We start from the raw sequence: 72,089 nt of genomic DNA, 5'->3' as shown, positions 1-72,089 counted from the left end.
CTCAGGCTGAGGCTATTCACTCAAATGGTTCCCTGTGTAAATATTAAATTACAATATACTGTAATGGAACTAACAGTGCTTACCCCAAGTCAGGTACAATGAATGAGCTCAGGTTCACTACCTATAGTTCCACACATGCATCACCCTTTGGTTTCAAAGGGACATGGATTATCTTAGGTATTTAGACCAAGTTCTCTGTAATTCAACATCCTTGGGACACTGTTGTTTTCTTTTGCTCTAGTCTAGCTCTTACTCTGCAGGTAAAATTTCTCCCAACTTGTAATTACTCACCTCCACCTCTGATATGGAGACATGAGGCAAATAACCTACGCTAAGACCACTTGCAGAAGTGTGTTTGTTACTGCTACAATGACTGGTCCTTTTGAGCTTAAAACCAGAGCTGCTCTCAACGGTCCTTGTTTCACTTTGGAAGATTGTTACCCGAACATGTGGTTGCATTTTGTGGTTTTGGACTCTAGGAGGAGGGAAAGGTGAGACAAATTGTTTAGTATGTGAGGCACCTTACAAAGCTTTGTTTCACATGGGTCAGTCATTTCTGTGGATCGTCTCTGGACATAACATGCAGAACTTCTGTGCCATCACTTAATCAACACTAATGAAGAAAATCTTTGTGTTTTCCCTATTACTTACCCATATTCCTGAGGAGAAAAGAGCTGTGATATTTTCCCCACCTTCCTCAGTATGTATAAAATGATACTTTAACCTGGCCAAAACATACAGGGTATTATAACTTAAATCATAGCCTTTTCTGAATTTTCTACTAAAATATCAAAGAATTTTGTAAAATAATTAACCAACCAGCACAGGAACTGTTTTTCCACTTGAAATAGCCTGATTAAATTATTTTTTAAAGTGTACACAGAGGCACTAGACTTTTGTGTCTAAAAGTCTTCCAAACTTTCATTGTGGAAAGAAATATTTTTTCACATTGTAAATATGTAAAACAAGCTTCTGAAACTTCTTTCTGTCTAATTCATCTAATTTGATGTTGCCCTCTAGTAAGTACAATCATTATATTCCCTGCACTCTCTGGTTCAGTCATCATTCATCAAATTTCAGACTAAAAGGAGTTTTTACAGCTGGGTCATAAACCAAATCATTGGAAATGTTGATGCAACATTAACTATATCAATCCTAACAGGTGTCTCTAAAATAACCCTTGTAAAAGAAACACCTCTATGCAGCTCACCAGCCAGTTCCAATAAGTGTGATAAAGTAGGGAGCAGGGAATAATGAGTAATTAGGGTTTTCACTAACCAGAAAGATAGGCTCTTTCAATTTCTGTACTTTAAAAGTCACACATGTAAGCATTATGGTAATATAGATCTCAGCTGCACACTTCCAGTAAACTCAGGATGACATATTAAAAACCAGCCCAAGTGAGGAATTCCTGATCTTCCAATTACCTTACTCATTATAGGCAACCCCAAGAGGTCTGCCACATAGCCACATGCAGGTGACCATGTAAGGTATTTCTAGCAAGGAAAATAGTGTCCATTGGAGTGATCAGTAAGAAAAATATGACATATTTATTGTCTAAATAACATTTTAGCAAACATCTTGCATTTTGTTTAGAAGCTAAAGCTGCAAGTTCACTGGAGAGCTGTCCAAGACAGTATCACCAGGACCCTGGAGGTGTCTCAGGACAACAGAGAGCTGTCTGTCAACAGGAGATCTTTTGGGACACACTACTAAACACAGAGGCAGATTGTTCTACAAAATCGGTATTCTGATGCTAGTTGCTTTCAAACTATTTCACTTTGGTGCTTTTTTGCCAGTTAAGGCCTCTCTTTGATCAGCCCTGTGCAGTGCAACTCAGTCTGTGCCACATAACAGACTCCTTGCCACTTCTCTCCTTGTTATTGAATTTCCCTGCATCCTTCTAGAACAGCAGCATCCTCCATATAGAATCATAGAATCATTTAGGCTGGAAAAGACCTTTAAGATCATTCAGTCCAACCATTAACCTAGCATTACCATATCAACTGCTAAACCATGTCCCTAGCACCACATCTATCTATCTTTTAAATGATTCAGCCACTTCCCCAGGCAGTCTGTTCCAGAGCGTGACTCTTCCAATGAACAAAGTTTTTGTAATGTCCAAACTAAACCTATTCTGGTACAACTTGAGGCCTGTCACTAGTTACTTACAAGAGACCAACCCCCACCTCTGTACAACCTCCTTTTATGTAACTGTAGAGAGAGGTAAGATCTTCCCTCAGACTCCATTTCTCCAGACTAAACAAACCCAGTTCACTTGGCTGCTCCTCACAGGACTTGTTCTCTAGACCCTTCACCCTTCATTGCCCTTTTCTGGATGTTCTCAATGCCTTTCTTGCAGTCAGGAACCCAAACCTCAACACAGTACTCAAGGTGTGCCCTCACTGGTGTTGAGTAGAGGGGAGAAGTCTCCTCTCTAGTCCTGCTGGTCACACTTTTGCTGATATAAGCAAGGATGCTGTTGATTTTCTTGGTCACCTGAGCACACTGCTGGCTCATGTTCAGATGGCTGTCAAACAACACCCCCACGTCCTTTCCACCAGGCAGCTTTTCAGTCACTCTGCCCCAAGCTTGTAGTGTTGCACAGGGTTGGTGTGACCCAAGTGCAGGACCTGGCACTTGACCTTGTTCAGCCTCATACAATTGGCCTTGGACCTTGGATCTAGCATGTCCAGGTCCCTCTGCAGAGTCTTTCTACCCTTGAGCAGATCAACACTCCTACCCGATTTAGTGTAATCTGCAAACTTACTGAGGGTGCACTTGTCCGTATCATTGGGGAACATCACTATTAACCAGCTGACAACTGGGTTTAACTCCACTCACCACCTCTCTTTGGGCCCAGCCATCTACACAGTTTTTAAGCCAGCAGAGTGTCATCCAAGCCATAAACAAACAGTTTTACCAGGAGGATGCTGTGGGACACAGTGTCAAAAGCTTTACTAAAGTCTGGGTATATGGTATCTGCAGCCTCCTCCTCATTCATTAAATGTGTCACCTTGGCATAGAAGGAGCTCAGGTTAGTCAATCAGGACCTGCCTGTCATGAAACTGTGACGACTGATCCTGAATGCCTGGTTGTCCTGCGTGTGCTGCATAATAGCACTCAAGATAATCTGTTCCATAGCTTTCCCTGGCACTGAGGTCAGATTGACAGATCTGTACTTCCCTGGATCCTGTTTCTGGTTCTTCTTGTAGAAGGGCATCATGTCTGCTAACATTTCTTACACTTTCTGTCTAGCACATGACATAACATTTATCTGAGTCTTCAGAAAGTAGTTTTACCTGTAAAATGTTACACAAATTATTTGTGAGACACAGGAAACATGAATGGACTGTCAGGTGGGCAGTGTTTTAAAGGAGGTTGCATGTCAACAACCACTTAACAATATTGGGATGGGGCACAATGGCCCTTCCCCAAGGACCACACACCAAGCACCTCCCAAAGCTTCTGAACAGACAAAAGCATTTTCCCCTGTTGCATTCTCATCTGTTCTTCTCAATGGTGATGTCTAACCCATATCAGTGGGACTCAGAAGCAACACCATACTTGTTTACTTATACAGAATCTTCATTCATCGTGGGGTGAAAAGAGTGATAAGGAAGTAAATGCCTACAAAAGGCCACATATGATAACAGTTTTTCTCTCCCACATTTCACTCCTTTGTAAGGAACAGTCAATATTTGCCTCTTGTTTGGAAACATTTACAGTTCTAATGCCATTAAAGATATTGTCCCAAGTTCTGTAATGTCTCTGAAGACCATCATGCAGAAGTGGTTCTGTATAGATTAATATGGTTTTGCACATCGTGTTTAGGAACTGAACTCATGCAAACGTTTTAAGCAAAACGAATCAAGTTTCTCCATCAGAGACTCCAGAAGAGCTGGAATCTTTGCTGATGGGGTGCCTAGGGTTTGCCTGAGAGGAAAAGAAGAATGAAGGAGGAGACAAGAAGCACGGCTCAATAGGTTGCTGGTGAGTCTGTTGGGAGTTATTAAACTAGGATGAAAACATGATTTCCAGAGGGGCAGAAAGCAATACAACTCCTCTTCCATAAAAAAAATCAACCAACCAACCAACCAAAAAAATGCACCAGAGAAAGAGCTGCCTTATCTTACTTTGGGCAAACTCCAAGTTTCCCTCTGGCCTCATTAACACAGCTAGAGCTCCCCCTTCTGATTCACTCACTTCTCCTCCTTGGAATGTGGACTTTAATATTCACATGGGCAATGGCAGGACACATGCTGTCCAGCACCCAGCTGGGATCTCCACTACTGTGCTGGTATGTTCCATATCCTGTCTGTCAGCATCAAACTGTGATTTACAGGGATATAAAATCAAGGGGTGCAAAACTTGGATCTGTATATAGGCAGTTCAGTTCAATGGGTTCCTTTAGACAAGCTTCATATATTTATACAACAGGCTAGAACCAAAAGCAGAAATACCACCTCCAGAAGAAACCTACCATTTGCAGTCTGTCACTTGCTGAGGCTGCCTCTGGGCAACAAGTATTTGCCAGGTGACTCTTTTCTAACACCCATGCAATTTGGTGGTTTTTTGTGGACCTCCTGTATTAAAGAGATACAAAGAAATGTGTTTGAAGTTTTTCATTTTTTTTTTCCTATAATAGTAGCAAGATTCTACACAAATTCCAGACCAGAGTAAGCTGGCAGCCTCTCACAAGTAAAACCTGTTGTTTCTTTTCTTACACCAAAAAACCCCATAAAGTACCACTTGACGTTCATATTTTTTATCATCTTGACATTATAAAACCCAAAGGAAAGGCAAGCAATTCCCTTTTTGTGCTGCCAGCATTCATCTGCCTTTGATTTCTACTTTGCAAGTGCTCTACAGAAAGGCCAGACAAAATGATGTGGAGTGTGCAGAGTCTGTTCTTCACCGTTTCTTTGGAGGGTAACATCAAAATGGGGAGTCTGACACTTCCTAATGAGACACTCTATTTTCAGGACCTGTTCATGTAGAATTAGCTCCAGCTCTTTAAAATGAAAAAAAAACAGTGCTAAGGGGGAAACATTCTCCACCATTTAATCCTCTCTAAGACAGCATCTGAAATCTAGCCAAGTGTTACATGTGTACAGTGCTCAGAAAATACAGAATGTGTATGAAGTCAGCAAAACACATAGTTGCAGGATTTCTCTTGCAAAAAAAAAAAAAAAAAAAAAAAGGCAGGCCTGACCTTTTGACAGAGTAAATACCATTTTCTCACCCTGATACATCAAACTGGCTTAGTATTTCATTATGAGTTTTGCTTGCCTTTTTCTTTTGTTAATCACTGTTTGTAAGCTTTTCCTGATCATCTAAAACCTGAGGGAATAACCCTAATGATCATAATCCTTCCCCTGCAACCCTCCTCCTGCTCCTTCCCTTTCTTTTTTTAGTGTGTTGGCAGCCCTGATCAATGTTGATTCATTGAAGGGAACAGAATCTGCAAACCCTTCGGTAACACTAGACAAGCTGCTACTACAAGCAGCTGCAGTTGCAGTTTGCATCTCACTGGGGTTTTTTCAGAAAACCCACCCACAACACACAAGGGGAATTCTCCCGGACAAGCTGCAGGTGCTATGGATATTTTCATTTAATATTCATTCTTGCAATTCAGCACATTTGTAATCCATGTGGTAAATTGTTACTTACATTTCTCCCAATGGACCACAACCAGATGTTGAAAATAAGAAGTCCGGTGGAGCTATCCCTTCTTCTCTTCTTCGTTGTGCATTTCAATGGTCTTAAAACAAATCTACTTTCTCAGGACAAAAAAAAAAAAAAAAAGTGCTTTTATATTTAAAGACACATCTGTTGACATTAAGGAATAATAAAGATATCTAGAAATTGCAGGCTCCACATAGATTATGAAATGTTTTAATTGGATGAATATTCTTTGCTATATTAGAGAAAATGTACTCTTTTTACTTGGTGTCACTGTCATATTGTTAACTAAAAGGCTAAAAAGGGTTCACTGTGGAATAGTACATGAATTAACAGACTATCTTCTGTATATGTCACAAGGTTTTCCCAGAAGGCTTGATTTTGCCAGTGTCAGGAGGTGTGAATTCTGGTACCTGTCTAATTTGTTTGTTTGTTTTTTGTTGTGGAGGATTTTTGTTGGTTTTTTTTTGTTGTTGTTGTTGTTTTTTGGGGGGTTTGTTTGTTTGGTGGTGGTTATCTGCAAGAATTGCTGTTACACTCTTAACCATTAATGCTTGTGTATTCTGAAAGCGTGTCAGAGTTAGCAATATTCTTTATACTGAAAGGAACTAACACTAGAACTTTCTGCAGAACTGCACTTAAATATACACCAGAGGTTTTTTTGTTTGTTTTAAAAGGACAGAATAAAAATACAGCATTTTTATCTCATGCAGTTTTACAAACAATCCTACTGCCTGTGCATCAATGACAGTAAATTATCTCCTGTTCTCTTTGTTTTCCTACACTCTGCCCGTTCACATCTTTAGGTACATTCCAGAAGTACTTGAAATAACATCAAAGCTTTCATTAATAACTCCTCCACAACTCAAATAGAGCAGGAGAAAGATCATCTAACGCTCCAGATACAGAACTGTTTCCATATTTATAAATTCTTAGGTTAAAGATGTTATTCTGCAAATGAATGTCCACACCATCCTGGTTTACGTAAGTCTCTCCAAACTCATAAAGAGTGACAGGGAACATAACATCAAATGCAGGAAAGAAAAAGAGCTAATTCTTTCCTTGAATGTCTTTAAATTATGAACAGATTTTGATATTTTTCTCAGTGTTGAACCAACTCTTGTTTTTCATGCTGAATATTTTCCTGTCCCTATCCTAGAAGAAAGTAGAGTTTCACATGGCTAAAGGATATATAATTGTTGAAGGAGATAACCTAAAAATACTTTCATTTTTAACAAAGTCATACTCTTTACTTGGCAGTTTTGTGTAAGAAAGAGACCAACATCATGATTAAATCTTCCTGAGAAGATAGTTGGAATTAATATAAAAATCTGGTGAATGAGAACACCACTGTGATGTATTTCTTTGGTTTATTAGGGCTCCCAAAGCTGGTTACTTTTGCATCTGTCTCTCCAAAGACAGGAATTCCAGCATAAGCTTAGGTCATGATTAGATTAGTGACCTCATCCCAGTCTCATATTGCAGACATTGGCCATGACCTCCAGTTTCAGGGCACATGGGGTGAAATCCTAGCTATTCTGAAACCAGAGCAGCCCAGACTAGCTTTTTCTTCACATTCTTAAGTCCTTCATGCTTTGCACCTGTGCTACAAAAGGTGACATGGCTGAAGTTTCTAGAGTTGACTGTCCTTTCCACAAAGTAAAAATGTTCATGCAGAAAGGGTTAACTTCTTTTTATTAGGGGGAAAAGGGAAGGAAAAAAAAAAGGCACTTCTAAAAGATTGCCTAAAAAATGTTTGGAAGAAAATGATGCATGCCTCAGAGAAGACAGTATGTAAGAAGAATCACCCTGCTATGTAGGGTTCCAAGGACAATCAAGCAGCTACCAAAGATACATAAGTAGTAACACAAATAGGCATGCACTATACATTTGAAATCGTATCTTGCCAGAACTATTGCAGCTTCATGAGAATTACATTGATTCACATGCTGAGGTGGGAGAAAGATGAAAAAGCTCAAGGGCCTAAAGCATTGCTTTTTCCAAGTGCATTGCCATTACTGAAACACCTGAGCTAAAAAGCCTACGTTAAGCCGCTGTAAAAAAGAAAAAAATCAATAGCTCTCATTACAGCCCAGAATTTCTCATTTCCTTCTTGTGGTGAGATGCTGGTTGCACCCTGGGTTGCTGTCTGGAGCATGTAATGACAGTGGTTCGAGGCCCATTAAAGATAGTCTCTTTTCACAATGCCAACAAGGTAGTGGCAGTAAAATGAGTGGTGGTGGTGGTGGTGGGGGGGGAGGAATCAAATGTGTAACAATACTGGTGAATGAGAAGCACATGTGCTGACAGAGGAATGTGTTCTGCAGGGAGCTGCAGAGAGTTAGCTAAATCCGGATGCTCTATGGGGTTCAGAAATATGACAAGGAATAAGGAAGGCAAGTGGGACGGTGACAGGAAACATTAGCACAAAACATGAATCTGTTTGCATGTGGCTGTTGCAGCAAGGACATTTTAACAGTCTTTTCAAGAGAATAAAATTGTGAAAAGGCAGTGGTAAAATGGTTTCTGGACTCTGGAGTCCATGGATCTATGAAAAGGGATAAGCAGTCAAAAGTGCTAATTTACATTCTATTTTCAAAAGTTATGCGCAACAGTTGATATGTTATCTATTACTCTGTTTCATGTTCTCAAAATAGAAATTCAATGTCAGATCATTTAAATTGTTTGAACTTTTTACTCTTTGCCCTTAATTGAACCAAGCTCATGACTCCACTAATCACGTGAATACTAATTAGAATAGTGGAATAAAGTTAATGGAAATAATAAAGCACTATGTATTCTAGAAAAATAAGTCACAGTTGTGAAATATAAGATTAATTACATTCATCCAAACTTCAGATAGTAACTGAATATATTTTTTAAAAGTCACAGAATGGTCATATATAGACCATAAGACTGGTTAAGATGATATCTGAAGACGTCATCTTATATTCTCTCAATTTATTGGTCATGAAATATGAAAACTCAGAGCAACACTGGAAACCAAAAAGTAAGAACTCAAGATGCTGTTTTCTTGTACTATATACCTAGAACTTCTGTTTCTGAATACAGATAAATACAGTGAAGAGTAGTTCACAGAAGTGTTTTTTGAAAGAAATATGAAGTCTAATTAAATATATATTTGTATACTTTGCATTGAATGCCAAGATTTTAGTTAACTCAGTTATTTTTTTTTTTTTGCAAAATCTAATCAGTGCATTCACAGTTTGTCTCTAGTCCACACTTGAAGCTTTTCCTTACTTTTTTACCCCTTCTTTTCTTCTACTACTTTTACAATATAACTGAATCCCAAACCTGTTTTGTTCATTCATTCAATGAATGACTCAGATAAACCTCAGGTAACACACACTCAGGTTTCACACACTCAGGTTTCTCCAGTTTCTTGTTCCATTTCATCCAAAGGATGTTCCTGCCCTCTTGGTACAGTGATAACAACTGCTTGATGAACATTTCTTTCAGTTACCAGTACAAGCCTTTGGACTGAAAAGACTTCAGGCTATTGATCTTCATTTTAGAGTTTTTCTTCTTAGCTTTTAGCCTTCTTCTGAAGTTTGCAATTGATCTAGTCTAATAAGAATACATCATGTATATGGGAGGACTTGGGAAGTCTGTCATTGCGGAAATTCAGCAGGTGACCAAAACAAAGCATATATAAAATGCTCCTTTTGATTTTCTGCTACACCTTTCTTCTCTCTAAGGTTCTTCTCCAGCGCAAAATATCATTAGAAAGACAACATTTCTCAGCTTCTAAGACTAGCAATGAAATCAATAGAGTCTATAATTTAATAGTGCTAGAAAGTAGGTAATGCCAACTAAACTTAGTATCAGTTCTGGTGAGGGAATCGGATAAGCCCATAATGAATAACATTTCAACATAGTTTTGGTCTTAGATAAAAAAATTCTCATTACTCAGATTAGATTTTATGAAATTCCTAACACATTTGGTAAAAAAATTTAGTTCTTCATTTTCTAGTTTTTGTATTGTCCAGAACATATATGGGTGTCCAAATCTATTCCAGTGAAATACCAAGTGAATAGAGTCCTCAGAAACTGAATGGATGCTTGATTTCAAGGGTTTTGAAAACTTTGCAGCTGGAGTCAAAAGATATTATTTATATCAGATAAAGTATGGACTGCTTCTGCAAATATAACCCTCAGGGCCACCTGATATTGCTTGAGATTCCAAGGAATAAGGTCAGAAGCACCCGTAACTAGGGAAAAGAGATTTTAAAGTATCAAGAGAAAACTGATAGTAGGAAAAAGTTTCACAGCTCTCAACATAAACTGCTCATAACCCAGTGCAATATGCTTCTTGGAACTTGTTAGCATGTATTTTTTAACTCTCATTTGGATGAGCTGAAAAAACTCAGCCTCAAAATTCTCAGAGACATTCTTCATAGTTGTCTGAAGGTGAGGGTGGCCTAGAAAGTGTTTCAGTTTTCAAAGAAGGTATACCAGCACATTTCCATTCAGCACACGTGGGCTTCAATTCAACAGAGCATTTGATTTGGTCTATCAGTTGTATATGGTTCCTTCACTAAGATTTTATTGGAAGAAAAGATGCCTAAGAAAAGTAGGGAGCCTGTTTGTTCTGTATGTTACCTAACTGCTCTTAACTGCTGGCTATCTCACAATTTTTAATCAGATTGAGGGGTGTTTTGATACAGCTTCATATTTCTAGAGTAATGTTAGAAGTGCTGAAGTCCCACTGAGGATAGCAAAATGTATGGGAACTGCAACTTTGGTTTCTTCCGTGCAACTAAAGCTTACCATTTGAGGCACACGGGAATAAAAAGACCTGTTAAACAGTTACTCTCTTTTTGTCTTAGACAAAGAAGTTGGAACCATAATCTGACTAAACAATGCTGAGAGAAAAGGAAGACAGTCTGTAGGAAGACAGTCTGTAGTTAAAGCAAAATTTACAATTAGAAAAACAAAAATTGAGTGCACTTATGGTAGACATAGCCCCAGGTCCAAATAACATGATTTCGCAAGCATTAGTAAAAGGCATTAAATTAACCAACATTCTTTAAAATGAAGGAGATTCCTGAGGATTAGGAAGTGGCAAATACAACTCCATTAGTTTAAAAAGGGTCAAGAGATTAAAGGCCAAGAAACTAGAGACCAGTGAGTTTAACATCTGTTGAAGGGAAATCTTGGAAACTTTAAACTATGCAGGAGGAAGAACACCTGGGAAAGTGGTTTGGTTAAGTGCAAGCAGTGTGGAATCAAGCAGGTTGTGTTTAGCTAACCATAAATGCCAGTAACAGATCTAATATGCTGGAGTTGCTTGAAGACAACATACTTGTGATAAGAGAAAGGGAATTAGCATGACACAGCCACATACTAGCACATATAAAATGAAATATGAGGCAGTTGGCTAAAATGTATACTGCACAGAAATGCCATCAAAGAACCTGAAAGGAAGCTTGTGATCTTTTTCAATTAGGAAAGGAATAACTAAGAGCTCAATTTGGATTCTCTCTTATATGTAATATAGATGTAACATACAATCAGAGTAAAGTTATTAAAAATAGTAAGAGTGTGAAGTTGCTTATGCATTATACCATTATACCATTACACCTTTACTAATTTCAAATATTCACTGATTTTGGTGAGGAATTCCAAGTATATATAATGATGCACTCTTGCTTTAATGTCTTCTGTTCAGCCACTCTAATTTTCTCCAAATAAAGCTTTCTTGGAACTAGGCACTATAATATTTGGAATAAAAATAATTCCTGTGTCTTTATATTGAGTAAAATGAGGTTTCAGTAAGGACTCAGACCCTTCAATAGGAAGTCTACAAAGTAATAACGATCATGCATCAGATTATTCTGAGAAGTTGGCAACATATAAAAGTATGAGAGTTCTCTAGCTTAAAATCCAGGACTGGCTTTGAGGAAGACTGAAAAAGTCAGGGTTTCTGGGCTCTGTTCTCAGCTCTGATACAGATTCCTTGTTCCCTTGAGTGTGTTTTTGTACTATGCGTTTTAGTTTTCCATTCTTTACACAGACATAATAAAACTGTCAGGTTTTATGAAGTTAACGGTGTTAAAGTTGTGAAGTCTTGTGAAAATATAGAAAGGGAAGATCTATAGAAGTGCAAAATATTCTTCAGAAGGAAATACGTGTGGTCATTAAGTACAGGAGGAGTCCTCACTTGCTGCAAATCAGAAGTACTTCATTTACTGTATCAGGTTGTAAACCTTTTGACAAAACTTGGATAGTATCATCTCTCCAGATACCTTTGACGTCTTTCTGCTGTGCCATCATCAAATTAGTTACTGAAATAGTGACCTGTTAGCTAGGAATGGGCAAAAAGAAAACACACCTCACACGGGTTTAACTCATTTTGCTGCTTCTCAGACAGGGACATGATACCTTAAGGAGGACCTGTGCCATCAGGTGACAGAATTAAGCTGTTAAAACTCATACTAGAAACCTTCTTGGCTAGGTTATTTGACCAGTTGATCCCACTGGCCGACACTAGTTTCTCTGGCACATTTTAGGAATAGGTCTGTCCTCCACAGGAAAACATCTCCAGCTGTTCACCAGTTTGCCTCCAGCACCACTCTCCAGCACGGTGACTGGCACGTTGGGAAACAAGATGTGACAGAGTTCACGGGCCCAAATCTTCCAACAGAGTGCAAGTTCAGATCTCCAGCAGAAAGTAGATGGAAACTTTTTTCACATACAGCAGTGAAATGGGATGAGGATTTACAAGAGCAATTAGACCAGTAAGAGAGGAAAGCTAGGTCTAAAAGACTTTGAAAAGCAGATTTTTCAAACAGATGCATTGTGACTCCTAATGAAAAAAGAAACTTCTAATGTTTACTATATGAAATGCCTCCTATTCCATCAGTTTTCCATGTTTATCCTTGAAGAAATACACACTTTAAGTACTTTTTTGTTATCATAGTTAATTTAACACGAGTTCTGTCTCCCAAAATGCAGCTGTTTGTGGTGTTGAGTTTATCATTATTTTTCTGTATGTTTTTCCCTACATTCAGCAATGTACAGGGGCTAAAAGAGTGAGCACAGACTATCCAGATTTCTTACTTGCCCTTAGTATTAATTTACAATCACCATTGTTGAATTATTTGCTGGTTATTGACCTACATAGTGGATAGTTTTGAGGACAATATGGTGGCTGTGTTTGGCTTTGTTCTTTAAACATTGTATGTTTATCTTTATTTCATATATCAATCTCAGACAAAAAATGTATTTCCTGAAAGCAAAACTCTTGTTTCCTTCATTGATCTGTCCATAGAACAAGACATAAATTGACATAGCCCCATTGACGGAGTAGTCCTCTGAGCTGTGGCGTTTCAGGGCTTGGACCTTACTCCTATTAAGATATACTAAATCCAACACTGCAGAAAGAAAAATCAAAGTAAAACATTGAGATTGTCTCAGATAGGTTTTGGAGGAATTCTCTGGTCAAAATCAGAGAAATCCCACAGCATCATATACAGACAGGACACTTTTCACCAACAATTAAGCATGTAAAAAAAAATGATTAAGACAATAATTAAGACTTTTTTGATAATCCTCTGGATACAATCTAACAAAAATGCACAGATCATAATTAAGGTGCATATTTTTGGTAGATATTCAGTGAGCCAAACAAAGCTTGATATTATATTTTCCATGATCACCTGACTTATCTGCTCTTTGAAATACTTCTGCTTTCTAGCAGCATCAGAGCTGAAGTACTGTAGGGCGAATTTTGGTCTTGTGTCCATTTTCTGCATTTCCAGAAAAAGCACCCTGCATTTTGTCTACTTTACTGGAAGGTTTCGTTTCTGAGGCACTTAAGTTCGGCTTGGGTAAGGTACAGGAATCAAACAGCAACAGTGGAGGATGAGAATGGTGTGCATGGCACTGACATAAGCTTCCTCTCTCTCTCTCTCTGCAGCATGATTTTCAAGATGAAGTATTTTTTAAAAAATATTTACTTTACAAAGAGAAGACTTCACAGCAGCAGAACCAATCTAGCAATGGTTTTGCACATTTAAAATTCATGGAGCATCTTCGTCATCCATTGTAAATCAATAAAGCACCAAGAGACAATCTGACCTGATACCTAAAGCTATGTACAAGCTGTACAAAACTGCTAGGGAGAACCACTAGAAGACTACTCAGAGTGCAGTGCTTAGAGACAGAGATTAATCAGGAATTTGAGTGGGAACTTTTAATACTTTTGCATTAAAGAAAGCTATCAAACAATGTCCATGAAGCTGTTTAGCTTCTGGTAGTTCAATATATGTTAGGAACAGCCAATGGGAAAAATTCAGAGGTTTAAAGGCTAGACTACTAAATTTCCTGAAACCTTTGTGCCAAATATCCAGTGAAATAATCACATCTAATAAGCATTGACTTACCAATCTGCATTTTGTGAAATAGCCAAATAACGAACATTCGATAAGACATGAAGGGTATATTTTTTTAAAGGAAAAAACCCTTACATTTACATTCCAGATGGCAAAATTGGGGAAAGTGGGCAATGAAATGTTAGAAAAGGAGTGAGACCAGCCAAAGCCTTGCTTATTTTTCCAAGGCTGGGTTAGGTAAAAAAAATAAAAAGAAAAAAAGCGTGACTTAAGTCAGAAATACACCACCAGAATTAATGTTTCTCAGATCTGGCAAGCCAATGAGCAGACATTCAGTGTATAAATAACAGCCAGACATTTTATTAGTTTTCCTCCAAATTTTTCATTTTTTCAGGAATCATAAACTGAGATTTGTTTCTTAGGTGCTTGTGAAAATAAAATTTTGATACTGAGCATTTTTGAGAGAGTGGCTAAGAAAATTCCAATTATAATTAAGGCCAAATTCTGCTCTTCTGAACAACCTCTTTATCTCCACTGAAGGATGTAAATCAAAGGAGAATTAGGAGAATCAGCTTTCATGATGCTGAAGAAAAAAAAATATTTGCAGGAAAAGGAACTAACTGGCACACTTAAAAGCTCATTAACTGTCTGAACAAAGTCTGTTGTGAGCCATTCCAGACAGCACTTACTCCATGGTGTTTCCATATGATTACAAGGAAACCAGAACTGTACAAGAGTAAGTCACTTGACCTAAAACACATGGCAAACTTAGAAGATGGCAAGTACAGACTGCTATAGACAAATAAATTTGTTTTGCATGGAGCAAGATCACAGCCTTTGCTAGACAGTAAGGGAAATGAAGACTGTTTTCACCGCCTACCTGTCGTGTTTAGGAAGATGCAGCCCATCACTGTGAAGATTTTATGCAAAACTCCAAGGAAGGCCAACCAAACTAGGCCCATGAATTTGGTTAAAAGCATCTCTCTTTGGCAAGCAGCAAGCTAAAGTCTGCTGCAGGTAGGATGAATATCCAGCAATCTATACATCCACTCAATTCATCCCTTAGCACAGGTTCTAGTACAACATAGGCACATAAATTCAGATTATCTGAGCAGAGCTATCTCCTTGATAGGCATTAAAATTCAAGTTGGTAAATATATGATAGCTCCATTCCTCCTTTGACAGTTTTGTGAGTCCAGCAATAAATTCTGGACTGATTTTCATTTGATACCCTCATCTTCTCAGGATGAATTTGTGCCAGCACTGATTCTCTGAGTATGGATTCTATGCTTCCCTTTCACATCAAGCGACATTAAATTCCACGTGTATCACACATTTATAGCAGATGTTCCTAAACAGACAAACCAGGTGCTAAACATATTTTTTTTCTGATGAGTAATTTTTGAAATTATTGCAATCAATGAGCTAATAATACTGGTGGCAATGATGAAGTCAAGTTATTATTACCCATTACATTTAATCATTGACAGCAAGTTAATTGGATCTAATTGGAGAAATCATCATAAATGACATGGAGCAGATGGTAGACGTTTGTTTTTCCACTTCCAAACCTATGTAACAGTGTTACAGATAAAGTTTGGATGAATCAGTGTGAAACAGCAGAGAGCTATAGTTCACATTGGCAATGTTGCAAGTCTAACAGACACAGCTTTGACAAGATTGGGTAGATAAACACAACTTTTTAGCTATTAACTATATCTCTCATCTTGTTTATACACTGGTCTCCAGTTCTGTATAGTCTCTCAGTTGCAGCAAATTTGAGGGTGATGGAGGTAAAAGGGTGAAAATTAAAAAGGAAGCAGGAAAGGGGAAACTGATCTGCAGAAACAGATGTGTTTAAAATACGAACTTTGGCATCTGCCCTTATCACTGGAGAGTCCCTTTGGGGAAAATAGGTGCTTCCTGGGTGTGACTGGTCTTGTCTAACACAGAATTCTCAGAGAGGCTGAAACAGCAAGACAAACTCTCTGTTTCTCCCTACCAAGTTATAAATGGTGTCAGATGGAAATGTCAACACACAGATGTCTAAGTAAGAGAATCCCACCCAACTTCTACACAAAATGAACCAAAGGCTAGGAAATGGAGCAACAAATTATGCTCCTCTTATTGCAGTGTGTCTGCACAGGACAAAAGCAGCAACTGCAGAAGTGGTAGCAATGTTCATGCTACCTTTTACTATTTGGCACAAGAATTGTAAGATTGTGATTTCAGCAGAGGTTAGCAGCCCAAATCTGCATTCACATTCACTACTAAATCACTTTCAAGACACACTGACACTCAGTTCAGTTTAATAGCAGGAATGATCCCTTGCACGCACAGGCCCTGCACCAATTAATGCTCTCCTGGATGTTTCCCAAGCATGGCTCAGTTGTGATATGTAGGAAAGTTTAGAAATATAGAAACAACCAGACCATGACAGCTGGCCCTGAGGCCAGAGGGGAGTCACTTCTGCTCTCACTTTTGCTGTCCATCAACTTATGTGTATGGGGTTTTTTGGTGTGTTTGGTGGGGTTTAGTTTTTTGGTGTGTTTGTTTGTTTTTTTGGTTGTTTTCTGAATTTCATGGCATTCATTGGTGGTGTTACCCTTGATTCTAGGAAAAAGAAAGCAAAAGGAGACGTGATGTCTTGTGATACACTGTGCCTTATTATGTCCTTTTGTTCCTGCTTAATTACAGCTATGTGTATTTTACAGGTTGCTGCTGCCTAGTAACTATTCACCTCTTGTCTGATTTAAATGACAATTGTCTCACCTACTGTTTTATCCTGCATTTAGAATGTGAGTAAGTGAGAAATAGAACACAAAAGAGTGCAGCGTGGAGTGACAGTGTTAGAAATCTAGAAACATTACTTCACTTCTTTCATCAGTGCTTTCAGTTATTTCTACATTTTCCCAGGCTGTTAGGAAAAGGCTTGACAGCAGTGCAATAATCATCTCTCAGATGCACTTAGTGATCAGTACATATACCACCCTCTCAACAAAAAAGATGATGATTTATGCAGAGCCTACTGGCTGGCTTTCCTTTTGTTGTTCTACGATGTGCAGCTGTTAATCTGCCACTTCAGAGCTGATTTCCTGTTTTTAAAACCTGACACAAATAAGCCCATTGGAACTGCTAAATGACACAGGTTGTGCCCTCAATGCAGCATTCAGGTTTCATACTCTGTGGACAGGGAACAGTGGAGGGCATGACTCTGGCCCTAGATTCTCAATTCTAGTTTGATTTCCTGGATTGCTAAACCTTGTAACAGGTGGTCCTGAGAAAAACTGACTACAATTAGAGTTTACTCCTATTTCCATACAGTCAGAGGGTTTATATAATGGTTTAATATTCAATAACTAAACCACAGTTAGGAAATGAGCTATTTTGAGGCCTATTGAATACTGCAGATTTTTATTACTGACTCAGTCTAGGGTTATTTGATAAATTAAACCAAAGGTTTAAAATAAAATAAAAATGGTCTTCCAAACACCCACCAAAAAAAAAAAAAGAAAAATCACCTGGCTTAATTGATACAGAATGTTGGGTTTTTTTTTAACTTCTCCTGTTTTCCTTTACAGTTTTGCCTCCCTGTACAATATCACCATGATGTTGTTTTTATTTCTTCAATGTAAATATCCATTCAATACCTCATATTAAATCTTTATTTTCAAGTACAATCTACACTGTAGTTTACTCATTCATCTCTACCCATGAATTCACACTTTAAAGGTTTCTATACAAAAATGAGTTTTCAGAACAATCTGAATCTTGATCATAATTTAAATGTGCATGGATTTACCTATTTCCAATGCACATTCAAATTAAATGTGGTTGTTTGTTTCCTGGCTGTATTAGGTCTGGTACTGCATCATAAAAAGTAGCATGCATGCTAAAATGAATGGACAGTGACCTTACCAACTCATATCTTCTCTCTGGTTGTTTTTTGCATTTATCTTCCCCTACTTTTTCTGTTTATTTGTTTGAGATTATTAGTGCAATTTATTTTAAAATGGAATGCTAACAAGAAAATACTGATCTAACTTTGATCATGATCTCTAACTTTAGTCAACAGTTATAAACAATAAAACTAAGAATCTAGGATGCCTCAAGTCAGTGGAAAACAATGCCTTGAGAAGGTGATTTATCCCATTTCATTTGGGTTCTGCAAAACTTTCCAGAGTTTCCATTAATAGTTCAGTGTGTAGACACATATTTATGCTTAATACAAGATATTTAAAAAAAAAATATCTTTTTATGTTCTCTTACAAACTTCCAAGGTATTTGAGATTACATTGTCCCTAAGAAACAGTCATTATAGAAGAAATCTTGGTTCCTAGACTAGAGTAGGTAGCAAAGATTAGGTGATAGTTATAGGTTCTTCAAGCTGATCTTTGAATCTTTGATTTCTTTGCCATAACATAAAGCTAAAGAAGATGTTGAAACTAGCAGCTCTGGAAATACTTAATCCTCTGTGAAAGTCATTCATCCAAGAAGGAAGCCCACAATATCATAGAATAATAGAATGATTTGAGTTGGAAGAAACATTTAAAGGTCATCCGGTTCAACACCCATTGTGGCACCAGGCAGGTGACAGGCAAATTCAGCTTGCTGATATGCAAGTTAAATATGCCTTTTTTTTTTCCAAGTTAGATACGATCCCACTCAAATTTCTGGTATTCCCTAACTGAATTACTAAACTTAATCAAAGTGGGTTTTGAGATATTAATATTCAGAAGATGCTTCCTGCCAGAATGCAAACCAGAGAACGTGTGCTCTAGCAAGAGCATCCTCTCCATACTCCATATAAAATATTAAATAATGTTACTGACCAAAAATTCACTGACATGCAGTGGGTTCACCTAGCAGTGATGAAGAGTCTAGGACAAACTATAAGAACAGGACTGGCTGGCATGTCATGACAATTTTTTTTTTTTTGCTCTCTCAATGCCTTCAGCAATTGCAGTTTAAATTCCTCCAGCATGTCCATGAAATTTGGTAAATGTTTAGAAGTTAAATGAACTGTAGTGGGCTGCACTCCAGTATGCATTTGAGAACCTGAAGCTAGCCAGGATGAGCCTGGTCTCCCTCTGTTTCATGTGGATTAGTGGTCCCCAAGGGGTAATTCTTCCTCACTGAGAAGGCACAACCAGCTGATGTGTAAATCCTCAGTAGACAAACTTCGTCATATCCATGTTCCCTGGACTGCATTTTGAGTGAGCAATAGCAGCAATCCATGAGCAGAAGAGCTGAACCAGCAAGAACTTGTCAATTAGTTCAAGCAAAGGTCAGTTACAAAATGCAAGGAAACCTGCACAGGAGAAGGCCAAGTAACTGTTGTATAGCAATTAATTTTGATCAGAACCTATTTACAGTGATTAGATAGCCTAGGAAAAAAGTCCTTTGTACCTATTTGTCGATCTCAGATTTCTGAATACTTTGCTTTCATTACTTGCAAAGTAGGAAGATCGTTGTTAAAGGCAAGTACCATTAGCTCAGGTGGAATTTGCAATACTGTCTCAGCTACACTTGCAGACATCTGTACTTTAGCCTTTTTAAGAGGAACAAGAAGTGGAAAGCTTTAATCACCTGCCAATTTTTTATTTTCTTAAGAAAACTTAAAATTCTGTTAATGGGTCACCAGTAAAAGTACTATTATTAGTCAATATTAAAGAAAGAAACCAAAGACTGGAAGAGGCTTTGGAATTAAAAGCAGCTGGGAATCCTAGAGTAAGAGAAATCAGATATGGAAAAGATCTATTACATTATTCAATCAATGTCCCAGTTAATATAAAATCATTCCAAACTGGAGAGTTCCTAGTGCTGTATCCAGTCTGAATTTAAATATAGTGAAGAATGGGGTTTCTGACACTTCTTCACATTCCTGTGGATCACTCTTCCAGGATTTTTTTCCCCCTGATATTCTACCTATTTGCCTTTTCATACTATTCAGTGTATGTTAACATTCCTAAAGTAATTTCCTCCTTCTTTTTTATTCTCAATTATTTTCCAAGATTTTCATTATCTTTAATTAACCAATCTGCTTTATACTTCCCATTTAAATGTTTTAAGAAGAAAATGTTAATCTGAAATGCTTTGAAACCACTTAATCTTCAAAATTCTTGGGAATATGTTTGTTAGCTGGACAGGTATTTTGCAGGTGAAAGAGGTTTTATATTTCAGTGGAATCAGTCAAGTCTCCTTCACAGAATCACAAAATTGTCAGGATTGGAATGGACCTCAAAGATCATCCAGTGCCAACCCCCCCCTGCCGTGAGCAGGGACATCTCACACTAGAGCAGATTGTTCAGATCCCATCCAGCCTGGTCCTAAAAGCCTGCAGGGATGGGGCCTCCATCAACTCCCTGGGCAGCCTATTCCAGTGTCTCACCACCCTCATGGTGAAGAACTTTTTCCTAACAACCAATCTGAATATACCCACTTCTAGTTTTGCTCCCTTCCCCCTAGTCCTATCACTACCTGATATCGTAAAAAGTCCCTCCCCAGCTTTCTTGTAAACCCCCTTCAGATACTGGAAGGCCACAATAAGGTCTTCTCAGAGCCTTCTCTTCTCCAGATTGAATAGCCCCAACTCTCTTAGTCTGTCTCCATAGGACAGGCACTCCAGCCTTCTGATCATCTTCGTGGCTCTTCTTTGGACATGCTCCAGCATGTCCATATCTTTCCTCCTTTATCTGACTCTTTTTCTTGGCTGTTGTTATTCTTGCTAATCAAAGTACCAAAAGACAGTGGCTGTCTCTTCTACAGCTGAAGTTGAGCTATGTAGCCTTTACATTTTGCATCCTTCATGTGGATCCAAACAGTGGCACCACTTATGCCAGGTTTAAAGTCTTAAAGACTGGGTTCTTGCAAGCCCAGCATTCCTGGGTGATGAAAAAATACTTGGCTCAGCATTTAGTAAGAGAATTTAACAACTGAAAAAATAATAATAAAAAAAGGCATAACATGTGACTCAAACTCAATGTGTGGTTGTTTTTACACAATGAAGATAATTAAAAATTAGACAAAGACAATTAAACATTGGGACAGCTTACCTAAAAATGTGACAGGCTTTTTAAAACTATAATTGAAATTGAGTCAGTTTCTGAAAATATAAATTAATGCTTCAATGGAAAATACTGGTTTGAGGCAAAGGCTGCTGGGTGATACTACTTTGTGATAATGGTCATGTCTCAGAATCTATGTATTAATTTTATTGAAATGGAGGCTCATATTTTGTTCTGAGTCTGCAAATAGTAAACCAACAAAAGAAGGAAAAAAAACACATTTCCATTCCACTTTTGTAATTAATCCAAGATTATTAAAAGTAGACAAGTCTAGTAACTTTACCCATGCAGTCTCTAATTTTCCCTTGATTTTCTATCAGAAATTCCTGATTGGTTAATTAATCTAATTCCACTTGGTTACCTTGTGGCAATTGTATAGCTTGGTCTAATGAGCAGACTTGGCCTGGTGACAGACTACCATTTCAAATTAACTGCCAGGTGCAGGACACAGGAAAGCTTAGTTCACAGATCCAAGCTCCATACATCTTAGGATACAGCAATATAATATTTCAGCAAAAATCAGCACTAGAACCCTCTAGAAGCCCTAAAATAGGGGAGGGGAAATTCTTCCAATTTACCACTGCACTTTGCTATTTAACTATATTATTCCTTTGTATGGTAGAGTAAGAAAGGTATATTTTAAAAAAATCTGAATTTTGATCACCACATGCAGAATGAATTTAACAGAACTGCAGAGCTTCCAAAGTACCCTAGGACTGTCTTACAAAATTTTGAGAGAAAGATATTCCTGTGGAATAGAACAAATATTCAGTAGAATAGGAGAAAACTATCCTAGTTGGTGTGAATGATGCCTAAATTGGACAGAAATCTGCCCTCAGATTTCTAGAACCAAATGCCACAACTCTCCAGAACTATCCCTGTAACAGCACTCTTACTGCATTCCTTGGCAGATGTAATCTACAGACCACTGGATGTTTTTTTACCCCTTTCCACTAGCACAACGTTTGCCAGTCTGTACCTATATGTCTATAAAAAAAATCAGTTTAATTCACAGTCCAGCAAAACTCTGGTGAATTCTGAATGCAGACAGATGACACAGCAATCGAACCTTGGGATTTTTAGTATGTCATTTGGCACAGTTTTAAATAGACAAGCAACAAGTAAATGCTTATGCTACATTTACAACTATTATTATTTCAGGCTCACTTTTTTTTTTATTTTTGGTTAGTCACAACAGTAAAAAAAAAAGATGTAAACAGTCATGGAAATCTGTAAAGGTACATGTGTGATGTCTAAAATGTAGGCATCTTGTCTAAGTTAGTTATCCAGGTTTACTTTACAGTCAGTATAGAGACGGAGATGTTACAAGAAGAGGACCAATCCTGTTGTAAATAAAAAATTTCCTTAGATAACTGTGTTGACTTTCTCTTTAAAAGTGCTTTTGTTCCATTGACTACAGAGAAATCCTAGCCAGGAGTCAGTCTAGATGCCTTACAGCTGAGATTAGGTCAGATGAATCCCACCTGGCTGCTAGTTTCGCCTCTTAAGTCTTGTGTACTTAGGAACATAATTATCTTATTAGCTACAACCACAACACTATGATTAAAGCCAATAAAAAAATTAATATAAACAATAGATTGAACAGTACAGCCCCAGAGGAACCCTTGGCTCTAGGTGACAGTGTGATTTGAAAAATTAATCTTTCTATATCCTCTCCTGCTACAAGGGGTACGTGTAATTCACATTTCCTCCTGTCTGAACACTCAACTACAGCTTATTAATGTAATGACCATAGCAACAATTCAACTGTTTTCAAATGGTAGAAGTACTTACAAACTCTCTTGGCTTATTTTTTCAAATTTTAAGTCAATCTTTCATTTTGCCTAAAAGGGCAGTCAAGGCAGCTTTTATCAGCCAGATTCTTTCTGCTTAACTCTTCTCATTTGGCATCTCCACAGTGATTCTTACATCAGTGGAGCTGGGCTGGATGTCTGGGTTATGTATAGGAGTTTCTCTATAGCAGGACAGTTTAAGCTGGCTCGTTTCAGCATGTTCTTTACAGATTGCACGTTTCCCTCATCCTCTCCATTCAGTTGAGAGGATAACAGAACAATTGTAACATGACAAAGGTCCATAAATCATATGTACTCCTCCTCATCAAACAGGGCCCTTTGGACTGAGATAATTTCATCTGAGTTTCTCTATCTTGCCAATATATTTTTCAGCTGATTTATGGCACTTGCACGGAGTATATGATCTCTAAATATCTGGAACAGAAGCCATGTACTTTTGCCTTTAACTACAGACATCAGTTCCTATGCTTTTGAGGGTATGAGTGATTATTAATGTTCTCTTATGCTGGCTTTCTTGACAAAACTCACACTGGCTAAAATCACAACACAAATATCTGTGTTTCCCAGCCTCTGGCTGCAAAGCAGTGCTCTTTCACAACTATTAGCAGTGCCCCAAATACCCCAGCCTGCTCGTTGTGAAATGATAAACATGAACTTTCTCTTGGAAAATGCATTTATCACACACAATAACTTTTCTGTTTAAGTCTATGAAGCTATACCTTTTTAATAAAAAAAACCAAAACACAAAACAAACAAAAACCGCTACACATCATCCACTTTCTGTGAAGTCCTTCAGCAATCATTAGGACACTTAGAATCAGCTCCTGTGCTTCACAGAGTGCTCTGGAAGCTGTGACTCTGCAGGCACTTGCAGATTTCATGCACTGGCCAGTCAGAACACTGATATGCACACTGGTCAAGGCTTCACCAGACACATGAACACTCTTTGTTTCATTATCTTGCCATGCATTGAAATCCTGGTTACTTCTCTGGCACACATAAACAAGCTTCAAAGTAAATGAAATGCTTAAATTCTTCCAATCTGTATCTTTTTCATATAAACAGACTAAAGCATTGCAAATTTTAGCTTTGTTATATGACATGTAGATTATTTCACATGACAACACTGTAATGGCCTTTCACTAGCACCAGCACTAGCACAGTCTCAAAAGCATCTTAAAGTTATCCTCCAGAAACTTCAGAAAAAGATTGCCCTGCCCCATTTATTGCTATAGTTTGACTCAACAATCATTTTGCAGTGTTTCTGCTAGGTGTCCTTTTATTTACGTGTTGAAGGAAACTATGAATCTTTTTACATGCTGAAATTTTTCTGGGAGTCTGCCTATTACTTTTCAGTCTAGGCACAAGTGTTACACATTTATGATGTGTCCCAAGATGTCTACCATCTCTGACACAGCAGACACCTGTCTCTGTTACTGCTGTTCAGACTCTCTAACTGAAAAGTGAATGTTAATTGATTAATTTGGGTGTACTTTATTGTTTACTATTATTATTTCCAGATCTGTGTAAAACAGAAATACAAAGGCAGTCAGATCACCAGAAAACTTGTCTAGGAGATGGACAGAGAAGGAGAGTACTCCTAACCACTCAATACTATTCACCTAATGCAACCAGCTACCTCTGCTAACTTTCTTCACTAAGATGTTTTTGTTATATATTCTCAATAAGATAATTTGGTTCACTTTTCTGCTCTCACTTTACTAACCAGGTTTGTGCTGTAGACTTGGAAACCTTTTAATTAATTCAAGCCAAGAAAATTTTCATCATCTTAATTAATTGGAGCAAACATAAAAGTGACTGCTCAATCATATTTTTTTCCTGGCTTCTCAGTGTTAAAAATCACAATACTGTTCAGTATACTAGAATACTAGTGTTAGAAAAAAAGCAGAATAATAAACAAAATAACCTTAATTCATGCTTATTCCATTATAAGAATTATGGCCAATTAGTTCAGTAAATTAACATGCAATTCCTCCTCTCAGATTAGTGTGGTCTTAAATGACAGAAGACAGGAAATATAATATTATTATATTATTAACACAGAGTATTGAATTGCATCAAGATCTGTTAAGATTCAAACACATGTTCAGCTAGATCAGGTTGAAAATATCTTTTTAAAGTAAAAGCAGCACTAAAACTGTTACCTTGACACATCAGAGATGGCAAGTCTAAATTTTTCTGCTTTCACTCCAGAGCTACCTTGAAGGTTGTGGAGGAGCATAAAAATGTAAATGAAAGCTCTTGTATTTTAGAATTAGTATTAATGTCTTTTTCCCCTGGCTGATAGCTGTTTTGGCTTAACAGGAACATTAGAACAGTAGTCTAAAGAAGAGAAGGGAAAATGAAGGCTGAAAATCAGGATGTAGAGAAGTAAATAGGAGATAATTATATCCACAAAACAAATAAACAATTGCAGTCCAAGAAACTATCACATAGAAAGTTTAACAAATAGAAACACTCTTTTTGTTGTGGGTTTTTTGGTTTAGTTTGGTTTGGGTTTGGGTTTGGTTTGATTCGATTTGGGTTTCTTTCCCAATAGGACAAAAGCTCTGCTCTTCACCTTTGCACTAAATTTTGGATGTCAAAAGCATAGATTAGCTGAAAAGAGAGTTAGACAAATTTCTGGGTGTTCAGAGACAGCTATTACAAATAAAAAGACAAAGGTAAACTTCAAGACATTGTGAGATGTCCTGATTGTGAGATGCTGGGATTGTACAGCTTTAGCTTCTCTGAGCATCCATTCCTGGTCATTATCACAGGCAAAATATCAGGCAAATTGATACAACTTAAACTTGATAGTCTAAAATGTCTAACTGAGATCTCTTTAATCATCACAGGCTGTTTCCATCTGACTGTTTGTAGTCTTCTGTTAAACAAATAAACAATAATTCTTATCACCCTCAAAAAACACAGTGTCTTATGTTTCAGGGAAAGCCTCAAAACAGCTTGAAGACACTGATCCTGGCAATGTAGTCTCATGAAGTTCAGCATTGCTTGAGGTTCAGGCTGCTTCCCTTCATCAGTGTCATCCATCAAGATCTGTGGCCACAGTATCAGATATGGCTCTGTGGTCTAGCATGACAGCCAATGAAAGGCGATGAGCACTACTTTCTCCTACCTGAAACTCCTTGAGAATCTAATCTAAAGATAGCTTCACTAGTGAGGCCTTGTTGTGCTGGAACTTGTGCCTGTTGTGGTCTGATGTTGGCAAAGGGATGGGCTTGACTGGCACATGGGAAGTACAATATCGAATTTAATGTTACAAGAGGATTAGTGCCATATGTATAACATCCATAGTGTTTCAAAACATGAAATGAGAAGGCAGTCAAAACCTCAGATTTAGTTCTTCAGCAGTACCATAGCCATTGCAATTAGTTCCTTTAAAAAAAAAAAAAAACACATTAAAATATTTGTGGAATGAATGTGTGCATTAACAATCTCTATGGTTTTGCTCTCTTTTGCATGAGGTCACCATTTTAGGTTTACTGTAGGTCGGAAATGTTTCACCTAGGTTTGAACCTCAGTCTACCACAATTACAGTGTTAGAGTTCATCTGACTTCTCCCAAAAGTCTTGGTGGGCTTTTTTACCTTTTCCCTGATGAAATTGTGGAAATGCCATTGTATAGTTAGTTATTGCTAGTCTACTGTTTATGTATTTGATTTGGTGGTACTGAAAATCTCACACCACACATCCAAGGAAAGGATAACCATGAAAATTAACCTCATGCTCCTTAGGGGGAGAAAACATGGTTTAAATGGTCACTCTCAAACGACCTGTAAAATGGATTTGGAGCCAGCCTTCTTCATCAGCTAATCTCTGTGTGAGAGCTAAATAAAGGAGCCTGAGGGAAAGGTGAAAAATGAGAGGAGGTAATTAAATATTAGAAAAGGGGGAAAATAAAAATTTGTTTTATACGATTTTTAATGTTTTTTATAATTGAATTGACAAATATATAAGGAGGTAGAGGTTAACTAAACAACCTCTGGTGAAAGCTACATAGACTAGCTTAACAGAATAAAGAGTCTCATGAAGCAGAAAATTCTATGACAATTTGGTACTTGGGTTATTCCCTCTCTTTCGGTTAAAGGGCATTTATCACACACTAACTGCGTCTTGATACTCAAGAAAGACAGATGATGTGGTGACAGATATTCAAGATTGCTAACTAATATTCGGTCTCTTATAGGGAAAAAGAGAAGGAGGTAAACTTTCCTTTTTTCTTTTTTCATTTTACAGGACAGCTCAGTGTAGGTGAACACACCGAGCAAGTTATCACTGCAGTTAGAGACAAAGTTTTATTGTTTGTCCCTCCATAAACCATTTCAAAAGGTCAACACAAGTTGTACTTTTCAGTCTGTGACAGTCAGAAAATCACACAAAAGGATATAAACAGAATGGTCTTGGAGTCTTGATCTTTGAACTCACTTGTATGATTAAAATAATAAAATCATAGAATCATAGAATTGTTTTGGTTGGAAAAGACCTCTAAGATCATCGAGTCCACCTTTCAGCATAAGATTACCATATAAGATTACCATGTCCTGAAGTGTCATGTCCATGCAATTCAGAATATATTTGCTTGGAAGAGACTTTCAAGATCATCCAGTCTAAATTTGAACCCAGCACACCAGGTTCAACACTAAACCATGTCCCTAAGCACCAGGTCCACATGCCATTTAAACACCTCCAGGGATGGCAACTCCACCACTGCCCTGGGCAGACCATGCCAACAATCGATAATCCTTTCAGTGGAGAAATATTTCCTAACACCCAGCCTATCCCCCCACCCCCCAGCAGCAGTTTGTAACAATTGCCTCTAGTCCTGTCACATGACATCAAAGGGAAAAGGCTGAACCCCCTCCTCAGTCCAACCTCCCTTCAGGTAGTTGTAGAGAGTGATGAGGTCTCCCCTCAGCCTCCTCTTCTCCAGACTGAACAACCCCAGCTTCCTCAGGCACTCCTTGTAGGACGTGTTCAATGCCCTCCACACGCCTCACTTCCCTTCTCTGGGCACACTCCAACAGTTCTATGTTCTTCTTATAGTGAGGGGCCCGGAACTGAACACAATACTTGAGGTGTGACCTCACCAGTGCCAGGTACAGGGGGACAATCACCTTCCTTTTCCTGCTGGCCACAGTGTTTCTAATACAAGCCAGGATGCTATTGGCTTTCTTGGCCACCTGGACACACTGCTGATCATATTTAGTTGACTATCAACCAATACCCCCAGGTCCCTTTCCAAGTTACAACTTTCCAGCCACTCATCCCCACGTCTATAGCTTACCATGGGCTTGTTGTGACCCAAGTGCAGGACCTGGCACTTGATCCTGTTGAACCTCATACAATTAATCTTGGCCCATCAGTCTAACCTGTCTAGACCCTGCTCTAAAACTTCTCTACCCTCTAGCAGATTGACACAGCCACCCAGCTTGATATCATCTGCAGATTTACTGAGGATGCACTCAACCCCCTCATCCAGATCATTAATAGAGATATTAAAGAGCACAGACCCCAGTACTGAACCCTGGGGAACACCACTAGCGATGAATCACCAGCCAGATTTAATTCTGTCCACGACCGGTCTTTGAGCACTGCCATGCAGCCAGTTTTGTATCCACTGCAGAATGTACTTAGCCAAGCCTTTTGCCATGGCTTTCTGAAGGAGAATGCCGTGGGACATGGTGTAAAAATTAATGCCATGGCTCATAATTTCTCCTCCATGGTATCTGTTCAAACAGTTAAGCCATATCACTTTCTAGAGAATGTTCTGTCAGGTAAGATACCGTTGGGCAAAATAGATCTCCAGCATCTGTCCTTCCTGAAGCCATACAAGACCTTCATGAACAGAGTGGTGCTGGTATTCTGTCATGGGTGGTACAGACATTTGAGAAGGCTACTCCATTAGTCCACACATATTCTAAAGCTCTGGTTTATTGCTTGGCTTATAGCAGGATTTTCAACAGCCAGCTGAAAGACCTGCTCTACAAGCTTATACCCTACAGAGAATTTGCAGCTTAAACGCTGGCACCAGTTTCCTCTGCTGAGAACGTTATATGATGATTTCCCTCAGCTGATGCAGAGAGGTGAGTTGTGGACTAAAGGAGAAGGAAAAAAAATATCACTGTTAATATCAGGGAGAAAACCAGTCAAATCAAATATAAGGCTGAGGGACATGTTTTAGGATCAGACTTGGCAGAGTTAGAGGATGGTTGGACTCAATGATTTTAAAGGTCTTAAAAGTCTTAAAGTTTTTTTCCAGAAGAAATGATTCTATAATTCTATGATTCTAAGACTGCAGTCAGAGGTCATTTGCCATCTATACTTTGTGTCAGAGCCACAACCAGAATCATATTTTTGTGTATGGGCTCATCTCTATTTGCAGTACAAGAGTAGGAAATATTGCTTCTTCAAAATATTTTGCATTCCTCTAATGAAGAAACAAGTGAAAATGATCTATGCTCCCCATCACCAAAACATCCAAATCTAGAATATTTTCAAAACAGCATAAAATTATTGAAGCTGGAGTCAAAGAGGAGATGGCACAAGAGAAAAACTGGCACAGTATTTTTTCACTTTTGTCTGTTTTCCCACTACAAAAAAATCAGTACCACTGCCAATGCAACCTAGTCAAGTCCTGCAGTTTGAGTACATCTAAGAGACAATCCTGACTCTCAAATTGTTCTCCACTTCCAAGGTGCTGTTTGACTGAGATTTTTCTTCCAGGTGGTAATAATTTCCCCTCTAGGCATGTGAAACATTCACTCTGCTACCTCCAAATAGGAGGTGCAGCTAAAACAGTTCCCCACAAGGACAGAGATGCTCCACCCTCCTTCATACTCCACTCTCCTTGATGCTCCCTCTGAAACATGATGCATATAAAAGCAAGCACAGAGGAAATTCATCACAAGGATGCTTAACCACTGTAGGATAAAATATCTGTGAGAAACAAGGTAGGCTCTCATGTCCTGTCTTTCTGATTACACAAAAGGAAGCACAAATCTAACTTCATTGCCAGAATTTTCACTGTCTAACTGAGCTTACATCATCCAATTGACCTTTGCATACAATATTTGCACACTCGCTAATATCAACCTAGTGGTTCTTTCCCCTTCTCAAGCCTCCTGGCAGTGTTGTCCACTTTAGAAAGCACAGAAAGAAGAGTAGCCCTGGGGAAACCCAATATTTTTCTGAATGGGATCTATGTGAAGAATGAAAACCTCATCCTTCACTCCTCAACACCAAACATGTTAGAGAGTGAAAACACTAACATATTCACCTAGTATTTTCAGCATCTTTGAGCCCAGATTAAAATGCTGTAAAAGAATGCCTGCTACGGACACTATTAGCCAATTCATTAGTTTGTGCTCCTCTAATAACAAAGGTAATAAATTCATATTTAAAGCATGTTTGGTAACATCTCTGTGGCCTAGGTGTTTATAGGAGCTCCAGTGTTTCCACAGCCACAAGAGAAGTGAATCAGGCAAAACCAAGGCAAAGACTGATGACCAAATTCAATGCCAAACAAAAATGAGTCATACAGATTTTAAATTAAAACGTCTGATTTGTCACTTAGGTTTTTTCTTTGTTTCCTGGTGGAAGTTCTTTATTCTCTGATCTTAAACTGCTGTGGTTTTGATTATTATCTTTCATAAAGGATTATGCCACAAAGTCTTTGCTGTTATGCCTACTATTTTAAAAGGGCCTTGTAAGAACTTTATTTTCTGTAACATGGAAATAAAAAATTGTACTTGATTCTTCATGAAATTTCTTGAGAGCAATTGTTATAGTCACCTTTTTCATCAAACACCTTCAGCTCTTTCACGATCACAAAAAATAAGGGCTGACCTGTGAAACATGGCATATATCTCAGAGGGTTTGCAGCCTGAAAATCATTTCCTACAGACAAAACCAAAGGCAGTAGAATCACATGGACAACTTGGGCCTTCTATTTCCTTTTACAAGATCTGAGCAACTGATACACTACCCATAGAAGTTTGGACACCTGTCCCAGCCATGTACCTGTCCAAATCATTTCATGGTCATGTTTATTTATATAATCAGAATAGGATGCCAAGCCAGGTGGGAAAAATAGAGATGGTACTTAAATCATAGTAAATATTACCCAGTAAGGGGGCAAAAGGAAGTAGTGCTGTTGTCAAGTGGAGAGTAGGGCTGAGAGGGAAGAGGAAATTGCAGAGAGATTAGATCCTACGAATCGCCAGAGGAGTCAACAGGCAGGGGGATGTGGTAAAACAAAACAAAACAAAACAAAACAAAAAACCAACAACAAAAAAAGGGAAGGTTTTTCTGAAAGTCAGGGGTAAATGAAATAAACTGAACACCGTGAAAACAGCTTACAGAATCCCAGTCTCTGAAAGAGGCACCAGTAGTATGAGAAAACACTCAAACAGTGTTAGTTTCCCCAAGCGTGGATGGATGCCACAAGACTGACTGAAAAAGAAAACACTAATCTGGACTTCAGGAAAATGATGAGGTATTCTATCTGCTCTCTGGCCTTCAGGGGATGTTATTCAAAGGTAGGATAGAGGAAGCACCTGGGTACCTGTTTGACTTAAGCCATGGAACGCCATTTGCACGGGAAAAAGTCACTAGAGAGGCAAACCACCAGAGTAACAAATGACGAGTAAACGAGACGCTGAAATAAGAGAAGAGCAGACATGAAATGCTTGATAGGGATGCTTTCAAACTCAGCTGGTCACCTCATATATATTCTCCACAAAACTTTTAGTTTCCCCCTTGAGTCCTTCCTATCCAGTCTTTGTTTGACACTCTTACCAATCCACATTTCCTAACAGCTTTTCCAACTCCCATTCCCTTTCCTTGCCAAATCCAGGCAGTATCTTTCACTTGTTCCCTTCCCCACGTCACATACCAGAACATAATTTTCACAACCCGAGGGTGCCAGCTCTGTGTCATGCATTAAAATGACATTAAGCATTATGTGGATCAACGGAAGCTAGAATATTGTTTTGATGGAGTGGGGGTAGAGGGATGGCAGAGAAGAAAGAGGCCTTGTAAGTAGACCTTCTTTAGCAGAACATCCTATAAGAAACATATGATAATGTAATCATCACAGATACTTGACAAATGCTACACAGTTCATTTTTCCCCTTCCTGATGACGTATCCCAGGCTTTACACTGAGCTTCTCAAAGATAGATTGTACATACAGCAAGTATCTAGAGGAATGCAAAAGCAAAAAACCAGAAACACTACATTTGGGAGAGATTCCTTCACACCCATTTCTCCAGCAAGATCTGCAAATGAAGTTATTAAGATAGATAAAACAAGCCAAGGTTATCTGAAAGAATGCAAATATTTTATCATGAATAGTGCCATTGTTTAGTTTTAGCATTTAATTCACTATCCACACAGTAGCTATGTTTTGCCCCTTTGAAATTATTATTTACCCTTCATTTATTTGACTGTGAAAATAAAGAAAACAAGCCTTTTAGTTAAAAAAAAGAGATTGTTAGAGAAAGAAATTATTGATACTTTAAACATATTTTGTATGATTAATAAGAGCTGATTAGTAAAAGCAAAAAGTGCTTTTAAGAAAATATAGTGTAGAAACTTATTCTAGAAGTTGCATTAAAAAAAATAAGAGAACAACCTTCAAGAATAAAATACAGTAATGTTTACTACCAATAATTGTTATTATTTTAACAGTACTTAGAAGAAAATAAGATATAGTTGGGAAAATTTTCATTTTCTGTATTTCAAAAATACATATTTTTTGAGACAACAGCAGTCTGAAGAATTTCCATTTTTCCTTTTAAAACAGTGCTCTTGAGTTATTTTTCTCTGCTTTCGTCTTCTTGCTTTCTTCTCATTCTAGAACTTCTGTTGAATGGAAGTCCATATTAAAATGGAAAAAGCACTTTTCCATGTTTTCGTGTTGTTACTGAACCAGAAGGAATGGAAAGCGAAGAAGTACAGAAAGAGAATGTAATACAGGACAATGAAGGAATGACATTTCTCAAAACTTCATCAGACAAATTAGTTTTTCCTATAGGAAAATTATGTAAAAGTGCAAACCCTTATGCACTTCATCAAAATAGCCTTCCTTCCTGACCAGACTTTCATGTTACTTCCAGTATATTTAAATTCCCTCACTTGGCAGCAAAGGAGCTAACTGGACTCTATACACTTTAAAGCTCAGATAACAGCTGATCCATCTTGTTGTGTAAATGTCCTTGGATGATGCTCAGAGTGGAATCAATGCTTCACGTTCCCCTAGTTCTTTACCCATGCTGAGGAGGTCATACTTTGATTCCTCTGCTTTCATGCAGGAAAGATTTTTACAGTCTCTCTTTAAGATATTTTACATCTCACAGATTTTAACATCTTAGTGCTGCAATGTATCAGTTTTATGTTTGGACCCCAAAATGCCAGATGAGAAGAAGGATGTTCAACAAGTCCCTGTGTTTATTTGACATTCCAAAATGAATACATGTTGTGTGGACAAAAGCAATGTTTTACAAGTTTTCACATCACATTCTGAAAGGAATGTTTTCTTTATAATCTATGTATCTTTATGTAGGCTGTAGGCCAGGTTAAGCGGCTTGATGCAAAGGCTGGGCAGAGAGCCTCTGTTCACAAAGGAACACTTATTTAACTTCATCTTACATGACTATCTGTACCACCAAGCTCACTCTGAGGGATGTTTTACACACATCACACAGTGTGTGTTGTGCTCCTTCATTGCTCTTCTAATTTTATCCTGTTTGTGCAAACTAGGAGAAAGCACCAGCAAATGTAGGGGATGGGGCAGAGGACAGCTTTTGAAAGGGAGCCTGCAATTTCAGCTGACATATGTTGCCATCAACCCATGTTACTGCCAAACACCATTTCTCTAGTTTCCCAATGTCTTGCCCTGAAAGAGATTCCTTTGAAAGTAGTAGCAGAGCAGACCACTCAGAAGGGGTGATATAGTGATGTTAACAACCATAACATGGCACAGTGCCATGCTCTCTCTTCAAAATGTGCAGTGAGAAATGGCCTGTATTTTCATGGCAATATATTATCTGCATGAGAAGCAAATGTTGCACAGTACAGAAATTCATCCCTGATCCATCAGTAACACAGATATGCTAGCAGAAAGAGGGTTACTGACACAGCACTGGGAGAGGGGTTTAACAGAAAAAGGCTAACTAGTAGAGATTGCAATATATTTAATTTATTGTTCAATTAAAGCTTCTTTTGTAATGCTTCAGCTTTTTTATTTGCAATCAGAGAAGGAGGAGAGGTTTCTGAGGTCATTGGAAGAAGCATGTTCAACATCTCGTTAGCCTTTTGGCTTCTTGAGTAAATTTGAGCTACTAAGTACAATATATACAATTGGAATCCAGTATATACAATTAAAGATGCAAGGACCTTCACCAAAACTAAAGCTGATTTGCAAAATTTAGGCCCAACATGTTAATCCAAAATCCACCCACTGAACTGCAGGTTCAGCAAGTCTCTATACTCATAGTGTTTCTAGTCTGGTCTCTTGATGTTTAATGCTATGTTTCCTCATGAGCCCTAAGCAGCTGGCTTGGTGCACCTCTCCTGTATGCATCTGGCAGAACAGTAAACTACTGTATTGACACCAAGAGCCTCAGGGATTTAAATCACATACCCAGAGCATGTCTCATCTGCATACTGATCAGTGTGAACTCCACAGAAAATGTAATATGACCACTCTTTTTCTAAAAGCAATGTCAATCAGAGATTGTTCCTCCACCTTCGAGATGCAACCTCCCTCTAGCTAGAGCTGTTGCTCAGGGTGCAGCAGGCACCAGGTCCTTGTGAGGTCCTGGCTAAGCCTGGTGATTCCAGGTACCCTCTCAGCTGCTCAAATCAAGTCATGGGGCAGAAACAAACACTGCATCTGTGATCCCATAAAAAGACACAAAATTCCATGGTTTAGTGGCTGAGGCACTGACATGACTGAGAGATAAAATGACTTTTGCTACTTATTCCTAAATATTTTTTTCAGTCAAAAGACATTGAGCAATATGCATAATGGTGTGTAGTCATACATAATTGTCACTTGGAATTATGACCTAGAAGGTAAATTCCTCCTAATGTCCCCACTGAAGTAGATATGTTTTCTGTCTCTCTCTACGGTTCTCTCACTACCTTCTGTTTAGTGTTCTCACATAAGGGGCAGAACCTGCCTTTGATCCCACTTTACCTGTAACTTGATAGGAAAAATGAGCCTTCTTATCAGTATAATACATAGGGTTAAATCACTTTTACATGAGGAACTCCTGATGCCCCATTTTCCACTTTGTTGGCAACTTCTAGATTATCACATCAGGTTTACCTATAACCATGACTGCTGTCAGTGCCTTGGAAGCATCATTTGAGGTTATAATGCTCCTTTGTGGAACATTTAGCTACCTGCTATTAAAAAAAAAACAGGCAAAATTTTAAAATACTCTCTTCAGAATTTCACACTGAGAAATTTGGTGTTTGTGCACACATGGATATTCTGCACAGAGTTTCACAGAGCCCTTCCATGGTATCTAACTGAGCCTGCAACCTTGGTCAGGCTGGAAAGTCTAACTCTAGGAGGAACACATCTAAAAATTAACTATGGCTGCAGTCAAATCAGCCATCTCTACCAAGCTGCCAAATGAGAGATTTCCATAATCATCGGCCAGATAAGCTGTCATCTTCTGGTCCTGCATTTTAAATGCTTTGCAAGACACAGATGAAGGTTATGAGTGATCTGTCAGTTGTAGTGATCTCCAAGGAACTACTGCTTTTATTTTCACAGGCTGCAGTTCACTGACAAAATATTTTATGTACCATGCTCAAGATAATGTTTTCTTGGATTGTGGCAAATATTCTATATTTGCTTTCATTCCATTCTCACTCATGAGGTGTAAATTATAGGTGATGCTACAATGTTTAAAATTGTATGTATTAGTTACTGTGTATTGACCTATAAAGAATGTTTCAAATAAAAGAATCCTTAGAGAATATGTAATTGAAATCTAGTTTCCAGCAGCATCTGCAGATAAAAATTAATTTCTACTTATTTCAGAAAGCATTGGAAAGTTTTGTCTTGTTTCGTATCGTTTGAAGGCGAACCATCTTCGTGCAACTTCCAAGAATGATGTAATAATGACAATACTGCCTGGCTTTGAGAGTCTGACACTGACATGAGACTATAAGGTATACAACCACACAAAGATGTAAAGAAAGCAGGTTGAATGACCTTGCTATAGACTGTCTCTAGCACTAATGAAAATCAAACCTAAAAAACTTCAAAACGAACTCTCCAGATGGGACTACATGGTATGCTTGCAGGATTCTTCTTCATAAGCCATATCTTGGTACACAGTTTTCCCATTTTCTGCTTGATATAGCTCCCAGATTACACACAACTTTACCAAAGAGCATCAATTTTATTAAATCATGATGTAAAATGTTTCTCTGTCAAGAAGTAGATTTACTTTTTCATTTTGCCTTATACAAATACACGTAATAATAGCTTTGTGGTTAGATTTCAGGACACTTACAAAAGAATTAATTTCTGAACCCTTAAAAATAATTCAGTCAATAGCCAAGGGAAGAAAGGCCAGAACAGAGAGGTAATGGGAGTTAATAAGCAAAACAGGCTGCAAAGAGTTGGAGCCATGTGGACTTTGAGCCATTTTGCAATTAGTACATGAAGTGGTGTGTCTAAAATTATTATCATTGTGGTTTAAACAGGACCTATGATCTGAACTGGAGTGATCATGGCAGAAGTAATTCAGACACTGAGCTACAAGAGAGTAATGTGAAATCCTCACACTTGCTCTTTTTATAGACAGAGCATGCCTTAAAGTCCATAATTTCCTATGACAAAGAGTTGCCCTGACAAATAAGATGGTGTTTCAAACACTTTCAGACATTGGCTCCAGTTTACTTGAGTTTATCTACATGCCTGAGGTTTATGCATTGAAAACCACTTTGCAATACTGACAACCTAGCAATAGAATTTTTTTAATTACTATTATTATTGTACTGGAAGAATGTAATACCAGAGCTGTTTTTTATTGAATTCACTAATTGTTCCCAATCTTTAAAAAAAAAAAAATTATTGGGGGTTTCACTAGGAACCATAAAACACATCGGTTTTATTTGTAAATATGTCATCTTCTTACAACAATGTTCAAAATAAAGAAGCATAGTCAAAAATCCCCAGCTTCTTAATGTGAAAAAAATGAAGATTTTATTGCTACACACAGAGTGCTTGTGTTTTTTACTAAAAAAAAAAAAATGAAACCCAAACCCAAAACCATCAAAACCCAAAAAAACACCCCCCAAAATAAAACCAAAAACCCTCAACCAAATAAAAATAACGTAAATTGCTAAACTATCACTCTTCACATCGTAACTTTGGCATTTTTATAGAGGACAACAATGTACAATGAATCTAATGGAAGCAGACACCATCATAACATGCCCATAGACACTGAAGCTTTCATTACCATTTAGCACTGATGTAGTTCTGTTTTTACTGAGTTCAGTAGTGAGACCAGCAATGAACACCTCTAAAATCCTACATCAACTACATATGTTAAAATAAGTATGTTGTGAATTACTTTGTGCTTAATATTCTGAGTTCTACTAATTGACACAGAATAAAGAGACATTACTGATGAAAGCTGGGCAGAGGAAATTAATATATATATTTATTTATTACTATAAAGAGAAAAATACTTACCTTAGATCCACCCAAAGTTTGAGTTCAGTGCCTATTCAAATTAAATTACACTTCTGGAACCTCTACTGTCATAAGCATTCCTCTATTTCTGTCTCAAATTTTGTTAGACTAATTCTGACTAAAATGAAGGAAAAGAAGAAGATTTAACTGTCAGAATTAGTTTGAGATAACAGGTAGAAGTACCTGTGACTTTTGAATTTATGCTGTGTCTTTTAAGTATTGCTAGCACAACTAAGTAGAGATTGGTCACATTCCTGTCTGTGTAGCCAAATAAGAGAAGCTGTTCTGGAGCAGTGATTTTCGTTTTATGACCTGTAGACCCTGTGAGGTCCACAAACTACTTCAAAAACACCTGTGAGAAGTACAATTGAAATGTTAGGGGCTTAAATTCAGTAAGCAAGGAGTCATATCTTTAAGGGAAATTTTCTAAGTGAGTCCACCAATCAAATACAGGTCCCAAAATATTTCTGTGCTATTCAACCCTGTGAGGGTGGTTAATGGCATACACAGGAGTTCTGCTAAATGTCACAGTAGTTACTATGCTCTAATCCTGATCTCCAACCTACTGTAGCTGCTGTAAAATATATAGTAATAATTTCCTGAGGCAAGGTAATGTATAAGGAATGTCAGACCAGGCTCTGGACATATTTGCCCTAGCTCTGTTTTATTAAAGTGAAACTTTTATTAAGGCATGTGGTGAATTGAGCAATCTGCATGATTCATGCAGGTATAAACCTATTGCTGCACTCACAGTAAATCAATGAGGCATTGTCGTATGTTCACTGTACAGTAGATTAAACAATAAGGGGATGGAGGGAAGAAATCAATGTGCAAGTATTATTTGCCATATGAAAATATTAAAAATGTACTCTAAATATATTGAAAACACCAAACTGTAGTTGATCTAAGCTTTATTCCATAAACAATTTTCCTTACATGGCAGGCTATTTATTTATACATGGTCTATATAACAGTCAATATAATGAAGTAAGTTAAATTATGTCTTTCACCAAGTTATTTCTGATTGGAACATACTCTTATGATTCACACAGTAAAACTATGGGCCAAGGCTCCAGCTTGACCTTTGCATACCCTCAGCTCTACTGCTCAGAGGGAAACATGAGAAGGAACTACTCCTTCAGGACTACAGCTGTCATAGGAAGATGCTGATTCATCACTCCGTTGATGCCAGAGTTGCAAAGGGTCATTTTGGGTTGGGGCTAAAAGAAATGGTTGTGGTTTCTCTGCATATATCCACATGCCTCTGATTGTCTCTCAGACCTCTCTGAATTCTCATCTCCTTTGTACGCAGCAAGCCTGCACACGGCATCAGCGGGCAAATGAAAGTGAAATAGTTTAAAAGTTCTCTTTTCCTTTTCACAAGTGAGGAGAGGAAATGGTTGAAAGACATTTACCAGTGCCTTAATGGAACTGTGCTCAATATTGACCTCAAATGATCATACAGAACCGAACATGGTCCATAAGGATCTCCACAATCACAGAGATGAGCACCAAAAACATACACTTTAGAACAGGCACATAAGAAGCAAAGTACACATTTCAGTATTAAATTTATGTTTCTTCTTCTCCAATATGCCCACTCTCTCAGTGGTTTATTTAGCTTATTTGAAAACCTGTTCAGATCCAATTAGAATAATTACAATGCATTCCCATTATATTTCCAGTGAGCACCATGAACAGAAGCTTGTATCTTTGCTGTTTAAAAAGGTAACACTGAAATGTATTACATTTGCCTTTAAAATAAATGTTTAATCAACACAATGTGGATTAATTTTCTCTACAAATTTTCCATGCAAACTGTCTCTGTTACTCTTGCTAAACAGTTGCAAAGTTTGAATAGATTTCTGATCTTACCTCAGGGACAATTATTTACCTTTTAGGTGTGGAAAGATCTGTGTCCAAGGGACTAAAAGCTGACTACATGGCAACCACAGCTCTCCAAAATCATTCCCAAAATACACTTTGAAATCTACAAATCTTATACCTGATGATTCCCTTAAGGATAAATACTCCAGAAACAAACAGGAGAATTGAGACTTGTGTTCCATTTTTCATATTCCATCATGTCAAACAACCATTCCTTGATTGTAAAGTAAATCAATCTCAGACTCTCCTCAGATGACTAATTAGGAGCCATCTGACATTGGTTTTTTTTATCTCTCAGGAAAAGCAGACATTCAAATGCAATATCCAATGTTGTCGGTCATTTTACAACTTTTAGGATTCTTCTTGGCAGGACTTTGGATCCACAGATCAATTAACACTTTACTAGAAATCACTTGTCTTTCTTGTTAGTGGCTGTAAGATCAAGGAAAATAATTTGTGCAGTGTGCTCTCAAAATCTAGTTCTGGAATAAAGCTTATAGTGGTCAGTTTTATTTAACAAGTGCCTCCACCTACCAGAGGGAATCAAGTATATGCTGACTTACTATCTGCAACTTGTAGGTATCCCTCATCATCAATTCCAGTCACAAGCCAAAAGACCAATATTCTGGTTCACAGCAGTCCCCACTTCTTAAAATCCTTTTGCTTACTCTACTCTAAGCTGACCTCTTCATCATAAAATAGGGCAGGAACAGCTTGAATGCTAAGAAGGGGAATAATGGAAAATTTGAACTGCCAGCACCTCTAACAGGGGCCTGGAGCCCAATCTTTGTGATGCACTAATTAGCTATAATACATTATACTGGGCAGGCAGACAACTTGATAACATCCTTTCACCTTCCATCTCTGGTTAGTAAAAAAGTGACATTTACAAAATCAAGTTTTAAGACTTTCCAGTATATGCAGAGTGACACTTGACTGTAGAAACAATGATGCTTACATTGACTAAAGCTGTGAAGATTCATCCTACTCAGCTTTCAGGATACAAAGACAAGAGTGTGAATTCTTTAAAAATTGACAGATTTATGATTTGTTAGCACTGTCTCCATCTCCTAGATAATGATTTTTTAACACTGTCTCTATCTCCTAGATAATTGTTGGAGAAGAGATTAAAAAACCATTTCTTTTTTTGAACACATTAATTACTAGAGAGACATGAATCTGAGTCTGCACTGATACTCCATCTCTGCAGACATGAGAATTGGCATCAAACTCTTCACAGTTAGCTAAAATTAGTGACAGAGCTGAAACACAATCCACTATATCAATAGACTCCTTTTCTAAAACCATGGTTCCATCCACAAACAATTCAAATGTTTCCATTTTGAGAAAAAATGTCTCATTTTACTGATTTGCAAGTGATTGATATATCATAGGCTTTCAATAAATTTCGGGTGGAATTTAATCTCATAATTTATAGGGATGATTTTGTAACTTACCTTTAGGCCTACTGTTAATCAAACCTTTTAGTTGTGTCTTGGCAAGAATTGGAAGCTGTAAAATTCCTAGGATGTTTGGGAGCAAAGTAAGGAAAGCAATTGCTAATAAATGCTCTCACTGGTCATGAATGAAGCAAAAGAAGGACAAAAGTGAGAAATGTCTGAAGCAATAATAGGACCAGTCACTAAGTATTCTAAGGTAGCAGTTTTTATACTTTCATATCTGTGAGTTTAGCATCTCATTGCACAAAGATCTGCTTTTCTTACACCTCTAATGGAGACCAGTGTGGGAGTACACAGGCTATCTCTGAGCAAGGAACACTAGAATGAGAAAGTGTGGTTGTATCAGCATATTGTACCCAATACAACACTGTCAAGAAGCCACAGTCTAACCTCATTACTGGTTCTCTTCCTGCATTGCATTGATTCTGTTATGCTGCACTGAGGAAACATACCAATGTTTGGGAACATCATGCCCTCTACATGTTCCAGCTCTTTCCATGTTATTGCAGTAATCCTATTACACTGTTCCATCAAACAAAATGGATATACTGGAGTTGCTTTAACTTAGAGGGTAAAAGTATTTCTCAGATGAGGAAATATACAGCCAGAAATATTCACAGTGTTGCTCAAGATGAGATTATCAGTTATCTAAGCACATGCAGAGCTCATTTACTCACTCCCTGACTAACAGCTTCTCTGTTAGATCAGAAGAATTGTTAAGTGTTCATGCTATCCCTTTATATGACTTATTAGTAACTGTACAAATAGGTTTAATTTCAATACAACAAATGCTGAGCAGGTACAGCTGAATAAGAGAAAGCCAAAGTAAGCAATCATAACTATTGGTGAAGCTTCCACCTACAGGTTTGCAGCTTAAAACCTGATCACCTTGGTTCACAAGAGCTTATGAAACTCATCCCCTATTTTCCCTCTTCAAGGACTTACTCCTTAACCTGAACCACCAGGTTTTATCTGGTTGGGGGTCAAACCACCACATTTTCCCTGACTTGCACCTGAAATCATAACTCAGCGTCGACTTGTTTCATCCAGACTCAAATCTTTAAAGTTGTGAACTCTGACAAACCCTTTAGAGAACTTGATGCGAGTTTCAGATTTGTAATGAAACACAAGACCAAGAAGGTTTTGGGTTTCATTACAAAAGATCTGCACAGCTGCACTAAAAACTCAAACCAGGTTTCATAAAAGTACCTGTGGTATTTAAGCCAGGGAATCGCACTGGGAACTACATTTAATAAGTAAGAAGTTGTAGGAGTGCTGATGTAACTGTGTAAAAATGGTTTTTAAAATACAGATTTGACATGGAAACTCCTTTCAAAAGCAGTGGAATACTTGATCCACTTATTGTCCCTCTAAATCTAGTGCAGTACACCCAGTGCAGTGTCACTTCTGAAAGGAAGGCATATAGACTCTTCAAAATGTAGCTCTTGAATACATAATTATTCTGCAATTCCTGACTCTCACAAAGGGAAAAACCAAAAAGGACAACTTTTAGCTTCTATGGTGGCTGGATTGCTTCTTCAGTTACAATCAGTCACAGCACTCACGGAGGGGACAGTCTCACAGCTTTTGTCTGAACCATAATAACATTCTTTCAGACTCTACAGCTACTTGGTTACATAGGGTAGTTTTGATGTAAGGAAATTCAGATTCAGCCAAATTATCTAATTTAATTCTGTTAGGAAAGAGTTTCTGCCCTCTAAAAGCTAACTGAATTCCTTTAATTTCTGACTCTGGTTGTCCATTGCTGCTGAGATGTTCTTGAAAGACACTGTGCAATCTATAGTCCAGCTCTGTGTATGAAGTTCAGAGAGGAGAAAGCACCAAGTCTTATCATTCTGTGTTTGCATCATATCAAATGTAACAAGGTGTTAGGCAATGGCTGGGACTCCTGGCTGGTGATTATTAATTTTCCAGACTAATAATAATAATGACAACAGCAGTAAGAGTCAGTTCTAGTAAATCAAGGTTCTGTTCTGCACTTGAAAGAAACCAGTAGGGCTCTGATTCATCGAGGTGTTTAAAAGATGCTGGTTTTAATCATATGGGCAGGTCAATTCATTTAAATGAAACTGAGCACATCTAGATTGATTTACAAGTAGCAGCTCAAAAACAGAGGTGGAAAAGAGAAAGATGTTATCGTGAATCTAGAAGGTCAGAGAGTATATGGCAAGATCCAGGCTCTGAGAAAAATCTGAGTCCACTTTGAGGTAAAGGAAAAATTGAATTGAATGCCACAGGAGAGACTAGTAAATTAGAGATTAAAATGATCCAAGAGAATCAAAGTGAAGATGAAAGCAGTAGTGGCATGTTTGGACCAAGTGAAAAGAAATCCTTGAAGATTGTGACTGAGAGAATTAACAGATAGAAGAGAGTAGCAACTGCAAAACACAAAATGAGAAAGAATTGTTGACACTGTTAAGAATTTAAAAAGTAACCTAGACAATTCTTTTTCACAGAAAGAAAGTGTTGCTCAGTCTTTACCAAAATGTGTTGCTCAATCTTCACCAGCTGGCATAGGCTTAAATTTCAACTCTCTGCATGCTTCCTATAGATGAAGAACAGAATATTTTGGGGCCATTCAACGCTGACACTTTTCTCAGTGGATCAGCACAAATCTCCAAAACAACTGTTTCTGCAATTGTGTGACACTAAGAAAATGCAGTGTTTAATGACTCTCTGATGGATACTTACACCTCTGAAGTGGTATGGCGATGTCATTGTCTAATGTTATTATAGTGGGCAATAACATAAAATATGTTGGAATATTGGCTGGGTCAACACCTGCTAAGCAATTTTTTTCCTGCTGACACCATCTGTAATTATTAATCTGGATGTGTTTTGCTAACTTCTACATTCATTTTAGAAACATATTTTTTAAAAATTTCTTTTAAATAAGCATTTGACCAAGTCAGCTGCCAAGGTTGATACAAGGTTAAATCGTATGATTTTCTTTTTTTTCTTTTTTTTTTTTTTTTTTTAAGCTTGGCAATAACATGAGATTTGCAAGCAATTCTTCTTACTCACTTCCAACATCCACATTCCCAAAACTCTGGGTTTTTTTTTCCTTTTCTTTAATAGGATATAAGTTGTTCAGATCTGAGAATTTTTAGTTTTGAATAGAATTTTTAGTTTTGAATGTGTGTTACACCATGTGATTCCCATTCCCAAATAGCTCCATCTTGGAATAAATAATAAACAGACCTATAAAGAGCAAATGAGAAATTGGATAAGAATCCACCCACATTAGTGGATATTAAAATTTACAGCTGTGCAAATGGCTATCATTCATCACACACACAAGCTAAATATTCAGTCAGCTCTGCCTCTTTTACACAGGAATTCTTCAAGCTTACAATATTATACTGCAAGAATTTAGAACACATATATATGGATGGATGGATGGATTCACATATGTATTTGTATAAAACATAGCAATGGCAGAAGGTCTCAGGACAGTTTATGTGCATATTCAAAGCCTCTGTAGTTCAGTACTTACAATGTTTGCACAGATTTTGTGGCCTTTTTCTATTCTGCCCATCTGTAGATGAGTATATACTTTATGTCATCTGCAGTTTCTCCTAGATATGGGAAACGAGAGAATTGAAAGTCAAGTCATTCTTTAATTTAGGCCACAGGACTAGATTTTGAGGTGAGAGGCACTGAATTAATGTGAGCAACTCCTTTAAACATAGTGTGGTCTCAGTGTTGAAAGGCAGGAATGGTACCTGCTAAGATACAGAACTCTCCCTGCTTTTCACCACTCTTACAGAGAAAAGGCCTTAACAGAAACACAGGTTTTCCACTTAGGATCTTATGAATGCCTTTGCCTTTGTACAGGTTAATTAGAAGTAGAGGAGGAGTCAAGCAACACTAGTCTCCATCTGTTTTGCAGCTGTAACAGCTGAAGCTAAAGGTGCTGATTTTTTCCAGTATCATGTTCAGCAGTAGGTGTGCTTGTTGGGAAGCACTATGTTGCGACTAGCATGAGACCCACTGCTCTCTTTAAAAGTGTTTAGAAGAAGCCCAAGAGGTTTATTTGATTCTAGAAGCTAAATAACTTTCTATATATTCTCTTCTGCATTTTAAATTTGTTCACTTGAACCATTTCGTTTTCTGCCTTATTTAATAGTTCTACCTTTTTCTTACTGATTTCAGCCCAGCATTGCTGATGAATGTGACTGAAGTCACTGAAAGCTCATGTAGGGTTATTAGGGTTATTGTGACCTACCAGGCCAAGTTTTCATTTCTTTTTCTGCTGCTTGATTAAGATTTTTACCTCACACTTGGCTCGGGCCAAGAGTGGATAAATGTGAAGTTTTATCTAAGAACTGTAGACATCTGCCTCTAAGCTAGTCACTGGCCAGCCAGGTAAATAAAATCAGCACAAGACATCTCATCCCGTAGTAGATGTATAAAGAATGTCAAGTGAATCACTCTAAAACTACCTATTTTTCTCCAACACAATAAAAGGAGCAGGGAATGACTAGCTGGAATGTAGACACATGCACAGATACTAAAAGTTAAGTAATATTACTGTTTCCTTGACTTATTAAGGCATAGTAATTTGATGTACTTTGTGAGGTGCAATGAAAACACTACTATTGCTATTTGCTGTTTATAACAAACCCCATATAGATAAAGTTTCTTTGTCTTAGTCTTCACAGATAAAGTCATCCCCTAGGTCTCTGTGTCAAGAAATAAATGAAAGTATACGATGAACCATGAATAGTAGACGGGGGTTGAGATAGTGACCATCAGTACAAGTTAATGTACCCAAACAAAGGGTGGAATCTTCTCTGAAAATAATAAAGATTTAGCTTCATAATGTTCCATATAACCTAAGGCCTGCTTTGACAGAAGTTGGTGTCCAGAGGTCTCCTCCAACCTGGATTTTTCTATGGATTTTCTATGGTTTTATGATACTACAGCTGAGCTGTCCTACTTCCATCTAATAACTGAACCTATAAAATTATAATCTAATCCTCTTGTCTGGGACTCTTTTGACTGCAGTCTTCACTGACTCCAAAGACAGTAGAAATTTCTAGTGCACATATAGAAATCATCCCTGAAGGGAGGTTGTAGCCAGGAAGGGGTTGGTCTCTTCTCCCAGGCAACCAGCACCAGAACAAGAGGACACAGTCTCAAGCTGCGCCAGGGGAGGTTTAGGCTGGAGGTGAGGAGAAAGTTCTTCACAGAGAGAGTGGTTGGCCATTGGAATGTGCTGCCCAGGGAGGTGGTAGAGTCACCATCCCTGGAGGTGTTCAAGAGGGGATTGGACGTAGCACTTGGTTCCATGATTTAGATAGTCATGAGGTTTAGGGTGACAGGTTGGACTCGATGATCTTTGAGGTCTCTTCCAGCCTTCTTGATTCTATGATTCTATGATTCTATGGAGGTATCTCAGTAAATGCCTGTGGTAGAAGCACAGGACAGAAGAGACTAAAGAGGGCAGAAATCTCTTAGAACAAAAATACCATTGGGGAATGCTCCTATTCCCTGATGGCTGCTCTATTTCACCAGCTCTTATCCTCCCTAGAGAGATATGGAGATCTCTGTTCCATGTCCGGTCTAGATCAATTCTATATGTTGCTTTGTAACAAAGGAGGAAGTGGAAATTCCCACTGGATTCTGGGATTACATGGAAAACTTAAAAACACATTAAAAAGAATAAAATAATAATCATTTGGACAACACTAATCAGTAAATCACTCACCTAAAAGGTAAAAAAAAAAAAAAAAAGAGAGAGACAAGATACCAGTAGGAATTGGAAATAAAGAACAATTATTCAAATGGATATAAACAATGGATAAATACTTCATGTTATAAAGAGTGCTAGTGGTAGAGTGAAATAATTTTGCACTGGCATATACCTCCATATTCAGACAGATTGCATTTAGGATTTAGAGTAGCATGGATGGGAGCAGCAGCCATAACTAGAAGGCACTCTATTGCTCCTAAATCAAGGTGCAATATGTTACAAGAGGTACCACTTTTCACACAGGACATAAAGTGCGAGGTCCAGAGTTTGATGATGCATCATTAAAGATTGAATGACACTTTTCATAAGAAGAAAGGTGTCGAACATAAAGTTCAAGCCAAATTCCAAAATTTGAAATATGGGTGATTTTTAATGGCCTGTAACTCAGGTGCAGTTAGGTGGCTTTTCATCAAATTCCACAGAACTCTCCTTTGCTCTTGGAGCAAACTCAGCAAGTATCAGGCCAAGGGATTTTTTTTTTCCAAGTGAAAGTTATAAAGTGGTAAAATTAAAGCCTTGCAATGGAAGCTGATGACCACTGTAATTATAGAAAGCCCATTATTTCTTAATCATAAGTTCATTAAACTGTTTACATCTTTAGGGCAAAAAGAACTAACTAAAAGTAAGTTGCTATTAACTACACTAGGTGAAAAAAATATATACAGTACAGCTAGCACTTCTCAGATAGGTTAGATGTGTGTTTCAGCTCTGAAAACTGGCAATCTTTTTAGATTAGAATTGAATATATATTTCCTTCTCTATTGTTTGCTATAACAGAGGGAGAGCAGTCTGCTTCAGAAATTTTTGAACATCAGGACTGAGTCTGAAGTGTACATTTTCAGTGCTACAAAGAATAACATTTTGGTCCACATTGCTGTGGCCCATTCCTACTACACTGCAGAGAGAGGAAACAGAGGAAGAAGAGGCATAGAGATCATCTTTTCCTAAGTTTTGATAAATGATATTATGGAAAAGTCTAGGTCTTAAACATAAGTTTTATTCTTCAACTCTGTGCATTGTTGTAACGATGCCTTTTCAATGGCATACTAGAGGAAAATAGATAATCATAGAATCATAGAATCAGTCAGGGTTGGAAGGGACCACAAGGATCATCTAGTTCCAACCCCCCTGCCATGGGCAGGGACACCTCACACTAGATCAGGCTGGCCAGAGCCTCATCCAGCCTGGCCTTAAACACCTCCAGGAATGGGGCCTCAACCACCTCCCTGGACAACCCATTCCAGGCTCTCACCACTCTCATGGTGAAGAACTTCTTCCTCACATCCAGTCTGAATCTCCCCACTTCCAGCTTCATTCCATTCCCCCTAGTCCTATCACTACCTGATATCCTAAAAAGTCCCTCCCCAGCTTTCTTGTAGGACCCCTTCAGATATTGAAAGACCACAATAAGGTCACCTCAGAGCCTTCTCTTCTCCAGAGAATTTTGTACAATCTTCCATTAGATGTGCTGCATTCCATGGTAAGCTTTATTCTAGGAGAATATCCAGGCTGAAATGGGTTTGTACTGAGTCCTGGACAGGTATGAGTTGATAGACTCACAGAATTATCAGTTATATGGGAATTCTGGATGGTCCATGCAGTCCAGCCTCCTGCAGAACTCTTTGCATCACTAGATCAGAGTGTTGAAATACCTTAAGGATGGAATCCCACCAGTGTTTCATATTGTCTAGTCTGAACCTCAATTATTCTAGTCTAAGTGAGACTCAGGAGGCCATCCTTCCACCAAATGCAGCACACAGGCCCCTGTGGTGCACTCACAGCATCCACAGCCAAGCACCTACAGAAAATTTTCGGTTTGACAAGGTGACAGTTTCATAGAGAGCAGGCAAATTTCCTCTTAGTAATGAGAAACAGGGAGAAAGAGAGAGGAAGAGGCTTACTCACTTCCCTGTTACTTCTTGCCATGAGATTTTTGACACCACAAACACTGTTCAGTTGCCTTTCCTCAAACTATAGAAGGCTTTCAGCACTCTTTATCCAAGCACTATCTCTCCACCCTCTGTATTTCTTTTTAATGATCAATAATCAAGGTGTCCATGATTTAAAGGTGAACTTACAGTAACTGCTGACTGCTTCAAGTGCAAGAAAGTCTGTCTCTTGTTTTTACTATGCAATTGGTTGAAGCACTACATGTTCTTGGCAGGAAAAATAGCTAGAAACCTCAGGAATGCTTGATTTCTAATTTCAACAGAATGGTAGTTGATTATAAGTATTAGCATAGCTTAACTTTATCCACTATCCAAACTTAATATTATCCTTTGTTTAATACACTGATAGAAAAAGAGCACTCTCCTTTGTATGACTCTATTGTTTTCATTCTCTGAGGCCAAAGTCAGTGTTGACATAAGCAGGCTCTAGTCCACAAAAGCGAATGAAGCTCAAACTTATTTTGCCAGCAATGAAAGTTAGCCTCTGGAGCAATGCTAATTATGGTTTGTTTGTATCAATTAATCAACACAAGGTTAACTTTCAATCAGCACGTGGAAAAAATGCAACACGATTAACTAAAAAAAGAGTGCAAAATCCCCTGATTTGCCATGGAGTGGAATATTTCTCTAACCACACCATACAAGTGCAGGAAAAAGTAACCATAGAAGTTCTGAACAAGCAATCCTCTGAACTACAGCAGGGCTTGGTGCAGGGATTAGGCAGCCATGCCTTCAAGCCACTGTGCTTCTTAAAGCCTGGCTGGTATCTTCTCAGGGATAATGTAGCTATAGCCATACCTCCAAACTCCATATTTCTTAGAGCTGGGCTGGTATCTTATGCAGCAACACACTATTCTCTGTGGACTTGCTAGCTATTCTAGTGCAAATGTTGCAAGCACAGTGCTCTGATGTGTAGCGTAGGTATGTGTGCTGGTTTGAGGCCAGCCAGAACACCTCTTGCCCCGAAAGGGACAAAAGAATGAGACTCACACAAATGGGTTGGAGAGTGATGGAAAGTTTAAGTGGAAAAGCGATTGGTGAAAATACAGAAAAACTACAAACTACAAAGCATAGTGGAAAAGAACACCCCAAAGCATACAGAGTCCCCCACACAGTACCCAGAGGTTTCCCAATCCTTCCCTCCTCCCACCTGAGGGTCTACCCAATCCTTCAGGGCTCTTCCTTCCCCCCCCCCTCCCACTGCTAGGCAAGTCTCAGGCTGGCCAGGTCTGAGACTACCCCCCCCTCCATTCTCCTCCTGGCATTAGGCCTAGTCAGGCCTAAGAGGCCTGAGATACCCCCCCAGCATTACCCGATAAGAGTGGACATCTCCCATGGGAGCAGAGAGGGAAGAAAGAGGAAGAGAATGACTCTGCAGATGGCTTTATAGGGCGCAGGATTTATGGGTAGAAATACGCCGTTTCCTGTGTCCACCCCTATTGGGTGAGCACCCAGGACACCAGAGGTGTGTCTCATGCAGCAGTGGCAGGGGGCACCCAGCCTAAACTGCCACAGTATGGCCAAAATGTTAGGTGGAATAAAAGAATGAAATATCCCTCACTAAAATTACAACAGCTTTCTAAAGAATAAAAACAATAATCTAGGTTTCAGAAGCTGTCCATAAGACGTTAAAAATGGCATTCAAAAAACTACCAGAGATACTAAAGAAACTTTAGTTGGTAAAAAGAAACCACATTCATCCTTTAAAAAATTCACTGTGTTGTCTGTCAGTCACCCTATCCAGCTGCTAAGTGAAGTGAAATTATTGCATCTTTGGCTAGGTGTAGTGCTCAAGACACTGGAGAATGTTTTACAGAGAATTTTAAGAGTTCACAGATGAAAACATGAAATCCATAAATTCCTTGAAAAGTGTTTGTATGAATTGTACAATTATAGTGTACAGAATCCAAATACTGAAGAAAGCTTTTTCTCACCTGTACAGGCAGGACTGAGCATTAAATTTGCCTGATTTATTAAAGAAATTTTTAAAAAAGTATGTTTGGCTCTGTCTGTGTCTGAATGGTATCATAAGAACTTTACTGACACCAAATGGTTGGGATTTCTGGTTTTCATTTTATTCAGACATTGACTTTTCTACAGACTGAGCTCAGCTCAGAGAAGCATAGACTGAACACTATGTGAGTCTGAAGGAAGATGAAAAAAGCATTTAGAGAGTAAGTGAAATTTCACTTCACAAAACTGAACTCTTGTGCCAATGAGAAAGTGCCAAGAGAAAGTCAGTGAGATTTCTGGATTTTGAAGTAAGAGTCAAAATCAAAGATGATCATTAGGCAATGGGACAGTGTTGAACAAACATGTGTCCTGACTTCCCCTTCCCAGTTCTTAAGAAAGGCTAAAAGCAAGTGGGCTTTAAAGAGCAATATGCAGAAGTGCTCTCTCCTTGAACAATTCTGTCTTATCCTTTTGATGAAGTAACTTCACTGCTTGTATACTAAGTGCTATGCAAAAGCTTTCTTTCCAGTGTTCTGCAGCTGAATGTGTGACTGTGATCTGATGGGTAAAGTATTTGAGTGAAATTATGACCTAAATTTCAGCCTCCCCTTTCAAGACAGCAGTCTATATTCTAAATAATGCAGGAATATAAAGGGTTAAGGCTATATAGCAGGTAAACTGGGGAAAGCAGTCTCAAACTCTTGACATTTACATTAGTGTGAATTCTATGCTCTCTTCTACTTGTTTCCAGCTTTGCAGTTTGAGGATCCTCAAAAACACTGACAGACTAGTTCAAATGAGCGCAGCAGAATAATTCCCAAAAAAACAGTCAGGGAAAAGGGCCAAAGAGACAGAGATTACAGCAACATTATTGCTATGTCAGGTATGGAAACCAATGAGAAGATTTGTTTTTTCGTGGTGGGTTTGGGTTTTTTGGGGTTTTTTGGGGTTTTTTTTTTTGGGGGGAGGGTGAGGGTGAGAGGAGGGTACAAAGGGGACAGGGAGGGAGAGGGAAAGAAAAAAAAATAAGTGAAAGACCTGACTGAGAGATAGTATTCTTGTGCAGACTACATTAGCTTTCCTGAAATGACATGTGAAGTTGAGCTACATGTGAGGTGATGGGCTCTTTATGAGTGACCAATAAAATTCCTGAAACTATCTGGAAAAAGCAGTCTTATCAGAAGAGTATAATGCAGCTAGTTTTGTCCAGCAAACAGAATACTCAGACATTACTGCATTACAGAAGAACAGGGACATTAGACAAGCACACAGAATGAGTAGCAAAGGAACTTAAGTGAAAGCCACTAACCAAAAGAATTATGGAGAAAGAGAGTTCATCATTTAGCAATTTGCAGGCCTTTTAGTGGTACTGGATCACCAAAAGACATCTGTGTAACATTTTCATCAGTCTGACAAGAACGCCAACATCAACATTTGTCCTCAGGAACCAAACTAAATATTTAAAGGTGAACTGCAAAGCTAAAATGAAAGTTGATTTAATCATGGAAATATGCACTGAATGACCCTACTTACTAGGTTGTTGGAGATGATTCATCACAGAAACAAGTTGAGACTCCTATTTATCAAGCTTTTTTCTGCTTTCCTGAATTTTCCTATAGATTTCCTGATTTTCAGAGGATGATAAAATATTCTGTGAGGACAGCAGACGTCTTGTGTTATCACAGATAGAATAACATACTATACAATCTTTAGTGAATTAAGAAAAGTTAAAAGACATCCTTAAATAAAAATATAAGGTCAGTAATGTCATTGTAACTAGCCTGTTTTAACTCCAGGATTCAGTCTAATAGATGAGCCTACATACCCCCACAGTCACTCCTTGCTTTGCCTCTTTGTGTTCTGAGTAAACAAGTTTACTACACCTTCACTGAGATGGATTTTAACAGAGAGGCTGTTTAAGAGAAATCAAGAGTGCATCAAGCTGTTTTATAATTTCGACTTGAGATGCAAAAGGGCTGAGCAATAGGAAGAAGTAGACTGTTTGCTCCAGGTAATTACAAGGAAAATGGAAAATTATTTGTTAGAGGTATCAAAATGTTTTCAAAATGAGATTTCAAATTCGGTTAAAAAAGATCCCTGGAATTTTATTCTTGGATTTTCTTGGCATTTCTTTGACTACCATTATTTTTACAGCCAAGAAGTGGCCCATAACCTATTTTCCTTTTATTCCACTAGCAGTGTCCAATCTGTGGCACACACATCAACTGCCACATAGCCCGGCTCATATTACGTCTTCTGTTTCCTCCAGAAGAATGGAAACATGCAGAAACAGAGAAACAGACAGAACACACCAGTTCAGAGACTTTGGAGTCCAAGAAAGCATGAGGCCATTCCAAAGATTAAAAGCCCTGAACACTTACTCCAAAACTCAGAGGAAACAGTGGGAGTCTAGCTGCTGATTTCAACTTGCCTCGGAGCATACATATGCAGGCAGGAATTCCCCTGCATAGTGGGCTGTAGGAAACCATGACTGTCATCCCTTTCAGTGGGACCCTAGTGAGAGCAGATAGGTAATGCTTTGCCTCCAGCACCAGAAGGCCTCTCTATGCACAGGGGACCACTGTGTCAAAATTGAACTACATGGAAGAACCAGAGAGTCTTATTCACTCTCATAGGCAAGCCCTTCTTACCAGTGACTTTCAGGCTAGCCAAATGCAATTTGATCCAATTTTGGTGCTTATTGTTTCTGTTTCCATTTCCATGGAGTGCTAATAAAGTATTAGGACACTTATGATTCACTAAACTTGAGAGCAAGCAGTGATTCCATTGTCATTAGCACAGATCCTGAGTTTGGGCAGGTTTTATCAAGTAAGGCTGAGACTGAAGAAGGTTAATAAAAATTATTATGGAAATACTAGATCATTAGCAAATAATTAAAAATCAATAGTTAGTCCAGAAAAAAAAAATGAGCAAAAAGGCTGGAAATTGATATCTTTTGATTCTGATGGGCAAACCAAGCAGAAAGTAATTACTTCATCTCAGATTTACTAACAATTTTTAATCTATTTATTATTTGGATGTGAGAATGCAAAATGATAATAGAAAGAAAATACTTGGAACAAAAGAGAGTTTTGCATCAGACATAAAATCTCACAAAGTACTTTTCTGATTAAGAAATTTGCAAGGTCCTAAAAATACAGGCCTATTCCAGAACCCATAGAAATCAGTGGGAACACAGCCACTAATTTCAACAGGCATTGGAGCAAACTCACTGTTAGCTAAGTACACAGCTATCAGCGTGGCACCAAGCCTGGGTTAACACACTCTGCCTCTCATCAGGACTCTTTGTTCCATAGCATGCCTCAAGAAAGTCTCACAGCTAGTCATTAACCAAAGATGTTCAAATATATATTGATAGAGATTTGTGATGATGGTTCACAGCATTGTCACAAGAACTTCTAAAGAACTGGATAATATGCCTCTTTCAAGGCACAAGGACTCGGCTTTGACGAGCATAAGGAGACAAAACCTAAGAAATTCTTTTTCTGCAGTCTGTAGAAAAAAGAAAGTTGATAGCAAGGGAATAGTATTTTAGCAGATAAAATGCCTTCTAATAGCTGGAAACTGGAGCAATACAACTCAGGCATGAAATTACCATGAGGATTACAAACTACAAGACCAACAGGCTAAGAGTAGTAGTGGATTCTGCATCACTGGAAATGTGTTCATCAGATTGGCCTTTTTAGTGAAATGTATACTTAGACATCCAGGGAATGCCTATGGCTTTTACTAAGTAGGAAGTCAAGTTAGTTCCAATGCATTAGAGTTCCAACCCATTACATGTTGCAGCTCCTTGAAAAATGAAGTATCATAAAAGACAGCGTCACTCACAATTATTCATATACCATTTCTTGCTCTCAGAGCTGTCTGATTACACTTTAAATCAACTAGCACAGAACTAAAGGGAATTCCACCCTAGATCCTTTCCAGTTGTTGGCTTGATCAATGGTCATGAAGAAAAGGAAATATGAGACAAACAGCTGAAAAACAGCTTGTTGACAAGGCTACATGTAACCAGAACAACAGCAGGACAGTCATCTAGGGAAAAGTTGACACCTGCTGTAGCAGAAATTAAGAGTTTACAGATGTTACAGTTAGGGTAGTCAGCTTCTAATCCACACCCTTGTAACTCAAACCTCAAAAATTCTCCAAACAATTGTAAAAAAGAAGAATCCAAGGAGTTAGGAAGCTGAAGCAAACAGGGTAAAGCAGCTGTTTTAATTAGTGCTTTGCTTAACCTGAGAACCATGCCCCTACTCACTGGGATCATTAAAATCAAGTTTTACATGGGTAATAACATTTTATTTTGCTCTTCCGTAGCATCATTACTAGAGATAAGCATTTGCAGAGAAAAGCTAACAATACCACACCAATTCTTGGTCATAAAAAAGAAATCAGTTTAATTTCAAATCACATACCTACCCAGCCCTAGGATGAGCAGTTTTCTGGGCTCACCCTTATGATCTCATCCTTATCATCTCTTCCTGTTCAACAATGGAATTTGAACTACTTCTGTCCATTGCTGTCTTCATTTGTGGAGAGAGTTCTGACTAGTTTTATGAAATGTAGTTTTTCGAATCATAGAATCATTTTGGTTGGAAAAGGTCTTTAAGATATTGAGTACAACCATTACCTGAGTCTACCAAGTCTGGTGCTAATCCATGTCCCTTAGCACAATATCTACATATCTTTTAAACATCTCCAGGGATAGGAATCAGCCACCTCCCTGGGGAGCCTACCCAGAGTTTTATAATCCTTTTAGTAAAGGCTTTTCTTCTAACAGCCTGTCTAAACCTCTCCTGGAGTAACTTGAGGCCATTTCCTCTTGCCCTACCACTTGTAACTAGAGAGAAGAGACTGTCCCACGTCTCACTACAACCTCCTTTCAGGTAGTTGTAGAGAGTGTGAAGGTGTCCACCCAAGCCTCCTTTTTCTCCAGATGAAACAACTCCAGTTTCTTCAGCTGCTCCTCTTAAGACCTGTACATGTCTAATGGTATGCTGGATTGAAGGAGCCCACAGTAAATAGTGGTTACAGGAATGACTCTGAGGCTCAGCATAGTTGATGAGATTAAAATGCTATTCACTAAATTCTTCAACCTCAGTTCTGCTATATTATACAATATCATAAAATGTTCAGCACTGGCATACATAAATATACTGCGAATAAATGAGTGAAGAGGACAACTAGTGGCTTGTGAGTGCTCACATCTTCATATAGCTTTGTGGGGGTAAAGAGTTATGCCAATATAGACACTGCATGGAGGTGGTCAGTAGTAGTCAGCTGTCCTCTGCTGTATGTTCTCACTCATCCACAGCAGGAAGGGTACAAAAAAGGAAGAAGCATTAAAAGGCAACTGGGTAGAAAAAATATTTTCCCAACACTTTTTCCATTCTTTGACAGCTAGAAAATCCCTTACCCAATTTGAGGTAGAAAACAACTTTCTCAAAGCTGGAAAGTTCTACTATTTTGGAACTCTGTTTTGTTTATGTTTGAGAAAGTTGTGGAACAGCAACAGGCAATGAAAGCATACATTGGCACAATTAAGCTTGGTAACTCAAGAAGCCAGATATTGTTTTCAGTTCTACACACACTTTATTTGAAATTTGCCAACCCACTTGAATGGGCTATTTTGGAAACCAATGGTGACAACATGTGGATAAAGTTCTGCTCTGCTACTTACCAAATAAAGGAGAATTTGGCTGGAAAAATAATGATTTGTGAACTGAAATGAAAGGAAGCAAGATTAGCCTCTGGAGAAATGTTCAGAGAAAGACCACATAGAGAAATTTTTCTAATGCACTTTCTCCATAGGAAAGTATAGTTACCTTATAGGGGGTGAGAAGAGCCTCACGTGATAGCATCTTTAAGAGTTTGTATTCAAAGACTTATTAATAACTAACTAATTAACTAAATTAAATACCTTCTTCTCCTTAGATCTTCCTTATATACAATCTAGTTTCCAGTCTCTTTTGTTCTAAAAAAAAAAGTTAGACCTTAAAAAACTTGTCTGTGCTGAACAATTGAAATATATCTCTTGCTTGAAGGGGCTTTCAAAAAGAGAGCAGGAAGTATGAGAAGTGGGAATGATGTGCTACCAAATAAAGCACTAATAAACTACATTCAAGAAGTATTGTAAACCAATAGATTTTTCTCCTTGTGTCACATGTCTTTTTAAAATGGGAGAAGAATGAGGGGACATCCAAGCTAGAGCTGAAGCAATTAGTTTGCAACACAAAGAAGCTGCTTACTATCATTTCTTTTGCTTGATTCCACTCAGAGTGCATGCCTGATCATATCTGTTCTGTGTCTCATTTAGACTCAGTTCTCATAAAAAAGACACAGGACTTTTGCACCTGTACCAGTTCTAGACATCGGTGGTAAAATTTTCTCAGAAAAGAGTCAGATGAGCTCTTTGAAGTCCTTAAAATGTCACAAGGATTCTTCAGATAATCTTGTTCAGACTTCTCAATTCTTGTCATTTTTGCCTTGTACTATATTTCTTTCCTCATTTCTTCAAACAGGTATTGTTTTCTTTAATATGTGTATTTTAGACAGTAGCTAGCATCATAAAGTATTGAACCTGCACTGGATTCCTAGAGGTGTTGTTAATGATCAGACAATCTACTACAGCAAATTTAATATTTTAAACTACGTGTGAGTTCTGAGTTTGACATGGCTTCAAAGACAAGCTTCATGCTTTATCCATGTATTGGGTTCAGTGTTCTTTGTATTGTGGTTCATCAAGATAAAAGCCTAACAGCTGGTCTGATAGCTCAAATGCTGGTGGCAACAGTCATGGAAAAGCTGGTAAGACTCAGAGCTGAATATATCGTCCCATAATGAAATGTCTTCTCTACATGCTGTAGAGTACATTTCAGAGCAATTTCTGCACTATTTAAAGTCACTGAATTCTATATACTTGCCAAATAAAATTTTGGCACTAGAGGCATGCAAAAGACAAAGATTTTGCCAAAACATCAAAAAGGCAATTCATTAAATATCTCTAAGAAAGAAATGCAACATGCATGCCTATACCTAAGGAATTAGGAACCCTATGTGATTCATCAGAGCATGTATGTGGAATTGCCAAAGGTTTTTAATATTGATCTGACTCTGTTCTGTGTAAAGTCAACTCAGGTCTTATCCTTAGCTATTCTGTGAGCAGAGGTAGGCCAGCAACGACTGAGAGCTTTACCATATCCCATCTTGCATATCAAATGCTAAACAATTCAATAACATTGCTCTTGGGTGAAAGTAAAGGTGCTACCCCATGCAATCATTTTACTGTATGTAGGATCTGGAAATGTGGTGGATTTCTGTGACTGCTAAAACTATAACATCTGGAATGCCATCCTGGAAGTTTTCCAAGTGATTTCCATGAGGAACACTTTGTAAAAGTTGTTACCCTTCTAAGCAGAATATGTTCCCAGGCCTGCATAGGAGCAGAGATTGGATTATAAAGTGCTAAATGTTTTTTACAACTGTATCGGCAACAATGCTGTATGGATAACTATTCAAGGGAAATTATTTTTACAGGCAGTTTCAATGGATTTGTTCCAGCCCTCAATTAGATTCATATTTCTGGATTGAGAAATGTGAGATAACTTATCCTATACTCTTCCCTTTGTGAAATCAGGATATGCAATATAGGGCAAATCTCTTCAGTCTTCCTATATTCTATAATTTTCACATGATATTTTCAGAACCTAGAGCATGAGCAAAATGAGAGGGTGTGGAAACTGAGTCTATAGGAAATTTACAAAGCTGATGCTGGTCATTATCACATGGCCTAGACAGCTAAGACATTTGAATATTTAGAAGGTAGGTAGACAAATTATTATGAGAGCAGACAATAAAAAGTATCTTTTGATACAGTGAGGGCTTAGGGCCTATCTCTAGTGCTCACAAGGTGGAATAATAAGATGTCTCATTAATATATTAGGAATTTATGTTATGTGACATCAGCTCCATGTCGGGTGTCCGTTGACTTCAAACCCTTGGTGAAGGTATCCCTGCCCCACAAACATACCACAGGCATATTTATACTAGAGAAAAAAAATTGTTAAATATGACTAGTTTAATCAGATTAGCCAAGGAGAAGAGCAAATATTAGGGACATAAAGCAAATAGGAATCTATTTCAAGGCTTTGTGTTGTTTCTGTGGCACAGACCTTATTTTTGGTAAGGAATGACACATTTGGGACTGATATATGAGGAGACACTACAGGGAACAGGAAAAAAAGAAAGCTGAAGAGGCTAAGGTAGATCAACTAGTTCTAATTTTTGCATAAAAGGGTGACCATGAAAATTATTCTGAAAATGCTGCTCAGAATGGGGTACTGGGGAAGGGCCTGGAGAATAAATCTTACAAAGAGTGACTGAAAGAGCTGAGGCTGTTTAGTTTGAAAAAGAGGAGGCTGAGGGGAGACCTCATTGCTGTCTACAAATAGCTGAAAGGACACTGTAGAGAGGCTGGTGCTGGTCTCTTCTCCCAGGTAATTAGTGATACAACAAAAGGGAACGACCTCAAGCTGTGACTGGGTAGGTTTAGGCTGGACATTAGGAAAAATTTTTCACGGCAAGAGTGGTCAGGAATTGGAATGGGCTGCCCAGGGAGGCGGTTGAGTCGACAACCCTGGATGTGTTTAAAGGTTGTTTGGATGTGGTGCTTGTGGATATGGTTTAGGGGTGAACCTTGTAGAGTAGGGTTATTGGTAGGACTTGGTGATCCTGAGGGTCTCTTCCAACCTGCCTGTTTCTGTGATTCTGTGAGTCTGTGAAGGAAATATGCATGATGACAGAAAACCTTCTCAAAGACACCCTCATAGCCTCACTATCCCTAACCTCAGTGTTATATGTCCTGTAAGAACAGTGTTTAGTCAGTAATTTCAGAAATTCACAGCACTGAAGCCAAGGGGAATCTCACAGCAAACAACAGGCATGGCTGAGTTTTCCCCGTGATTTATATCTCTAAACTTATCTACCCAAATGAGTCTTCTGGGTAATGCCTCATATATTTTTCAATTTTTTTTTTCAGCAAACTGCATGAATTAATGCAATATTATTCACACAATTGCCACATGAAAGATGTGATCACAAGAATGAGATTTGAGGAAATAATTATTTTTCTCTTTGTAGACTTTTAACTTTGTATTGCTTAAACCCATTTCTTCATTAAATGACTACAGCCATCAACAGTGTTTACAAACTAGAGAATTGTTTCCCAGCAAAACACTTCATGTTGCACTTTAATGAAATAATTGGATACAGAAGAACAAATGCTGTCTTTTCATGACTAGGAATGTTTTCTGTGTTTTTCTTTGCCTTTCAGTAAGAACACTGCTTGATTGTGATATAAAAAAAGTCAACTACGATTTTCTGAGTGCAAATCTTAACCCATCTAAATTGTATTTAAGATTTTGCAGTCCTTAAACTTTATGTAATTCAAGATATTTCGAGAAATTTCCTAATCACAAAGTAAGTAAGAGAGTTTGGAATTCTTAGGATTATCTGTCCTAGTAGCATCAAAAATATGCTCCACTGGTACAGATATTAGATGCACTTTTTAAACATTCTTCAGCTCAATGCCTTGAAATCTAGGTTATATTGACATAGCAATTACATTATTTCAACAATTTCTGAGTGCAACTAGTACCATCTAGCCAGGAAACTACTTAATTTTTTCTACACAAAAGTTCAATTTAGAGACTAATAAAGCACTGTTAAACCAAAGTTAGTGTCTTTGGAATTTTAAAGCCTCAGATAATGCAACAGTCATTTCTGTGAGCCTACCTGTAAGCATTCTGAATAAGAAAAGTGGAAGAAAGCAGCACAATTTTATAAAAAAAAAAAATTAAAAAGTGTTAAAACAAGAAACCAGTCATCTTTAAAGATCTGTATATTCAAAAAACAAATTCACAAAGAGTACAATTTTCTTTTAAAGAATCATCTGCTTTAGATGAGCCAAACCACTGAACAAATGCTTTAAACCAACGCAAGGAATGCAAGATTTGTCCTTCCAAGAAACAGTACCCACAACTTCTTCTGAATTCACAGGACTGAAGATACTGTAAGGAAAGGACACTCAAGCTTGAGAACATCATCCTAATTGTGCTTCTTTCTTCCCACAGCTGTACAGCTAACTAATGCAGAACTGGGCATCTGAAAATTTTGTAGATCAGTCCCTTTGTACCCTAACAAGACCCTGAGTTTATCTCAAGTCTTATTTCAAAACCATGAGATCCTTTATTAAAAAAACACAAACAAACACACAACCTAATAGTTTTGTAGCCATGATCATCTCTTGCTTCAGCACTTTTTTCCTCTGAAGAGATATAATTTTAAGTGGCTTTCCCCCATGCTTGCGCTCTGAGATCCACAGTGCTCTACCATTCTGCTCATCAGACAAAAGGAGAGAAATAGAATAAAGTTAAAGCAAGTATTTCAAGATTAGCCCTCCCAGTGTAAATCAGCATGTGGACTTTCACTGGGTCACATGAAAACCTCACGCTCACATTTAATTTTCCCATCCTGAAGTATTTTTCCTCCTAATGCCAAATATCATAATGCTCTCTGTCAGTGATTTGAAATTATTGTAGAAGCTACATATCGGGTACACTATTGTTAATGAAATGCACACAAGATGATGAACAACTTCCTTTTCCTGCTGAAGCCCAGCTGCAACCAGGCCCTGTATCCTTGATGCTGTAAATCAGGCCTTTGTACTCCGGGAGGATTCAATCAGCTGCAGGTGTGGGCCCGCCAAAGCCCGCCTGGGATTAGGTAGCAGTATTTGATATGAGATCCCAAACAGCACCAGCAATCTACGCACCACATGTGGCCAGTCTTTGGAGAAAGCAAAGGAAAAACGCTGATGAAACATGGCACAGGACCATGGAATGCAATTTCAAACTTCCACATCTGCAGGAAAGAGAGAAGGAAAGTTCCTAATTTTACAATGATGATGTCATTGAGAATACATGATAGTGAAAATGATGTGCCAAGGCTTTCATAAATTTAACCACTTAGGATGCCGCTAACTGCAGGTTGAGTTCCTGTGTGTGATATTTGTTGTTATAAATGCATTAAAGCTCTGCAAAACAATGCACTGCCTTACTGGTCTGTCAAAGGGTGCCTGTTGTGTTGGTGTATTTGTGTCGCAAATGTGGCTGCACAGATCCAGAATTACCATGACTCTTGTGCTCTGTGCAAAAATAAACCTTTGCTGAAGCTCATTCAGTAAACTTTATCATTAAAGAGAGGTGATCTGGTCAAACTTACTCCAGCCTGAAAAGGTGAAGCACTGGCCTTCAATGAGAAACAGAAAAAACTTTTGTTCAGTTCACTCCCAGAGGTTAAAAGTTGTGAAGAGTTTATTTTTAACATATATATCTGAGGGATAAAGAAATGTTAAAACAGGTCTGGTTTTGTTATTACAGTAGAGATAAAATATATCGAAAAGAGCATGTCCTTGATTTTTTTCTTTAAAAAATCTGTTTTCCATTAGCTTATCTTGATAGCTGAAGTTAATCATTATTTTCAACCATATATGATTTAGATATTATGTCATTAATTCATGTACAATCCATCTGAATAATGATTGTGGTTTTCTGCTTTACAAATTCATCTACTTCACTGAGAAACCAAGAGAGTCAAATTCCATGCAACATCTGGTTTCCATTTTATGTAATTGCTATTTTCAGAGTTATAATCATGTGTTATTGTAAGGACCACAGTGTCAATCATGCTGCTAATGGGGAAAATTCAGTGCCTAAATACCTGAGAGAACAAGAAGCTGACTTAAACAGGTGCATTTAGACACTTGGTTTTAAATATAATTCTAGTCTACTAATTTAAATAAATCATTTTAAGAAGAACTTATATTCTTTCCATACCGTCTACTGAACCAAAGTTTAATACAAGCTTTCTACACTATGAGTGTGGGTTTGTTCCCATCAGTTCAAAAAGAGTAGAATTTTATCCCATGCAAGTTCCAGTGCCATTAACCCTGTGCAGCCCTAAATCCAATTTACATAGCTGGTGTCAGTACACAGTTAACCTCTTTTACAAATATGGGTGAAGAGGAGAAAATTTTAGATCTTTTGAAAGAATATAAAGTATGCATCTGCCTTATCACCATAAAAAGGTGCAGAAAATAGGCATAGGAAAAACATAACAATTCATATTTTCACAAGTAAATTATTGTATCAAAAATGCAGTGTAAATACATCCTTAGGAGTTGAATTTAGAGTTTGAGTGTAAGTAGAGTAAAAACTACTCATCAACACTGAGAGCAGTTACTGTGCAAGGTAAAGATATGACAGAAAAAGCTCTCTGATCAATCCTTCTTGTACTTATCATTCAGGTAGAGCAGACTACCTTTTGGAAGTAACACTCAGTAATTACATAAAGCATCACTGATCTCTGCTTTTGAAAACAAGATGAGATCAGTGACGAGTCTTGTTATTCCAACACCAGAGGACTTGTGTGAAAATTGCCCTTAGCAGGAGTAGTAAAAGCTTTTTTTTTTTTTTTTTTTTTTTTTTTGGTCAGGACAAGGAAATTGCTCTCCTTTGTCTTGTTGAATACAGTTTTGAAAATACCTTTAGTTTAATAGGTCAAAAAAACATCATTGTCTGCACTACCTGTAGGATGGTGGCCCAAAGGGAAAAACCTGGAGACCTTAACATTAATACCATCAGAATATATTCATATTTCATCCTACCTCTCCTGCTTGAAATCTTCAGGTACATAGTGGTTAAGTACAGGACAAGGATGGGTTGTGTTTAAGAGAACTGAGACTGGGAATGACTTTCCTGACCAGCTCCTCTGGTGAACATTTGAAGCTCAAGATGAAACATGCTGCCAAGTCAGAAGCTGTGCCTGTTAAGTGCCATGACAGCCACAGCAGGCACACCCCATCTCTACTTCCCTGGGGCTTCAGCATTAAATTCTCTGCAGTCACATCTACATAAGTAGTTTTGCATGTATGCACAATTTCAACTCTGCAGGGTGTGGTTGGATCCTATTCCATCTTGGATAAGTGCCGTTGTGCATTTATCCATCTGGTAATTTTATGGCTACATTAACTGACCTGAAGTAAATTTCTGTGTTTGCTGGCATGCACGCATCAGTCAGCCATGATTATAAAGGATGTCTAAGGTGATTTGAAAAGACAAACACCACCATGGCACTTGGGAAACCCTGAGCTGCTGTGTCATCTGAATTGTGGGCAACAGATTATTCCCAGCAGGAACGTGCAATTTAATATATTCACATTCTCTAGAAAATAATGACTGAGATGAAGGTTCATCAGTATTGCTTGTAGGCAACATAAAAACATGAAAATAGACACACAGAATTAGTCTGGAATGTGATAGAGTACATTGCAATATATTCTGGGGTATTTTTCCATCAGAGTTAATAAATTTACATGGGAAATAAAAATATACAAATGAAACATACTAGGGGAGTGATGGGTTAGCACTGGGAAATCTGACAGTTTTCATCAGGTGAGCGGTTGTGACAGTTTTCATCAGGTGAGGGGTTGTGTTTGTTTCTCTATTTAAAATCGTTTTTCAGCCCTGGACAAAATACAAAATGTAATTCTCTCTTTTTTAAAACTGACACATTGAGCCTGAAGACAATCCTGAAGACTTCAAAGCTAACACCCCTGATGACAGGTAAATCAAAAGAACTCCAGATTTATGACTTTTAAAAATCTTACGATTTTGAAAGGATGCAGCTCATGATTTGCAATGCACAGGGTCAGCAAAAATGCAGGCACACTCAACATTGCAAGTCTCCATGTGAAGCACAAGACACATATTACACCAGAGGTAACTCTTTACTTGTTTGAGTTGACAGCAAAATTCCAGGGTCTAATTTCACAGCTATTATTGCATGACTAACTATAACACTGAATTTGTGGGTATAAGCCTTGGTATATTACAGTATTAGCTCTGTAATAACTGCATTTGCAGAATATTGGCTTAAATCAATAGCATTATTCTAATATTCATATAAATGCTTACTGGCTTTTTCTCCTTGGTAAGAATTATATTCCTCAGTTAAAAAAGTAAGCAAGGATAGTTCTCTGTTCTTCCTGAATTTACTTGCTGTAATCACGCAAACCAGCTCTGCATTCACAAGATTGAAGTTTCACCAACATGAGTTTTGTAATGATTTATTAAATTAGAAGGAATAAAAAGAAATCTTCACATCCAAATAAAGCAGAGAAAAATTTCTGTGAAACCCCTGACACTGAAACAAAGCATAACAGATTTGGCATTTTCCATCTCAGACAAGAGTCATGGAGAAGTTGAATGTATTATAGTTTTCATAGAATTTCAAATTATTAATTGATCCAACAAAAATATTTTTGTTAGAATCTTCTAGAAGTAATATTTGGTGCAAAACACATGACATAAATTATTCATATGGAATTATTTTTACTACATTACAGTCAACTAAAAGTTGGACAATAGGCAGTAAGAGATTTTCTTGCCTGTGTAAACATCTTAATTTGTGTTTTGAGTACAGAATTGTAATGCTTGTCAGTTTTTGCCAAAGAAGCATCTCAGTCCATTTCTTGGGACTCATCACTGTGGTATTGCACAAAGACCACAGTAGAAATCTAATTTTCATAAGTAAGGCTTCAGCCAAAAGAGTTACAGAACAATATTTTACGAATGCTTGCAGTAGGTGCGAGTCAGATGCTCTGTTGATTTTAGACTTTCCATTCAGATGATACTCAGAGCGCCCATGCTTCATCTTTGGTTCACTATATGGTCAGGGGGAGATGAAGACACTTCTAACCATGATACTCAAGCTTGATGCCAAGTCATCTGAATGTGAGTATGCTGCGTCCATGAGCCATTTTAATCACATACATGACAGCTGCTTTCTTTGGCCATCAATTGTAAGTATACTTGGGTTAGGTATCACTGGATTACCCCTTTCTTTCTTTTTTAACCTCTACTTTTTCTACTGTAAACTAGATGCACTAAGTGAATGTTAATAAAAGACTTTTAACAACAACAAAAGGTCATATGTGGCTAAATTAACTAAGTAATGTTTCGAGAGACATCTAGATATTCATGTTTCAGAAATTTGAGGTGAGATTCAGTTATTTAAACATAGATAAAACATAGGTATTTTTCACTACTTTAAATGTTCTCAGGTGTTTCACCACCTCCATGAGTGTCTACAGATATATGTGGGTCCATTGCACGCCCTGTGTTATAGGCAGAAGAGCTTGTGTGGCTAGTTAAGATGTATCAGGGCATTTCAGATGACAGCAGACATGTATGTCTAAGGTTCTGAATTTTAACCATGAGATTCAACTCATACAGCAAGGGATATTATGTAGGGTAACAGAAACCACTGTGAAGATTAGCAAGCACAGAGAGGCCCAGGCCCAGGTGACTTTAGTGCTCATTTAGGTATCTTGCTCTAGCAGTTTGAATTCCACCTCTAATATCTCTTCCATCCTGTAGAAACAGATTATCCCCAGCCACCCAAAGAAAAAGCTAATCCCAGTGCCTAGCCTTTAGCATAGAACTCTCATTGAAGACTTTTCATAAGACTTCACACCGTCTCATCATGCTTACTTTAGTGTGAAGACTCACATTCTTATAATGGGGACTCTTTGTGCAACTCAGCTGCCTTATCACAAGTTATGAATGCCATCAGAGATACTCTCTGACAAACCCACATAAGGCTGGTGAGGTCTGACATGGGGCCTTCTGGATCAGCAGCAGGAGGCCAGGCAGTATTCCATACTGGACTTGAAAGGACACGAGTTGCCTACTGGTAGGAAGCAAAACTGAGCCATGTATAACCAAACACCAGGTATGAAGGTTCACAGCATGACTTCTAACCCTCCTCAATACATTGACGATGTTTTAGCAGAATATTTTTTCCCTTTGCATGGAGAAAGAGACATGGAAAATAAAATAATATATTATAAGGGGAAAATGATCCAGAAAAAAACTCTAAATCTCATATCAGAGATGTGCTCCTGATAGGTCTACCAGCTAGTGGAACATTTTCCCAAGGGAACTCATTTCAGAACTGTTGGCTAGCTACTTAAGCCAAGATAAAACAGTACTCTTAAGGACAAATATTTCTGTAGGGAATGATTGTGTAAGTGCAGGAAAATCAGCATGATGATTTCTTAGCTCTAGTCCAGAGACATTTTCTTTTAGTGTGTGATACCAGGTAATGAATGCAGAGAGTCAGTGTAAAAATTAGCTGGTTTAGAAGGATTTAAAAAGTAAACATTGCGAACACAGTTTGAAATATTCATGTTTTCCTCTCATAGTAGGCCAATGTAAATATTGTTCCACATGTTATCAAGTAATTCCAAAGCTAAATGTACTCACCCCAAGAATGGTCATGATCAAAATCTAACAAAGTCCTTCTGAAAGGGTTTAGTGTATATAAATTAAAGGTAGCCCAAAGACATGATTTCATTCCACTTCTTGGGGAATAAAACCTGAGGAACACTTGTTCTTGCTGGTTCAGTAAACCAGGTCCACTGCTAGCCCAATCTGAGCTCCAAACAATCCATACGCAAGACAACTAACCTTTACTCCTCAAGAAGACCTAATTCATGAAGCACAAGCAGACCTTGGTACATTGTCTTCTATGCAGATTGCAGCAGTCATGGTGGCTTTCATCCAGACTGAGAGAAGAAACAGTTTCTGAGGTGGACCTGAGAGATGGAAAATTAGAGCTTGGTATCATTTTCATTCAGCCTAAGGGATTCATAGAGTCCCCATAACTGTTGCATTCTTAACTGTGCAGTGGCTCAGCTCCCAGAAGTACAGAATGCAGTGAGTTCCCTTCATCTCATAAGCCAGCATGCTTATTCACTGCTGACTGGGATACGGGCAATTATGGTTTTAAATCCCTCCCATGCTTGAGCATAAGTCTTCACTTCTGAGCAATTATTCACATTTGGATAACAAAGTTCCTCAGTGAGGTTCTCTCTGCTCCACATTGAAGCAGATGAAGATGCTCAATCAGCATCCAGGATTTAGGAGCTGCAGTTTGAAACACAGTGCTAACTCCAGGTGCCTATGCTAAGTCTATCCTATTGGCTAGTTTTAGACAGCTCCTACTTACCTCTCAGGAGTAAGGAATAACTCACTGGAGGTCGTTGCATCCCTGCAGAGACTGTGTAAGAAAACTGTGTATCTGGATCTCTTGCCTGTCTCCAAATAGACATTTATATACCTTGCACTGCCAGAAACAGATGCCAAGAGGGAATTCTGAACTTGACTCAAGGCGAAATAACAATGATATGCCTGTCACAAACCAATCATAGCATCTACAAAGCAGGCAATTTTTTTTTTTTATTGATTTGATTTTGTTGGGTTTTGGTTTGTTTTTTTTTTAATGTGAGAACAGTTTTGGCTTTCAGCTAGTTAATAACTTCTTTAGATGACATAATTAAAAAATATTCGCACGAAAAACAAAATCAAAGAATTTTTATTATTCTTTTCTGCACCCTATCTATGGGTGTTACTCCACTTTAGTCAGTACTTTATCCCATTGATTCATTTCTCCTCAGCCTTAGCTGTAAATAATTACCTCCTGATCCAATCTTTTAGACAGCAGATCTCCCCTTCTAGACAGTTAAGCTCTTAAAAATATTCTCTTAAATTTCCTTTATAATTTATTTCTGGAACAAAGTTATTGGTAGTGAAAAATGTTTGCTACCAGTTACAATACTTTTATCAGCCCCATAAAAGGAAGAGAAGCTGCTTCAGCAGGAATCATTTATGGATGAAACTTCTGGATACATGCACAGCTTCTGCAAGATGCTGGAAGTCCATCTCTTTTCATCAATCCAAGATACAAAAGTAGAGGAATATGTGACTTCAGTGTTGCCAACTCTCATAATTTGCATCCCGAGTATTGTGAAAGTCTACTGGGTTTTTTCCCTTTAAGTTTCAGCTCCTGGCACCATATGATTACAGAAGAATCTCCAAATTCCTCCTATAAAACAAATAGATTCCAGTTTCTAGACCAGAAAGCAAGCTAGAAAGAATGAATCAAAAGAAACCAGGATTTTCCTAGTTTTCAGTCATGTGATTTTTTTTGTGTCCTTTTCTTTTTCCCTTTTTTTTTTTTTTTTTTTTTGACTGTTTCACAATTGGTACAAATTCTGAATGTTGAGGGCTGGCAATCTTGTGTCTGTCTCATCTGACTACAAAAGGGAAATGAAGGGGCTCACTTGAAGGATCGCTTTACAGCATGGTAGAATCCAAGGAGGATAATTGAAATGCTGGACCAGTTATTAAATGTATATTATTTAAGGCCACCTGCTTGGCAGATCAAGGCAACAGGTCCCTACAGAACTATTGAGGGTGCTGATTTTTGCACTTCCTTGACTTCAGTATGGATTTAATTAACACATACACCTGCATAATTGAAATCAATCCAACCATAAGTGATACTTAGGAACAAAAAAGTACACAAAATAAAATAGAAAAAATTACAAAGTTAACAGGACCAGCACTGGACCAGTAAAAATAGATGATGAACCTTGCCAGCTGTTGAAAAACTGTCCATGGGATCAGTTCCTTTGTTCTTCTCTAATAATAGCTTTGGTTTATGTTTCTTTTTTTTCCCCCTTCTTTTCTTTTACTTTTACTGTTTTGATTTTGCTTTGATGTTGAAAACGGCCACAGCTGCAATACAAAAATTATTGTTCCTACTTTCATACACAAAGTTCATGCACTCAGAGGCAACTTTCTTTACATATACACATTACATGCAAATGTATGCTCACACATGTAAATATATACATGCACTAACACACACAAACTATACATTATGAATGTATCCTGGTGTCAAACGGTTGTAAATAAAAAGGAATTAAGTTTTGTCTAACAAAAAGGAAAAATTGTAAACATGAATATCTTTTTAATTATAAACTTCCCACGGGTAAGAACAGAAACTCTGCAAGTCCTCTCCAAATATTTCATATCCCTATATAGATATCACTCTTTTAAAAATTGTATTTAAACGGTATATTTGGAGCAGATGCCCTGAGTGTCCTAGAGAATCTTTTAACTTTTTCTTAGTCACAGAAAAGTGATAGCAGCCCACATTAGCAGCAATGTAAAGATTACAGAAATCAAACCTCCCAGATGCACAGTACCAAGCAGCAGAACTGCTCCCATCCAGTTTAGTCTAATATAGCTCTTCATATGCAGAAGAGATAAGATAGACCCTGCAGAGTGCTCTGAAGTCTAATGCTCTGAAGTCTAATGTTCTGAGCATACTGAGAGCATGAGTTTGCAGAGTACTGTCCAAGTGCCAGAACTCTTCTAAAAGCTGTTCACCTCCTTTTTTAAATGAGTCTCACAAGCCTCCTGTGATGTTAGTAGATGTAATTAGTCCCTTTTTGATGAGAGGAGAAAGAAGAACTGGGAAATGTAAATGAATTATTGAAGATGACACAGGAAATCTGTGAAGAGCTGCAAATTGAACCCAGGTCTTCCAACTCTCAATTCAGTCTTTATATCAATCACAAAACCTTCCTTCCTCCCCTAGATATTTAAAAATAAAAACTCTCTAAGTTGACAAAGAGTTTCTTTCTTCATGCATCAAACTGAATGTCTGAAGTGAATGTATTCCTTCTGAATTTTACTCCATTTATTATATAGTCCAAATGCTCACTCTCTCTTAAATGTATAATATGAAAACAGATGCTAATTTCTCAAGTACAACCTAGGAAAAGTAGCAGAAAAATATATTGCACCAGCTCAGGTTATAGAATCTCTTTCTGAGATGGGTCAGGCACTAGTCCAAGCAAACTTAAAATCATGGATGCAATTCCTTCTACTGAAATTGTAATATAACTACATGAGAGAACGGGAGCAGGGGTAAAGGCTTTTTAATTCTGTTTCTAATTGTTACTATTACTGTACAACATTAACATTTTCATTCAGGATCTCAAGGCATTTTGTATTTGCAAGCTAATAAAAATATACAGGGGCTCAGTTTCCAGAGTTTACATTTGAAAATAAGAAATTATAACCTCCCACAGATGAGGCCTCAATAATAGAGTGGGAAAGTGATTTTTTTTTCTTTATAATTTATGATAGAGTCACAGGAGCCATTTCCAACGTGAGACCATAGAACTGAACTAAAAAACTAGAGCTAAATCTCCACCTAAACATTACCATTCAGAAAAATGAAATATTCATATCTGTGCATGTACTGAAGTTATATGTGTATAAATATAGAGATAAAAATTCGGGAAGAGAATTAGGAACAGTGTCAAAATGCACTTACATATGTGTTGAAAATACTACTGTCTCTTCAAGTTGATAGAAATTGTTACCATTTGTTTACCTTACCAAGAATATAAGAAGAAATTGTTCCAAGTATCTGAATAAAGAAATAAAAAATGAAGGTGACAGGAACACAGCTAGCAGCAGCAACATCTTATTTGAAGTTATTAACTATTTTGGTATTTCTCTTCTAAATTGCTCCCAATTCTTTTCAGACTGCCAGCAGTCAGAATCAGCTCTCCTTCCTTTCATCCTGTCTGCTTCCTCTAGATGCTTCCCATTCCTGCTAAAAACATTTTGCAATGTTCAGTGGTGCAGTAGATCTACAACAGGAAACAGCTGGTTTTGGCAGCTAGCAGGAATAGGGCAGCAAGCAAGATGAGGCTTGGGTCCCAGCACTGAAGCTCCTGTGACCCAGCATGTCCTGTGGCCTCAAGTTATTATGTGGTGAACTCTACCGAGAAACAGTAGCATGGCCATCAAGGGAGGAAGAGCCCTGCTGTGAAACAATGCTGACCTCTGACAGGTGGTGTGGACCATAAAGTAAGAGGAGAAAAATAGTCTCTAGTTTCTACCAAAGCGCTCTGTTTCAGCAGTAGATAGCTGAAGATAACTCTGCCAACACCAGGCCAGAATGATCTGGAATGATTTATGCTTCATCTCCTTGTTTGTGGTTTTCCATTTCATAGTACTCTGTGCAGATAAATAGAAGGAAAAGTGAAATCACTAGGTCTGAACAACTAGAAGGCCAGGACTCTGGAGTATACAACCATGTATAATCATCTTGTATGCAGTAAACATTTACAAAATTATCTTGTCTGAGGTTTTCTACAAAGAGTAATGAAGCAACTCTGATGAAATGTGTGGGGCTTCTATACTGCAGTTTCCATGCAGAAGTAGTTTAAGCAGTTAAGTAGAAGAGCAACACTGTAAAAAAAAAACCAAACCAAAAACAAAACAAACCCAAAACTAGAAATCAACCAACCAACCAACCAAAAACACCAAAAAACCCCCCCAAACCCAAAAACTTACAAGACTTGCCAACCAGCCAG

The sequence above is a fragment of the Indicator indicator genome, chromosome 9 (assembly GCF_027791375.1).
Source record: "Indicator indicator isolate 239-I01 chromosome 9, UM_Iind_1.1, whole genome shotgun sequence".
NCBI lineage: Eukaryota > Metazoa > Chordata > Aves > Piciformes > Indicatoridae > Indicator > Indicator indicator.
Note: the sequence above shows the minus strand (reverse complement) of the source record.